General features: G+C 35.3%; 2 protein-coding genes and 1 long non-coding RNA gene across 5 annotated transcripts; 1 reads left to right on the forward strand and 2 right to left on the reverse strand.

The window, feature by feature from the left end:
- Positions 1-619: 619 nt before the first annotated feature.
- LOC117326195 (RWD domain-containing protein 3-like) lies at positions 620-8,763 on the reverse strand. 2 transcript variants are annotated; one of them, XR_004532438.1, is made up of 6 exons: positions 8,650-8,763; positions 6,869-6,976; positions 5,368-5,861; positions 3,752-3,867; positions 2,077-2,970; positions 620-2,017 (listed from the first exon to the last, which is right to left on the reverse strand). XR_004532438.1 is itself a non-coding variant. In XM_033882844.1 (5 exons), exons 2-5 carry the CDS (start codon positions 6,957-6,959, stop codon positions 2,847-2,849), a joined length of 825 nt encoding a protein of 274 aa, XP_033738735.1. In that variant the 5' UTR covers positions 6,960-6,976; positions 8,650-8,763; the 3' UTR covers positions 620-2,846. The 2 variants fall into 2 exon arrangements, 1 of the variants encoding a protein (XP_033738735.1); XM_033882844.1 differs by having other exon boundaries at positions 620-2,970.
- Positions 8,764-8,815: 52 nt separating this feature from the next.
- LOC117326193 (YTH domain-containing protein 1-like) lies at positions 8,816-44,379 on the forward strand. 2 transcript variants are annotated; one of them, XM_033882840.1, is made up of 18 exons: positions 8,816-9,006; positions 11,896-11,994; positions 12,187-12,462; positions 13,312-13,428; positions 18,150-18,344; positions 19,073-19,288; positions 19,829-19,977; positions 20,444-20,498; positions 20,988-21,105; positions 25,813-25,897; positions 26,618-26,805; positions 38,464-38,540; positions 38,692-38,722; positions 39,231-39,276; positions 39,946-39,990; positions 42,067-42,144; positions 42,264-42,401; positions 43,540-44,379. In XM_033882840.1, exons 1-18 carry the CDS (start codon positions 8,979-8,981, stop codon positions 43,645-43,647), a joined length of 2,049 nt encoding a protein of 682 aa, XP_033738731.1. In that variant the 5' UTR covers positions 8,816-8,978; the 3' UTR covers positions 43,648-44,379. The 2 variants fall into 2 exon arrangements, with proteins under 2 accessions (XP_033738731.1, XP_033738732.1); XM_033882841.1 differs by lacking the exon at positions 39,946-39,990.
- On the reverse strand, positions 16,059-16,500 carry LOC117326199. The gene is made up of 2 exons (XR_004532439.1): positions 16,431-16,500; positions 16,059-16,275 (listed from the first exon to the last, which is right to left on the reverse strand). It is a non-coding gene; the product is annotated as an uncharacterized LOC117326199 (long non-coding RNA).
- Positions 44,380-51,096: the final 6,717 nt, after the last annotated feature.

Consider the following 51,096-nt stretch of genomic DNA (forward strand, 5'->3'; position numbering starts at 1 on the left):
GCATTTTATAATGCTGAGTCAGCATTTTTGCTGGGTGTGTGAATTTTAGTGATCAAGTGTTAATTTGAATGAATGTGTAAGTATTGAGTTATTAGTATTTACTGAATGTAAAAATGAAATTGTGTGTGTAAATGTAAGATCTTACATCAGTATGTATTTGTGTCATGTTCCAATTTTCATCAAATTTAATATATTCACCGGATTCATAGAAAAAGACTTGTATAGGCTTGCCTGTTGTCTAAGCTAATCCTTTGTACCATTAGTGCAATAAAATTTGTTAAAATAAATAAAAAAAACCCAAGAAAACCTCTGTCAGATTCATTGTATTTACCAGATAACCACAAGAAATTCATTTTTGTAATCAATTCTTATCAATGGGGTATATATATAGTTTAAATTTCTTTTAATTTGCATATTATTATTACACTTTACAGTTCTGTCAAAGCTGAATACATTTTCTGTATGAAGGTCATCAAAGGTCACAGGTCAAAGAGGTTATCAATTTATATCAATGTGGTGTCCTTTTTGTTTGCATATTTAATAACACTATTAAATTATGTCAAATGTCAATATGTAGATCAACAAAGGTCATGGGTCAAATAAGTATTCATTTCATATCAATGTTGTATACTTTTTATTTGCATATCTTATACACTATCATATTATGACATTAATCAGACAAAGGTCAATATAGGGTCACCAAAGGTCAAAATGGTCATCAATTCTTAGCAATAAACTTTGGGTGTATATTTGTATAACCATCCACATGCACATGGGACAACCTGGCCAATGCATTCTTCAGCAATATCATTAAAATGATTTCCCATTACTATGGAAGCCAACCAAATATCTCAATCTTTTGCAGCAAAGGTTTCAATCCACCAGTTTCCACCCGGTATCCATTGCTATTTCAAAAATATTATGTTCAAATTAAACCTAGCAAGTGACTCCCTCTTCAATAGAAATACCCAATATGTCTGACTAAAGTGCTTCACCTCAACTACAGCACTAGTTCGGCAAACCGTTGTCCAAAGTAATAGGAAGCATGTACTCAAAATCTTTACATAGTAATGAAGGTGTTCGGAGGAGGGACAAACATATCTATGACTGTGATGAGTTGATGTCCCTTTAGCAGTCGACTGCATCAACCACTGAAGATTCAAAATTCTTTGTACGCGCCCTCTCACCCTCCATCTACATATTAGACACCATATGCATCCTCTTATAATATAAAAGTCACTTAATGTACCACAGGACACAGGTAAACCCCCATCTCTTAAATCCTGATGGAAACTCAACAAAGCCCCAAATCTGTTCAAAACAAACCACCGCTAGGACAGGCAAACCCATGGCCTTTTACAAAGATCCTTTCCTAACCTGCTGGTAGCCGTGTTGGAAATGACAATTTTCAGCAGATGAAGGGCCTTCATTCTATAGAGATCCAAAATGGAACACATGCCTCTTGGAGAGAAGAGGTGCCCAGAGGGGGCACCCTGTGCTAATTACAACACCATAAGGATTTCAATATCTGTTTTGATTGTCTCAATTTATTCCTATGCAGGGGACTTGATCAAGTATCTAGAAGATATGATAGCAAAGTTGTAAGATGTTTTCGATATAGAACAGCTTTCTGAACACCAATCATATTGTATTCAACAATAGCACTGTTATTTGGAAGCTTTTACACTGATGGCGTCATAACTTAAGTGGCTACAAATAGCTATCACACAGTGCATAGATGTAAGTCACAGATAAAATAATTACAGACATCAATATTATCTTACTTCAATGTGGTTAAAGGTGAACAAGATGGCCAATAGGCAATATATAATATGCAAATAACAGCGAGTGTAGTCTACAATCACACCAGCACCAAACGTTAACATCTCCATATCGAGGCTTGACCACTTTAAGTCTACGATCACACCAGTACTGTATGTAACACCTCCATATAGAGGCCTGACCACTTAGGTTGTAGTCTACGATTACACAAGTACTGTATGTAATAATATAACACCTCCATATAGAGGCTTGACCACATGTAGTCTACGATCTCACCTGCACAGTATTTAACACCTCCATATAGAGGCTTGACCACATGTAGTCTACGATCTCACCTGCACAGTATTTAACACCTCCATATAGAGGCTTGACCACATGTAGTCTGCAATCTCACCTGCACAGTATTTAACACCTCCATATAGAGGCTTGACCGCATTTAGTCTGCGATTTCACCTGCACAGTATTTAACACCTCCATATAGAGGCTTGACCGCATTTAGTCTACAATCTCACCTGCACAGTATTTAACACCTCCATATAGAGGCTTGACCACATGTAGTCTACGATCTCGCCAGCACTGAATACGTAAACACCTCCATAGAGAGGCTAATTGACCATGTGTAGTCTGCAATTTTGCTAGCACAGTATATAAACATGCTTAAATAGAGACTTGACTATCAGTCGACTAACTGATTGTTGTCACGCACTTTCACACTGCACTGTTTGGACGAGAAAAACCAAACCGACAGCTCACCACCTATATTTCAACAATATAAAACCAAAAAAACAATTCATTTTCATACTTTGTGGATTTTATAGCTGAAAAAAGAAGCTCCAGTCAGGCCCCGTACATGTTTATTGGTAGATTCCAAACAGGCCCTGTACATGTATTTTCATTGGAAAGTTCCGGAAAGGACCCGAACTTAGATGCTCCCTGCATAGGCGTCGTGGCAAACTGCTGAATGCTATAAAGAATTAATGTAGGTCCATTTTACATCTAATGATAAAATCTTTTTAAAAGAATTGTAAACACTAATGTTAAAATTCAGGAAGGTCCAATATTGTTTATGGGTGGAAGCCCTGAAGGGTCTGTACAAAGTTGTGGAACAGATCTTCATGTCCTGTCTCAGTAAACACATTCTGTAGTTCTCTAGGTGTCTCACAGTCCTTTACTTCAAATTCTGTAAACCTGTCAATATAAAAAAAATCCAGTTCATTCTCAAACATTTTTGAGGATTTTTATAGAAGTGGGCCTATATTACTCACCTGTTTATATAATATTTTAGTAAAACTTTTGTGGGAACATAAAATTCACTAAAATGGGAAGAATGTTCACTAAGCAGCACAATAAGGACATGTCACACACTACTAATATGTACCTCGCTAGGACCAAACCAGAGCAGGCAATTAACAACGACGAGACTAGAAAATGTCTGTAAGACATAAATGCCCCCGCTGCCACTTGACACCCCGAAACACAGTTTGGTGAGGATCACATCAGCGATTCCTGAGATTAGCTAGTTACATTGCATCAGGACGGGACATGACGGGACGGACATGGTTAACACTATATGCCCCCAATTTCATGGTGGGGGTACAAAATTTGCTGAGAAAAGCACCATCATTATTGACCATAGCAGTGCTAATATAGTACCTGAACTGCTGTTGTGATGTCGTTGTTCTAACATTGTTTTTACTATTCTTATTCGTTATCCTACATTAACAGGGGTCTGTTTCATCAATATCCCTTAAATTAAGGAAATTCATTAACTTAAAATTTTCGATCGGAAAGCATTACAGAATTTAAGGAAGGTTCTTTAACTAACATTTTTTTCCTTCTAATCTGTAATGCTTTAAATTTCCTATGGAAAATTCCAAGTTAAGGAATTCACTTTAGTTAGAAATATTGATGAAAATGGGACCTGGACTACTAATCTAAGTAAAGTATCTTTGATACGAGGATGTAGTACCTTTTACTGGATGAGCTACTCTTCTGTTCACATAGAACTCTCATCATTTTTTCCTTGCAGCTTCGTCCCCGAGAGTCTACATCCACACAGACACTCTTCTGTCGTATAATGAAGTCCTGTAGGCATAACATAAAGCCTGATTAATTCCTGTAACCCCAGTAAGATAAAGCCTGATTAATTCCTGTAACCCCAGTAAGATAAGGCCTGATTAATACCTGTAACCCCAGTAAGATAAAGCCTGATTAATTCCTGTAACCCCAGTAAGATAAAGCCTGATTAATACCTGTAACCCCAGTAAGATAAAGCCTGATTAATTCCTGTAACCCCAGTAAGATAAAGCCTGATTAATTCTTGTAGCTCCAGTAAGATACAGCCTGATTAATTCCTGATTAATTCCTGTAACCCCAGTAAGATAAAGCCTGATTAATTCCTGTAACCCCAGTAAGATAAAGCCTGATAAATTCCTGTTACCTCAGTAAGATGAAGCCTGATTAAATCCTGTAACCCCAGTAAGATAAAGCCTGATTAATTCTTGTAGCTCCAGTAAGATACAGCCTGATTAATTCCTGTAATCCCAGTAAGATAAAGCCTGATTAATACCTGTAACCCCAGTAAGATAAAGCCTGATTAATTCCTGTAACCCCAGTAAGATAAAGCCTGATTAATTCCTGTAACCCCAGTAAGATAAACCCTGATTTATTCCTAATTAATTCCTGTAACCCCAGTAAGATAAAGCCTGATTAATTCCTGTAACCCCAGTAAGATAAAGCCTGATAAATTCCTGTAACCCCAGTAAGATAAAGCCTGATTAAATCCTGTAACCCCAGTAAGATAAAGCCTGATTAATTATTGTAGCTCCAGTAAGATACAGCCTGATTAATTCCTGTAATCCCAGTAAGATAAAGCCTGATTAATTCCTGTAACCCCAGTAAGATAAAGCCTGATTAATTCCTGTAACCCCAGTAAGATAAACCCTGACTAATTCCTGAATAATTCCTGTAACCCCAGTAAGATAAAGCCTGATTAATTCTTGTAGCTCCAGTAAGATAAACACTAAATAATTCCTGTAACCCCAGTAAGATAAAGCCTGATTAATTCCTGTAACCCCAGTAAGATAAACACTAATTAATTCCTGTAACCCATGCAAGATAAAGCCTGACCGATTATATATATAATTACTGATTAATTCCTGTAACCCCAGTATATATGATACACTCTGATTAATTCCTGTAACCCCAGTAAGATATAGCCTGACTGATTCCTGTAGCTACAGTACAATACAATAAAACTGGTGAATTCTGTAGCTCCCACCTGTCTATACAATACTGACTCCCTTTACCCTCTCTGCTATAACCCATCCTGTAAATACAAAACTTACTCTCCTTATATTTTAGTTAGCCTCTCCACTATTCCATATTCACTCGGTCAATTGATCTTTAAAACTTGAGTAAAATCATGATCCTGAAGATTGCTCAATGTGCCAAAAATCCTCATTTTTAGTACTTTAGAAGGAACAATTTTGAAAACTCTTATTATTAATTAACAATCTAGGTACAATGTATTTGTTTTATCAGAAAAAAAGACAAGTGTACATGTACAGACATCCAGCTACTTACCTTGATTTTTGATTGTGGACCTTGCAATAAGATTAATATCAGCTTTCCTTGGAACAGAAGTTTTCCTTCAAGTCCAAGCTCTGTGCTCCAATTCTGAATTGTTTTCACATACTTATTTCTTGCTCGCATATGATCAAGCTGCAAAAGAGCAGTCCATATTTCTGATTGGCTTCCAATTTGAAAGGTTCCATGTAACATGGCACCTGATTGGTCAGTGAATTCACTGTGTGTTTTGTCTATGTATTCTTGTGCAAATGATATAAGGTCAGCCAGCATGGCTTGTCCTTGTAAAGACTGTGCCAGAAGGGACGTTTCTTGTCTAAGCTTACTCAGCTGATCACGACGTAAGTAGGCACTCATAATGGAGATCTGTGGTACAATATTGGGATATTCAGAACTCAGGTAAAATGTAACACATATCTCTGGGGCTGTGACCCGGTCTCCACTTTCAACTGGGTTAGGCCTTAGCTTCAAGGCTAATTTGTGAAATCCATCTGAAAATGATAATTAAGTCCATATCAAATTGCTTGTGAACACATATGCCTCTTTCTTTACTTTAATGGAAATAGAACTTTATGCAAATTTTAGTCATGTCAAAATTTGGGAGGAAATTACAATAGGTTCAATACAACACAAAAGTTTAACCCTAAAAATATATTTCAATGCAAATCATCGGCATTATATGACTATTTGTGAATGAAACTTCACTGCAAAGCTTATTTGCCAAATTTGTTGAGAAAGTTTCGTACCTGACGTTATTACATATGTACCACCCTCCAAAAGTTTGAGCTCTTTTTATTTTTCAAATTGCATATTTAAGAAATTCTATCATGATCTACATTTTAAACGTAACTTTTAGTCTTATTTATACAGTCAGTTATTTATTTCATATGTTGGTATTTATTAAAAACATTTTTATGCACTGGGTGTCATTTCATGTATTTCTGTGAGAATCAGTGTATAGGCTTTCGACAATGGAGCATCCTTGATTAGAAAACAGTCAGTATATAACAAAAAGAAATTAATGAAGGACATTAAAATGATACCTATAAGTTCCAAACATTAAAATGATACTCATAAGTTCAAAACATTCTTTTCTAATCTATCGTATTTAACTTTATGAGCACAGTGTGTTACAAAAACACAAAATAATACCATTTACGGGAAAAAGTTTCCTTTTGAAATCTGGGTGGATTTACATAAGCCTTTGGAGCAAAAATAATCCAGAGTCTTTGGTTAAAAGGCTGAAGTTTATATTAGCAGATCAGTGAGGCAAATAGCTTTCTAAATGCTTCTATTAGCTCTAGCATCCTCTTGTCATCAAAGAAAGTGGGGATGAACTTATAGGGGAATGTGCACTTATAAGGTCAAATAAGGTGTTAGTAATTGCGAACATATGTCCATTATCTTGTCTATTTGTCAAGACTACCAAATGATTGATATCGTTGGGACAAGTTCTGTGTTAACAAAATCAACAATAGGTTACAATATATTCACTGACCAGAAATGTCCACTTCACACTCGCCAGGAAGACAGTAAACGGACTGGAGAACATCTAACTCCTCCCTCAGCATCTCCATCTCGCTACTCATACTTCACACTACAGGAACTGAAATACATAAAGTTACAGTCGCCTACTGTAGGGTAGCTTATTATACTTCACACTACAGGAACAGAAATACATAAAGTTACAGTCGCCTACTGTAGGGTAGCTTATTATACTTCACACTACAGGAACAGAAATACATAAAGTTACAGTCGCCTACTGTAGGGTAGCTTATTATACTTCACACTAAAGGAACTGAAATACATAAAGTTACAGTCGCCTACTGTAGGGTAGCTTATTATACTTCACACTACAGGAACAGAAATACATAAAGTTACAGTCGCCTACTGTAGGGTAGCTTATTATACTTCACACTACAGGAACAGAAATACATAAAGTTACAGTCGCCTACTGTAGGGTAGCTTATTATACTTCACACTACAGGAACAGAAATACATAAAGTTACAGTCGCCTACTGTAGGGTAGCTTATTATACTTCACACTACAGGAACAGAAATACATAAAGTTACAGTCACCTACTGTAGGGTAGCTTATTATACCTCAAAGTACATGAACAGAAATAAATAAAGTTACAGCCTCCTACTGTAGGATAGCTGATCAATGTTCATGATCCCACCTCATGTTAACTGTTTCCTGCCGTGTGATTTATGATCATGACACCCTACAGGAACTAAAACACACAAAGTTACACTTAGTCTTCTAATGTATGGTGTCTGATCATATCTCACACAACAGGAAATGATCTACAAAAAAGCTTTCAATGTCCCTTGTAGATCAGGGAAGAATATTTTTAACAATTAACATAGGTAGCTCTGTGGGCCACAATAGTCTGTACAATTGTATTTCAACACATATATGGAACAATGTACATATGTGACATGTGTAGTCTATATCACAGGGAATTGGCACGATTTTCCAAATGATAGTCCATATGTATGTATTATAGTCATTATAATACATATATATATGGACTATCTTTCGGAAAATCGTCCCTGTGGTCTATATAGGGTCATTCAGGCAGACCTCAAACTGGTAAGAACAGTAGATTAGGCCACGTCCATTGGAGCAAAGTCTTAATTGACTTAGGTTAAGTAGGGTTAGATATTAAAAAAACAAAAAAAACAAAACTGAGGAGCTGATAACTATTGATGCATTCACAGTGAGAATTATTTGATCTTAATTTTGGTACAAGACATAGAGAATTTGGTAAAAAATAAATAAGGATTTATTGACTTTTAAATGCTTCCAATTGCACAGTGATATAATCAAACCACCGAAGCCAGACCACCAGTGGGAGGGGCTAAACTGGACATAGTGACATCACTTATCACTGGCTATTTTTTTCAATAATATAAGACTAGACTATGTATTATGAGACATGTCCCTGTGGTTTGACAGAAGATATGCTAATTAACATAATGGTGAATAATTGCACATTATACATCTTTCAAAGTAAGGTTTCTGAAGGATTTGAGTAAGATGCATAGCAATCGGATTTCTGCTGCCCTGTAGGCATAGAACTGCACTAAGAGGTACCAGTGAGGTATGTCTACTGCAGAACTTCTACTTGCTCTAGTGGTTTTGTTATCTAGCACTGCCCAGACTTTGCCTACTGTAGTTGTACTTTATGCATATATACCGGAATGATGTCTTTCATTACTTTTCCAGATACATTCATTTTGAATAGTACTTTAACTTAGATTTTTCAGTATTACCATTTCCTATTATTTTCTCAAGTGCTATTCTTCATCTGTCAGGAGTCGATGTCCTTATGCGTCTTGTAAGTATTGGGACGAAAACCCTTCGTATACTCTCTGCAGTTATCTACTAAATACGATACAAAAATGATATGCAGACCGAATGGAAAATCTCGCGAGATGTGACGAGAGTTGGATAGTTTACGCAGCCATATTGAAATCCGTGAGCTAATCTGCAATTTCTTTGTTTATGCTTGACGGTTTTTACATATTTTAGAAGCTGCAGTACTGAAGTGCATGTTGTCGCCTACTGAATTGCTTAGCTTTCAGGCCGAAGGAAGCGCGCAATGGATGTCGATATGGGAGACACTAAAGGTAAATCCCACAATGAAGCTCGCTGTGGCTGATAATGATTCCATGAAATATTATCCGCGTGCCTCTTGAAAATGGGCCCGTGGGAAAATCGTTATTTACCTTCACGGAGCAATACTTGAAATTTCATTTATCCACGAGGCTTAACAATGTTTTCCTTGTACTTGTATATTTTGTCTATTTACTAATTCCGTACTGCGACTGCAACCGTCTCCCTCCTGGGTTTTACCGGGTGACGCATTGAAGTGAACAGTTTTCTTTTTTTTTGACGATTTTATTGTTTTTTACACCTTCTGAAAAACGGCGATTTAGTATGCTGAAAAAAAAGGCAAAAACGTTTCAATACAGGTTGTTTAAACTAACCAAAACAGATGCGGTTTTCAATAACCATATGCATACCAAAATCCGAAATTTTGATGTTTTATATAAAATATACAAATTATATGAAATAAATGATCAAAAGAAGTCTCACAAAATCGACACTGACGCGACTTTCAGAGAGAGTTCCAAACCTGTTGCCAGTATAATGGTCAAAAGATAGACATTGGAGTGTATGCAGTATTCCCTGTAGTGCCCGTGTTATTGCTATAGTATATAGAGCTATTGTTTAGTAATACCAAAGTGACGGAAAACAATTTTTGTTAAAAATGCAGGGATGTCAGGGTGAGAAAAATATGTTTGAAAGCACTCGTCCAAGGGGACAAGTGCCTCATGGGAACCACTCGTCCCTGAACTAGAATCACTCGTCCCTCCGACTTCAATTAAAAAACACACACACAAAACATGTGTAAATATGTTTTCAAAAAAATGTTTTGATCATTACTAGTTTTAATTATACAATTTGAATTGCACTTTTGTGAAAATTTCCTAAAAATAATGAGTCAGTATGTCGTTCGCTTCGCCATGGACTAACAGGAACTAACAAGTCGGTTCTAATCAGAAAAACCTTTTTTCCGGATTTTGTGTTAACTAAAGTTCAATCATGTGTTTGCCTGTGATACTTTTTAATATTAGGTATTAGAATACACAAAAACGAGAGATAAAAGTGTACAGAAGTGTGACTCGCTTGTTATCAAATATTGTCATTCTGAGTGCCGTTAAAAATTGTCGTAATTGATACGATACCGGGTCCGGATTTATTTCTATCATTTACCTGTATTAGTCTCGCCCTTCTTGATCACATAAACGCATCAGTATCGCATAGACGCTTCTGCAGAGCAATCGCGATGAGAGGGCTCACTGCTCGATGAAACGATTTTAAGTATGATTTAATCCTAATTTGTTTAGAAAATTCTATAGAATTCGTGGAATAAATGCCAAAGGCAATATGTATCAACATGATTTATTTATTATTTTCTTTTGAAATTTACTCGTCACCAGGGACAAGTGCACGACGACATCCACTCGTCTCCAGCCAAATTTTACTCGTCCAGGACGAATGCTTTTTTTGCACCCTGGATGTTTATGAATAGGTTAGGGAAAACCCCCAACTTGTGTATTATATAGTCAAAATCGATTATTAAAAGTTAAACAGTAAATTTTGAAATATGTTATTTAATGGTGATTTAATCTATGACAAGGTGAATAATATTTTACTAAAATATGTTTACTGAAAGCATTGTGTGTCTAGAAACTTGTACTGAAAGCATTGTGTGCCTAGAAACTTGATGTTACACTACCGGTAGTACTACATTAATATTTGTACTCTCCAATGTGCAAATAAATTTTATTTTTGCATTTGTATGATAATTATTGATATGTCATGATCATAACTTAATAAATGTGGTGTGGACAAAATTTTAATTTCTAATTTTTAATAAAAGTTAATTTTGGAGCCGCTCAGCGATTTTGACTTGGACATGTGGTTTTCCTCAACCTGATAACTGTTTGAACACATTGCAATCAATTAGGTTTCAAAACATTAGAGCTATGACTACTTCATTAACTGAAAAAATTCTTGGTTAAACATTGTATTTTGTGTCTGTATCATGGTACATATTGCACAAGTTAGTTTTGGCTGGGGACAACTGAATGTCGTCGTGCACTCGTCCCTGGTGATGAGTAAATTTCAAAAGAAAATAATAAATAAATCATGTTTATAGCTATTGTCTTTGGCGTTTATTCCACGGAGTCTCTAGCATTTTCTAACCAAATTAGGATTAAATCATACTTAAAAGTTAGTTCCATTAAAGTCATTGCTCTGCAGAAGCATCTACGTGATACTGATGCGTCTATGTGATCAAGAAGGGCGAGACTAATACAGGTAAATGACAGAAATAAATCCGGACCGGGTATCATATCAATTACAACAATTTTTAACGACACTCAGAATGACAATATTTGAACACTATTGATCAGTCACACTTCTATACACTTTTATATAAGTTTTTTGTGTATTCTATCTCGTTTTGTGTATACACGATTAAACTTTATTTAAAAACATCCGGAAAAAGGTTTTACTGATTAGAACCGACTTGTTAGTTCCTGTAAGGGCATGGTCATGGCAAAGTGAACGATATACTGACTTGTTTTTTATGAAATGTTCACAAAACTGCAGTTCAAATTGAATATTTGCAACTAGTAATGATTAAAACATTGAAAACATATTTACACAGGTTTTGTGTGTGTGCTTTTTTTTTTAATTGAAAATTAGAGGTCAGAGGGACGAGTGATTCTAGTTCAGGGACGAGTGGTTCTAATGAGACACTCGTCCCCCTTGGACAAGTGCTTTCAAGAATATTTTTCTCGTCCTGACAAGATTTGTGGAGATACTCAGCTCTAAATACACACACCTACCATGACTATATGTTTGATAATCAGTTTGTAATCTCCTTTAAGGTATAACTTGTTTATCCAATGTTGTATATATAACAGCTATTATTTCCATTCCAGGTGGAGAGGCTGTGGAAGTAAATGTTTTGGATGATATACTGGATGGCCATGTTGATGATGAGCTTACTGCTGAAATAGGAGAACAGGACAAAACTCCAGGTAAGTTAGAGCTCAGACCCCCACCCCTTCCTTTTGAGGTCACAACCAATAGCAAAAACCTGCAAAAATCACTTGCATTTATAACAAATCTTTAAATGTGCGAGAGTCAAGTAAAAGCCCTTTCCCCAGTCTTTCTATTCCACAGGTTACTGTACAGTGTTTTTATTAACAGAATGATTCTTTGAATTGTAGCAAAGAAACCTGTGAAGAGCAAACCAAAGCCAGCATCTGCAAAGGCAAAAGTGGTCAAGCCAAAGGCAAAAGTGGCCCGTCCTGTCAAGAAAGAAACAACACAGAAAACTTTTAATGTCAAAAAAGAAGATGCTGCTGCATCTGTGCCAACTGAACAAAACACAGCTGACTCTCTGGATGTCATTGAAAGCAAGGAACCAAAGTCATCAAGCAAGGGGACTTCACAGAAATCAGCCGCAGCAAAGAGTAAAGAAGATGTCACAGAGACAAATAAAGGTAGAATAATTGACCATACAGTTAATTTCATAATTGTTTGGGCGACTAAACAGTTCATAATACAGTGGATTCCACTTACAATATCAGATATATTAAAATACTTTTTCCATGTACCGAATCTTCACTACATAAAGTAAAAGAAAATATCCTGTTCATTATGATATGGTCCAACATGAGTCCTGGTTATTATATTTTTACTGACCTGAATTAATTTTGTAAGATGTAACGACAGGTACGTTTAGGTCATTTTTGACACCTGGACAAGTCATTAGTGTCACTAATTATTGCCAGAAGCTTCGAGCTCCAAGGCCAGGAGAAAAGATGTAAATTAGTACCCAACTAATTAAATATGTTTTATATCAGTTCATAATATTTGTATAATGTTTTGTGTTCATCTCTTTCTACACTTATAGTCTTATCATGATGGGCCCCAACTTCCAGTTCAAGAGGCATATAATTACTTGCTCGGTTATTATGATATCTTAATATAAAATACTTAATAAACGGGCTCCACTGTATAAATACATGGGGCTGATCATACAGTTTAAAGTTTACTGTTTGGAAGACCATTTTGTTAACAAAATAAAGATGTTAAGGAGATTATGCATTATTTTTTTCCCCACTGCATATCTGTTTTTAGATATATTTTTTTTTTACATTTTTATAAGGAAAATACCAGCATGTAATGTGTTTTTCTTGCTGCATTGTTCATTTTGGATACATCAGGGCCATCATAAAAAGGTGTGGAAGTGTGTAACATACTGGAAGTAAAATACTAAGGTGCAGAACTATGATTTTTGTAGGTCACTGATATCTAATCTATATATTCCTGTCACCTTTCTACAACAGAACCAAAAGAGAAGACTGCTCCTGTTAAAGTAGTGAAGAAAGCTGTCAAACGGCCTGCAAAGAGTAAAACTGTAGTGAAAGCAGAAAAACCGAAGATTATAGAGGAGACTGTGTCAGGTACAGTAGGAACATTGTGACACCTAAATCTGTAAAGATCACAGATGTGACATCTATACCTGTAAAGATCACAGATGTGACACCTAAATCTGTAAAGATCACAGATGTGACATCTATACCTGTAAAGATCACAGATGTGACATCTAAATCTGTTAAGATCACAGATGTGACATGTATACCTGTAAAGATCACAGATGTGACATCTATACCTGTAAAGATCACAGATGTGACATCTAAAACTGTAAAGATCACAGATGTGACATCTATACCTGTAAAGATCACAGATGTGACATCTAAATCTGTAAAGATCACAGATGTGACATCTATACCTGTAAAGATCACAGATGTGACATCTATACCTGTAAAGATCACAGATGTGACATCTAAACCTGTAAAGATCACAGATGTGACATCTAAATCTGTAAAGATCACAGATGTGACATCTAAACCTGTAAAGATCACAGATGTGACATCTACACCTGTAAAGATCACAGATGTGACATCTAAATCTGTAAAGATCACAGATTTGACATCTATACCTGTAAAGATCACAGATGTGACATCTATACCTGTAAAGATCACAGATGTGACATCTATACCTGTAAAGATCACAGATTTGACATCTAAACCTGTAAAGATCACAGATGTGACATATAGACCTGTAAAGATCACAGATGTGACATCTATACCTGTAAAGATCACAGATGTGACATCTATACCTGTAAAGATCACAGATTTGACATCTAAACCTGTAAAGATCACAGATGTGACATATAGACCTGTAAAGATCACAGATGTGACATCTATACCTGTAAAGATCGCAGATGTGACATATAAACCTGTAAATATCACAGATGTGACATCTATACCTGTAAAGATCACAGATTTGACATCTAAACCTGTAAAGATCGCAAATGTGACATATAAACCTGTAAATATCACAGATGTGACACCTATACCTGTAAAGATCGCAGATGTGACATATAAACCTGTAAATATCACAGATGTGACATCTATACCTGTAAAGATCACAGATTTGACATCTAAACCTGTAAAGATCACAGATGTGACATATAAACCTGTAAATATCACAGATGTGACACCTATACCTGTAAAGATCGCAGATGTGACATATAAACCTGTAAATATCACAGATGTGACACCTATACCTTTAAAGATCACAGATGTGACATCTAAACCTGTAAATATCACATATGTGACATATAAACCTGTAAAGATCACAGATGTGACATCTATACCTGTAAAGATCACAGATGTGACATCTATACCTGTAAAGATCACAGATGTGACATCTAAATCTGTAAAGATCACAGATGTGACATCTATACCTGTAAAGATCACAGATGTGACATCTTTACCTGTAAAGATCACAGATGTGACATCTATACCTGGAAAGATCACAGATGTGACACCTATACCTGTAAAGATCACAGATGTGACATCTACACCTGTAAAGATCACAGATGTGACATCTAAACCTGTAAAGATCACAGATGTGACATCTAAACCTGTAAAGATCACAGATGTGACATATAAACCTGTAAAGATCACAGATGTGACATCTAAACCTGTAAAGATCACAGATGTGACATCTATACCTGTAAAGATCACAGATGTGACATCTAAACCTGTAAAGATCACAGATGTGACATCTATACCTGTAAAGATCACAGATGTGACATCTACACCTGTAAAGATCACAGATGTGACATATAAACCTGTAAAGATCACAGATGTGACATCTATACCTGTAAAGATCACAGATGTGACATCTAAATCTGTAAATATCACATATGTGACATATAAACCTGTAAAGATCACAGATGTGACATCTATACCTGTAAGATCACAGATGTGACATCTATACCTGTAAAGATCACAGATGTGACATCTTAATCTATACCTGTAAAGATCACAGATTTGTAGTGTTGGGAAATCGGTTGAAAATCATAATCGATCATTGGTTGGAATCGGATACCCTATTCGATCCGATAATCGGTGAAATAATCGGTTTACTTTTCCAATGCATTTATAACTTTAATATCTTTAAAATTCCATTGAATATTAGTAACTTAGCATGGAAATAAACTGTTTTCAGTTATCTGCCTTTGTTTACTTTATTTTGTGTTGTATGTGTACTGTATGCTTCACCCCCTCTGTAGTATGTGAAACATAACTTCCTGTTGAACATGATAAAGTCTCTAATATGTTAATGACACTTTATGAATCACTTAACCAGTTCCTTTAAGCACTATAGAAAAGGGGTGTTCCAACTTTATATGTTTTTGGGATTTGAGGATTTCTCAAAATAATTTTAATTACTGATCATGAGGACACATCAATCACAAAAAGCTACAATCAAGAAAAACAATATTTTTATTAACAATGAAAACAGCTTAATTGAGCTATTAAACTGATAAACAATAACAATTTAGTATAACAGAGCAATAACTAAACATTCTTGACTAGACAATTGACAGTTTTTGACACACCATTTTTTTGACTAGAAAATAATAGTAAACATTTATTGAACATGTACAAGGGTGAAAAACTCACAAATGCAAATACAATACATGCACTCAAATCTCCCTGGAAATGATTGTTTTTAATGTCTTTGCAATTTGGCTACTGGGGTAGCTAGATACTAGTGGATAGTAGATAATGTTCTGTAAAATCCTGATACAACATCACATCTTTTGACAAATGCAGCCGATATTGTTGGTTGAACTAATTTTGTTTCAACTTTGTCTGATCGTGATTGTGTGGAATTTCCCGACGGTAATTTGTGTTCCCCGTCAATATGGGCTCTGAAATTCGTAGTATTTCCTGAAAACGACGGAAGAAAACATTAAGTTGATACTTGTTCAAAGATAATAAATATACAACTGACAAGCGTTCTAAACGGCTGATACAAGTTTGAGTTTACAAATGAAACACATGTTACGTCTGCTGTACGAGTTTGTTAGCTTGGTAGAACTTACCTGTATTTCTGTAAATCTTGCGGCATAGACGGCAAACAGCTTGCGTTGTATCCAAATTCTTTTTTGATAGTGGTTCATTATCATTAATTTCATAAAATCCGAAGAATTTCTAAACATCTGATTTCGTTTTGGAGCCTGGGTTTGGATATATTTCCCTTAGATTTTCTTCAGCGGCCGCCATCTTTGTACATTGTTTATGTTTTCGAGTTACGCCCCCTGACGGGCGCGTTCGATTACATATACTGAGGTTCGTTCGTTTCGGTACCTTTTTATATTTGTCGATGATCGATTGTTGATGTTTGCCATCGATCATCGGCATCGAGATGCTATAAACGATCGCTAATCGATCTTTACCGATCATCGTCCCAACACTACAGATTTGACATCTAAACTTGTAAAGATCACAGATGTGACATCTACATCTGTAAAGATCACAGATGTGACATATAAATCTGTAAAGATCACAGATGTGACATGTATACCTGTAAAGATCACAGATTTGACATCTAAACCTGTAAAGATCACAGATGTGACATCTAAATCTGTAAAGATCACAGATGTGACATCTATACCTGTAAAGATCACAGATGTGACATCTATACCTGTAAAGATCACAGATGTGACATCTATACCTGTAAAGATCACAGATGTGACATCTTAATCTGTAAAGATCACAGATGTGACATCTAAATCTGTAAAGATCACAGATGTGACATCTATACCTGTAAAGATCACAGATGTGACATCTATACCTGTAAAGATCACAGATGTGACATCTATACCTGTAAAGATCACAGATGTGACATCTTAATCTGTAAAGATCACAGATGTGACATCTAAATCTGTAAAGATCACAGATGTGACATATATACCTGTAAAGATCACAGATGTGACATATATACCTGTAAAGATCACAGATGTGACATCTATACCTGTAAAGATCACAGATGTGACATCTATACCTGTAAAGATCACAGATGTGACATCTATACCTGTAAAGATCACAGATGTGACATCTTAATCTATACCTGTAAAGATCACAGATTTGACATCTAAACTTGTAAAGATCACAGATGTGACATCTAAATCTGTAAAGATCACAGATGTGACATATAAATCTGTAAAGATCACAGATGTGACATGTATACCTGTAAAGATCACAGATGTGACATCTAAACCTGTAAAGATCACAGATGTGACATCTATACCTGTAAAGATCACAGATGTGACATCTAAATCTGTAAAGATCACAGATTTGACATCTAAACCTGTAAAGATCACAGATGTGACATCTAAATCTGTAAAGATCACAGATGTGACATCTAAACCTGTAAAGATCACAGATGTGACATCTACACCTGTAAAGATCACAGATGTGACATCTAAATCTGTAAAGATCACAGATGTGACATCTATACCTGTAAAGATCACAGATGTGACATCTAAATCTGTACAGATCACAGAGGAATCTGTGTTGGATATAGCAGGAACATTGTGCCATCTAAATCTGTAAAGATTGCAGACAAATCTATGTCGTGTATAGTAGAACCATATAATTTTGTGGGATCTAAAACTGTAAAAATTATGGAGGAAGTTGTGTTACAGGTACAGGCAAGTCCCACAGACTTTCTTGACCTGTTTTATTAGCAACCTTGCCACAATCTTGTTTTTAATTATGTAAAAGTAGATCCATCGTAATCGTTCATATTTATTTGGCAGATCCTATACCTATGGAGGAAGGAATTGAGAACCTGGCAGATGAATCTGACGACAAGCTGGACTTGTTGATGGAAGAGAGTGAGACACGGCCTGTGGAGCAATCGGTGGACCCAGTGGACACACAAGATTATGACACGCGTAGTGAGGCAGGAAGTAGTGCAGGGGACGTTACTTCATTCACTGATTCTGGCTCAGGTAGCACATATATTAATACTGGTCCACTTCATTTTCACTGTCATAGAGTCCTACTGTTACTGCATCTAATAGTGTTTGAAACTACCTTTTAAATCATTGATTCCACTTAGGTCCTAGTTTACGTAGTCACTTTTGTTTGCCAATACAATAATCAACACCTCTACCTAGATAATAATTTTCAATACAAGGGTTGTTATTTTAGCTAATCTGCCCAGAGGATGATGAGGTGACGCAGCATCCATCATCCCTAACTTTTTTTCTTGGAACAAATTCTTATCGTTGATGCCAAAAGTGGTCTTTTGAGCCAGTAGGATGCTGGGATGAGGGATTACAAGATTTTTTCAAATGGATGTCTTCGACCAACTTTCAAAGTCAAAGTGGTCATATATTTCAAAATCTTTTAAACAACTTCTCAATAGCCAAGATGCACATTGTAATGATATTGGGGCAGTAGTGTATTTGTTTAACATCTCTTTCATGCATGATGACAATTGTTAACAGTGAAGTCTTTTTTTTCAACATCATATTAATTTCAACTTAATGACTCAAACATTTCAACCCTTCTGATTGAAATAGTTGATGGCCATATTAGATAATTCTTTGGATTGATTTTGTTTGTCTCTTTTATTGAGTTATTGCCAAAGCCAGTCGTATGAAGGCGGGTTTTGGGAATGAGAATAATCAGTATATGCTTTGAGCGCTGATAACCAGTTTTCTAATGCTATCAGATGCCGAGATGAGGAGTGATGATGAAGGGCCAAGCATGAGAAAGAAAAAGAAACGAGGGATTTCTCCCATTGAATGGGATAGAAAGAGTGGCTATAAGGGCGAGGGAACAGAGCAAGGAGAAGAAGAAAAAGATTCTGAGGAGGAAGAGGAGGAAAACAAGAGCGGTGAAGAAAATGATAACAAGAGTGACAAATCTGATGACTCATCTCAGAGACGTAAGACATTAAATAAGCATGTAGTGTTTGATGGAAGAGTTGTTAAACAGTTTCTGTAGAGGATTTCATTGTTGAACAGTGCCGAACATTTCATTGTTTAACAATTCTGATAAAGCAGTTCCTTGTTAAACAGTTCAGATAGAGAACTTCATAAAGTATATTGTCACTAATTGAATTATTGATCCTTTGACAGAAAAGCACCAAAAAAAAGGAAACTTTGGTAATAATTTAATAGCAACCACATAATGAAAGATGAAGATAGTTCAAAATTAGACCAAACAATCTGTTGTTGTTACCTTCAACCTTCAAAGGGAAACCCCCCCCCCCAAAAAAATAGAAAATGTCAAAGTCTTGATTAGAGTGATTTAAGGATGTTCATTTGTAAGGCCTAACATGGACCTACAACATTTAACCTGGTTTACTCGCCAACAACCAGTCACTGAGCAGCAACGACCTAGTGTTTCAGTTGTTCGATGAAGGGGTACTACATTGGTCAGTAGATCTACCTAATTTGTACGATAATCTGGTCTCTTTCTGTAGGTATGTACTCGAAGTTAAAATACCTGTTCCGAGGAGCACGCTACTTCCTGATCAAGAGTAACAACCACGAGAATGTTGCTTTAGCCAAAGCCAAAGGTGTTTGGTCGACGCCTCCACAGAATGAGGCCAAGCTGAATCAGGCCTTCAGGGTAACATATAGTAGTCCATAGATTGTCAACATGTATACAGTTTATAATGAGTTAATCTTGTTTACCTTAATAATGAGTTAATCTTGTTTACCTTTTAAGCACAAATTCTACTTAAACCAACGTCACAGCAAGATCATTTCCAGTTATGTTTATTTTATCGTAAGTTTCGTAATAGCATTGGAATTGTTAGTTGTATCAGAGATAAAGTCATTGTTTCCAATCGCAGATGATTCAGACTGGATGTCATTTGTTTACACAGAAGTCATGTGTTATATAACATAGTGAAAACTGAGTGACAGTCATTGTTTGATATATGCATGTAATAAAAGAAGGTAAAAAAATATTCCATTTCATCATTACGTCCCTTATATTGAAAACAGAGTATAAAGCAGATTTTGTAAGTGAAATCAGTGGTATTACAGTCTGTCAACAATGAGTACCACATGATTTTTTGTCTTTATTTCAGAGCTGTGATAATGTGATACTGATCTTCTCAGTCAAAGAAAGTGGGAAATTTCAAGGTAATGCATGTTATTTTTTAGCTGAAAAGTTATTTTCGTCCATTTAAAAGGCAAATTGCTAATTAATGTTACACCTGCATAGACACTTGTTAAGACAGCCCTGACTTACTTCACTGGGAATTAGAAAATCAAAGTAAAAAGTTTACCAAGATTGTAGAATCTCTTTGTGGAGTGAGCACTGTAAATGATAATATTTGGGATGCAGTATATAAAACAACAAGGCCAGTTGGTAATGTTTCTTAAACTCCCATCCTTGGTCAAACTGACTTGTTGTAAATAGTCAAGACTACACCTCTTGACAAAGCCAAAAACAGTTTAAAGCTCCAAACTTCACTTTAGTTACTGGCAGGAGCATCCGTGTGACTGTCACTTGGACACACCTGATTATAGAACTCCATACCTAACTATGGTAGTTGCGAGATTTTGACCAGTTACATATATTCTTTTTTGATGTATGTGAATTGATGTATTCTGAAATTGGTTGTGTAGGGTTTGCTCGCATTGTTGAGGAATCAACTAAAGATCACCCACCTATCCGCTGGGTTTTGCCTCCTGGACTGAGTGCGAGAGCTTTGAGTGGCGTTTTCAAGCTAGACTGGATCAACAGGTATATCTTTACAATGAAATGTAGGAATTGTTTAAAAATATGATAATAATTTTGATATAACATGAATAAATTATAGTAGATCTGAGATGATTTTAAAGTTGTTATAGATGTGCTATTGATGTTTGATTAAAATGTCGTTTTTGACACAAACGTAAGTTTGAGTCTATGTCAGCGCTTTTGAGGTGTAGCTGACAAAATCTACGATGCCCTCTGGCGGATAGTGCCTTGGCCAATCTAACCGTTGCTTTACAGTAACTCCGTAATGCTATGCAGTAAATATTTGTAAATATCGTAAATATTCACGATAAAAAATGACATATAGTAAAGTTCAGCTATAAAAAAATTACCTTTTGTTTTGTTGACACAAACGTAGACACAAACGTAAGTTTGAGTCTATGTCAGCGCTTTTGAGGGCTCTGGCGGATACTGCTGTTGGCCAATCTAAACGTTGCTTTACAGTAACTCCGTAATGTTATGCAGTAAATATTTGTTTAACGTCGCGATAAAAAATGACATACAGTGAAGTTCAGCTATTAAAAAAAATCACCTTTTGTTTTGTTGTATTTTAGAAGCTGACAGGACAATGTGTTTTTTTTGGCATCTTCGTTCGCTCTGACACAACTTCCACTGCCACTTCACAATCATATTCTATCGCAAAAAAAAATAGTCCCGTGACTTACGGAGTCAAATGCAACACTGCAGTTTCGTTAGATATATGACAAAACAACAGAACCTCACAAATAGATAGTTTTCAAAGTATTTAATTTAAGTATGTTCTGTCGATGATACGTAAGAATATTTTTCCGCGTTGAACGCATTAGATTTCACGCGGAATGATACAATCGACTTTTCGCTGGCGCCATATTGCTGCTTACCTGTGACCCGGAAGAAAAATCTACTAACATCACGCTGAATTTTCATCATCGACATCTATGTGGTTTTTTTTCTTTGGTGGCATGTTCCTGAATGGGTTATAATATTGATAAAGTTTCGTCGGAATATCGTTGTTATTTTGTACATTGAAAAATCACTCATCCAGCATCCGATTTTGTCCGCCATCTTTCAGTAATGTAAACAATAATAAAAGAAAGAGTAGGTGATCAAACCCAACTTTGAATGTCATTTTCTCACTGAAATATTAACTTGCATGTGATTGATGTAGTCTGCAGATGGTTAGATTATATAGATGTTTTTTTACGAAAGAAAAAAAGTTGTCTATTCATCATGACAATATCACAACAACGGCAGTCGAGTACCATACGCATGTTTGCAAATAAAAAGTTAAATAAATTCTCACTGAATAGGGTTTCGAAATGTCAAATGGACTTGTGAATATTAATATTGACTTCGGATCTATTGATTATATCCTACGTAATGCACATGAAGTTTTTCGTTTACAGAACGCGTACCGCATTAACGTGGCTGTCTGCATGCAGATGTAGACGTCACTGAAAATTTCATCTCTAATTATAGCGACTGATTCTTTTTTTCTAATATTCGTGATGGTTTAAAAAAAAATAGAAAATGATCTATCATTATCATTTGAAATATTACATAACAGTCGAAGCATATTATAAAAAAAGAAAGGGGTCTACGATGTACATCTACATAGACCTTTATTATGTTTGGTGGAGTTTTGAACGCTTCAGGGACGGTTAAAGGGCAGTAACTCTTTAGAAAACACCATTTTTCATGGAAATGTACTGATTGCTAAATTTAACCAGAAATATTTAAAGGCAGTGGAAATGTTATATTCCTACATCTGCGGTTTTTTCTGTCTGAAATCATTTCAGCTTCTGAATTAAATTAACCTTTAAACTAATGCACAGTATAGTATTGATAAATCAATGCAAATAATTTATTCTAACTTAGATTTATTATTATTATTTAATCTTTTTTTCTTTACAACACTAGTACATATTATTTGAGAAGAACAGCAAAAATTACTAAGTTCATTATTCTTCTAAACAACAAAAAATTGTAAAACTTTTTTGTGTTGTGCATATATCCTATTGTGAAATAACTTGGCATGACTAAAGATAATAGTATTGTCTTGATGGCTGTTACATACTATATCATAGGTTGAGTTAAATAATTATTTTCTTCTTGTCAATTATGGTAAATGGTGAAAACACATTTTTTTCATTTAAATTGTTAAGTCGGTTTAATGTTCAAATTCAGATTAATTTAATTAAAGCAACTATTAATAATGTATATATGTGTTAACTTTTCCGACAAAGTCTTCAAGTAACCTGATTATATTTGACAGAGAATCAAAATAAGTAATTTTGTTGTTAAGAATAGTGGGCTTAGCCATTTACAACTGTTTAGATTCTACTTAATAAGGTTTGATTTTTAACATTTTGGCAAATTTATCTTATCAATATCCAATTTAGTTTTAAAGATAAGCAGTACTTCCATTTTTATGAAAATAAAAATTACTTCAGTGTTCTAATAATTTAAACACATGAACAATTGAAAGAAATACATTTGTATGAAAAGCATTCATAATGGACTTTGAAGAATGCTACTACATGTACAGTTCATCCAGTTTGGGCATTCGAACTACATTTTCATCTGACAGATGCTGCAGATTAAAAAAAAAAACTCTGATTTTGAAATCGATGATATCAATACATATAGCTACATTCACATCTCACTAACATTAATTAACATGATATATATACCATACATACATATATATATGTATCATGCAGTTACAGTTATGTATATGGTACATATACTATTGCGGAGAATATTTGATGCAATGTACATAAGTGAAAAACAAAATTCCACTTCAAATTGATTTGAACTGTACATGTGAATGAATGTGTTTTTGTTGTATAGATTATTTTTAGCTACACAGTATGGAGTGTAAACATATAACGTAGAGTGCTATATGAAAATCATGTTCACTCTAATGAGCGATTAAGAAACTGTCTCAAGTCTGAGCTGATATGAGCATGTAATTCTAAGTTTTGAATATAGTGCTTAGTTTAATGTGCCTGTCGTGATGGTATACCCTGCCCTGTCTACGTCCGCATTCTATGCCTCCAGAGTCTGTTTATCAGACCCAGGTGTTTTTAACCCACCATCATCAGATGGTGGGCTATTCAAATCGCCCTGCGTCACTGGTCCGTCCGTCCCTCCATCTGTAAACAATTCTTGTTAACGCTATTTCTCAAAGTACTGAAGGGATCTTCTAAAATTTCATAGGTTTCTCTTGGTTTCTAGTTATGCATATTGCATTTTGAGACCAATCGGAAAACAATATGGCCGACAGGCAGCCATTTTAGGTTTTGACAATTGAAGTTTGTTATTGCTATTTCTCAGAAAGCACTGAATTGATCTTTCTCAAATTTCATATGTAGGTTCCTCTTGGTGCTAACATTAGTTATGCATATTGCATTTTGAGACCAATCGGAAAACAATAAGGCCGACAGGCAGCCATCTTGGATTTTGTCAATTGAAGTTTGTTATCACTATTTCTCAGAAAGTGTTGACGGGATCTTTTTCAAATTTCAAAAGTAGGTTCCCCTCGGTGCCTAGTTATGCATATTGCGTTTTGAGACTGATCGGAAAACAACATGGCCGACAGGCAGCCATCTTGGATTTGGACAATGGAAGTTTGTTATCGATATTTCTCAAAAAGTGCTGAAGGGATCTTTCTCAAATTTGATATGTAGGTTCCCCTTGGTGGGTGGTTATGCATATTGCATTTTGAGACCAATCGGAGAACAATATGGCCGACAGGCAGCCATCTTAGGTTTTGACAATTGAAGTTTGTTATTGCTATTTCTCAGAAAGCACTGAATTGATCTTTCTCAAATTTCATATGTAGGTTCCTCTTGGTGCTTACATTAGTAATGCATATTGCATTTTGAGACCAATCGGAAAACAATATGGCCGACAGGCAGCCATCTTGGATTTGGACAATTGAAGTTTGTTATCACTATTTCTCAGAAAGTGCTGAAGGGATCTTTCTCAAATTTTATATGTAGGCTCCCCTCGGTGCCTAGTTATGGATATTGCATTTTGAGACTAATCGGAAAACAACATGGCCGACAGGCAGCCATATTGTATTTTGACAATTGAAGTTTGTTATCGCTATTTTACAGAAGGTACTGAAGGGATAGAACAATCTGCCACAAAATATCATTCAAAACCTTGAAATAACATCATTCAAACCAGGGCTCACACACACGATAAAATCCTAAAACAATCACACAAATGTTTTTAACCTGAGCTCTCTCTTATCTAAAAGCTGGTAGCTAGATGGGGCGCTACATCAAATGTATAAATATTTTTTCAAATGCTAATGATAATGATAATTTGTGAAGCGCTTATAGGCATGGGATCCTCAAAAGTTTGAAAAGAAAGGCCTCATTAATTTTACAGGTAATCTAGGACCTTCATATTACATCTACAACTACGTATACATTAACCCATTGAAGATGTCAAATAAGATTACCCGAGTACCTATTCTGACAATTAGCTGCCAAGACGCACTTGCAATCAAAAGTAGATATGAATTTCTTTTCTTGCCAATATTTTGTCCTAGTCCTAATCAGGTATTGGTGATGTTCCATACAAAGTTGACCATGTCCCCACTAAACAGAAGCAGTTAAAATAATTTGTTTTCGTTTGTGTCTTCAGTACTTTCAGTACTTTGATTTATTCTGTTTTTTCTTTTGCAACCTTATTTAGACGAGAGTTATCCTTCACCAAAACCAGCCATCTTCATAACTCTTGGAATGACAACAAACCAGTCAAAATTGGTCGTGATGGACAGGTATGTAAAGTGTTGATAATTAATGGCCCACATGTTATAGGAAAACTGCCTCATTTAAGTAATACTTTTAATATCTGGTAAATTGCTTCATTGAATTTTGTATTGCTTAGACTCTCTGGCAATCAGATTGATCAATATATGTGCAATGATTGATATTAGATTTCATTGTAATCTCTGATAAAGCCTGTTAAAAGCTGAAAACACCACAATGAGATGCAAGAACTTGATATATTGATATTATCTTACAACCATCTATTGATTTGTGTTTCTCTCCATAACAGTGTAACAGGGCACTGCCTAAAACCTCCACAAGCTGAACAGATTAGTCATGAAGTATATAGATATATGTATAGTTCTTGGCCTTGCATTTTTGCGTTGGCCATGTATCCTCAGGTGTAGATCCAAGGTGCGTGGTTCAACCCTTCCTGCCCATGTCAGCTTGTGTTTCTCAGGAAGCTGAGGACCAAGCCGGTCAGAGCTGTTTTGGTTGTGTCCTTGGGCCAGCCACTTGACCCTGGTTGCTCTGGATGACATACAATAGACCTACTGTATGTTGTTTAGTGAGGTAGTCGCCAACTACTAGAAGGAGACCTCTCCTCAAAATGACTCATACTGTTCACAGGGGAGATAAACCCAGCAAACATACAAATTTCATTGAAGTTAAAAAGTAAAAAAAACAACAACACATCTATTTAATGCACACATGACAATTTTTTGCAGGAAATTGAGGCACGCTGTGGAGAAACTGTGTGCAAGATGTTTCCTTCCGACAATAATGTGGATCTGAGTGCAATTGTTCGCAAAGCAAAGAAATCGCGACACGGATCTCGTTCACGCGTAATTGATCACCGCCGTAGAGAACCTTTTAGAGGAGGAGCATCAGGAGGAAGGAGAGGGGACTTTAATAGGTTAAGTTTCTTCACGTTTGGATGCTTGTTTTCTAGTGACCCCAGAGGTGTGACCTAAAGCTCTGTGGGGGTCCAGGTATTGAACGAGTAGTCACTCATGGCTACTTCATGAACAATCGGCAACTCCCTCAAGTCAGATCGTGTCAAAATTAATATTGTTTAAAAAAAAAAAAAAAAATCTTATAAGCACCTTAGGGTGTGAAAAAGATACCAGTGTTATGGTAGGTGTAGTGTGCTATGGTAAGTATATGGTGAAAGCATTCTTGATGGGATACATATTTGCTGACCGTTTTTGAAGATCATTTCAGGTAAAAGTATCTAAAATTATGGGAATTGCCAAACATGGACATTTCCTTCTACTGTGAAGATTCCATTAATGCTGATTCAAAGAACTTTTTTCATTTTCATTTTCTCTACAAAAAAATGGGAATGGAATACATTAGTAAAATTGGACAGATATTTAGCTTAAACCAGACCAGGTTAACTAATGGACTTAAATAAGTAATAAGTGGAGCAGATTTGCCCATCTTTACTATCTGTTCTGGCCAGTACCAACCAGTATGAAGTGGATTGATGTAGCAGGCCAACCTATTCTCAACATCTTCACTATTGTTGTCTTTGTGAAAACAATGGAATCTTTGGCAAGTGTTAAAATGGACTAATTTTATCATCTTCCATGGACTATCTTGAAATCTTGATTCTTACACATGACTTGATGCCTTAAAAGCATGCTGGTCTGTTTTTAGCCATAATTTTTAAACCAAGGATCCTGCTTCTGCACCCATGAAATATCTAACAAGTTAGTTATCCCCTCACCACTTACCACTGATCAGAGTAGTGTTCAATGTGAACTGTTATGTGACTGATGGTGGGGAGGATGCTAATGTCAACAGTGTTCGAGTGAATGAACATTTCCACACCTACTGTTCTACTAGTGGGACTTTCATTCTCTCCTATCAGAGACCTGTAGTTGTATTGATGTTTGTATGTGTGGAACCCTGTATATTGGGACATTTTACTCCCCGTGGCCAACTTACATTAGCCTATGTTAAAACGAACAATATTTGTGTGACTTAGAAGTTGCGGACTTGTAACCTGGCGTAGACAACAATTGACGGTATGTCATGCATTATTTCAACAGAAACTGTGGCAATTTTTTGTTGTCACCTAAATGTTCAATAAAAAAACACGAAAACACTTTAAATGTTAAATAAAAAAATAAATGTTAGATAAAAAAAACATGAAAACACTTTTAATGAATAGCTTCTAGGAACAGCAACAAAGTAATAATCATTGTCTAATTTACTCAAGTTCAATTTCATTCATATTTTTTTTTACTTAATTTATATACATTTGTATATATATATTTTTTTTAACTCAACTTATATATATATTACTTCCAACATAATGAGTATAATATTATGTTACGTCCAGCCACATGTAACCAGTTCTAATCACAAACCTTCATCATGAAATTTGAGTAGTTTCCACGAAATAGGTAGCTCTGTGATTCCAAACTTAGAATCTGAGTATGTAAAGTGCACTAACGTGTGATGTATACTCGGAATATAGAAGGATTTATAATGCATTGGTTTATTGATGGGTAAACAGAATTCTGATCACTCTTTAAGTTTTTACATATGTAATGTTAGTAATTACAGACACTGTTGTAAAGTTTTGGTACATATTAAGGTAAAATGTTTACATAAACAGTGAAAGAGTGTTTACATATACCAGTTAAGTGTCACAGAAAGGAAAAAGTCTTCACATACACAGTGGTGACATGTTTAGAAAGCAGAAGAGAAAAATCTCCACTTGCAGAGATTCTCAAGGAACCAACGTCCTGCGAAGTTCACATGTGTTGCGATTCATCTACTGATAATGATAAAGTGTTTAATGAGTTTCCATAATGAAGCTCTTCTGACTGACATGTATGTAAATTGTCTCGTGACCGTCTGCCTGGTAATGGAGCAAAATCCAAAATCATTCACGCCTCGTAATAGTAAAATACTGTCAGTATAATGCATGCATGCTGAAATAACAAACTTTTTATAATAAAATCCGACTTCTCACTATAGGGCAGTGTATTTGGGACACTAAGCTATAAAACAATGGATTATCTTCTACGTAAAAGATGCAAAAGTTTTATGTACAAGATGCTGAACCAAATGCCAATTTCTTTGGCAATTTTTTGTTCTTATACTCGCTTGTCTTAAGACTTGTGGCATATCAATTTATTGAAGTAGCTATAGTACTCAAACAAATAAGTTGCATGGACTTAATTAACCACTCGTGTAAGATCTTCTAATATCTTCTGTCAAATTAAACGGTTAAAAGGGTTGCAAGTTTGTGTGTAAAATCTGTTAATGCAATCCACATTGGAGCTGCTCCATTACTGCCAATTTGACTGATTAATTACCTTCTCAGACAGAAGAAAGAATACACACAATGGTTTACACTTTAACTACATTATGATATATAGTGTCTATAAATATATCATGATTCATAATGAGTTTATGTATCAAATTTCATGATGATAAAGAGTTTATATATGAAAATACATAATGAATGAAAATAAGTAATGATATAGTGTTAGTATGTGAGAATACATAATGATATGGTGTTTTTATGTGAGAATATGTAATGATAGGGTGTTTGAATGTGAGAATACAATATGATAGTGTTTGTATGTGAGAATACATAATGATAATGTTTGCATGTGAGAATACAATATGATACAGTGTTTGTATGTGAGAATATGTAATGATATAGTGTTTGTATGTGAGAATATGTAATGATATAGTGTTTGTATGTGAGAATACATAATGATACAGTGTTTGTATGTGAGAATATGTAATGATAGGGTGTTTGAATGTGAGAATACAATATGACAGTGTTTGTATGTGAGAATACAATATGATATTGTGTTTGTATGTGAGAATATGTAATGATACAGTGTTTGTATGTGAGAATACAATATGATATGGTGTTTGTATGTGAGAATATGTAATGATACAGTGTTTGTATGTGAGAATACAATATGATATGGTGTTTGTATGTGAGAATATGTAATAATACAGTGTTTGTATGTGAGAATACATAATGATATATATGGTGTTTGTATGTGAGAATACATAATTATGATATGGTGTTTTTGAGAATATGTAATGATAGGGTGTTTGAATGTGAGAATACAATTTGATACAGTGTTTGTATGTGAGAATACAATATGATATGGTGTTTGTATATGTGAGAATATGTAATGATACAGTGTTTGTATGTGAGAATATGTAATGATAGTGTTTGTATGTGAGAATACAATATGATACAGTGTTTGTATGTGAGAATACAATATGATACATTGTTTGTTTGTGAGAATACAATATGATATTGTGTTTGTATATGAGAATATGTGATGATACAGTGTTTGTATGTGAGAATACATAATGATAGTGTTTATATCAAGTAAGAATTTATACCAGGTGATAATATAGACTTTGTAGTGTATAATAGAGCATTTTTCATTAGCGCTAGCTGTACCAGTCAGAAATCGATTTATGACGTCATGGTGTGGATGATGACATGACATCATGAATTTTGAATGGCCAAAAAAATGGCTGTCTCCGTTGGATTTTGTCCAATATATTTTTATTTAAAGTGACTATAACTGTAAAAATCATTGGTAAAATTAATGGAAATTATTATCAGGCATATTTTCTAAAGATGTGTCGTCAAACAACATGCAAGACTTTCTCATAATTACGAAAATAAAAAGTGTCAGAAACCATGTTTTGTAAATACCAAATAGTGCAAATGTAACTGCTTATAAGCTGAACTCGTGCAAACTCATCACTTGCACTTTGTTACTCCATTTGGCTTTTTCAATGTAGCATTCTTTACAACTCATACTCGTTTTATTTAAGTTTTCTAATTTGTGTGATAAAAGCAACTATGATATTTTATGAAACTCGCATCTAAGTTTCCTTTTTTGCTCACCACCGATCACAAAAATGAAAAAAATTCTTAAGACTCATTTCAAATCATACATGAAATGAAACCTCTTTTTAAGATCCTATGTACATCATGATAAAGATGTGATACAGTGCTTATATATAATTTTATATCTGTAAAAAGGATAGCGTTTTTAACAATTTTAAGGCATACCGAAATGTAAGCAGATAACCCAATGATTCACTTGTACATCCAAATGTAGGAGACAATATAAAACAGAAACTCCATTTATTGGAATCATAGCTAAGCAAAATGCCACCATGAACAGTTCTAAAATGATCACTGAAACATGCAATCTATTTGCAGTAGATATGTGTCGTCTGAAAATGAGTTGTTTATAGGTATGTGTAGACTGTAACAGGGGCTATTTATAGGTATGTGTAGACTGTAATATGGGGCTATTTATAGGTAGGGGTAGACTGTAATATGGGGCTATTTATAGGTATGTGTAGACTGTAATATGGGGCTATTAATAGGTATGTGTAGACTATAATATGGGGCTATTTATAGGTATGTGTAGACTGTAACAGGGGGCTATTTATAGGTATATAGGTACGTAGACTGTAACAGGGGGCTATTTATAGGTATGTGTAGACTGTAACGGGGCTATTTATAGGTATGTGTAGACTAATAGAAGGCTATTTATAGGTATGTGTAGACTGTAACAGGGGGCTATTTATAGGTATGTGTAGACTGTAACAGGGCTATTTATTAGCATGTAAACACTGTAATATGGGAATATTTCTAGGTATTATAGACTGTAACATGGGGCTATTTATAGGTATGTCTAAACATTAATAGAGGGTTATTTATAGGTATGTGTAGTCTGTAATAAAAGTATGTGTAGACTAATAAAGGGATATTTATATAGGTATGTGTAGACTGTAATAAAGGGATATTTATATAGGTATGTGTAGACTGTAACGGGCTATTTATAGGTATGTGTAGACTAATATGGGAATATTTATAGGTATGTGTAGACTCTAACAGGGGGCTATTTATAGGTAGGTGTAGACTGTAACGGGGCTATTTATTAGTATGTAAACACTGTTATAGGGGCTATTGATGGGTATGTGTACACTGTAAAAAAATTGGTCTTTGTATTGGTATGTAAACAGTAATAGAGGGTTATTTATAGATATTTGTATACTGTAACAAGGGGGCTATTTATAGGTATGTGTATACTGTAACAAGGGGGCTTTTTATAGGTATGTGTAGACTGTAACAAGGGGGCTATTTATAGGTATGTGAAGACTGTAATAGAGGACTATTTATAGGTATGTGTAAACATTAATAGAGGGTTATTTATAGGTATGTGTAAACTGTAATAGAGGGCTATTTATAGGTATGTGTAAACATTAATAGAGGGCTATTTATAGGTATGTGTAGACTGTAATAGAGGGTTATTTATAGGTATGTGTAGACTGTAATAGAGGGCTATTTATAGGTATGTGTAAACTGTAATAGAGGACCATTTATAGGTATGTGTAAACTGTAATAGAGGACCATTTATAGGTATGTGTAAACATTAATAGAGGGTTATTTATAGGTATGTGTAGACTGTAATAGAGGGCTATTTATAGGTATGTGTAGATTAACGGTGCTATTTATAGGTATGTGTAGACTGTAACAGGGGGCTATTTATAGGTATGTGTAGACTGTAACGTTGCTATTTATAGGTATGTGTAGACTGTAAGGGGCTGTGTATAGGTATTATATGTAGACTGTAATAGGGGGCCATTAAAGGTATTTAGAGATATGTTTGGACTGTAATGGGCTATTTATAGGTTTGTGTAGACTGTGATAGGGGCTGTGTATAGATATAGGTATATGAAGACTGTTATAGGGGGCTATTAAAGGTATGCTTATACTGTAACAGGGCTATTTATAGGATTGTGTAGACTAATGGGGCCAATTTACAGGTATGCTTAGACTAACATTTACGGGGCTATTAAGTTTGTGAAGACTGTAACATGGGGCTGTATATAGGTATGCATACACTCTAAAAATGGTCTTTGTATAGATGTGTGTATACTATAATAGAGGGCTATTTATAGGTTTGAATAGACTGTAACATTGGGCTATTTATAGGTGTGTAGACTAACATTGGGCTATTTATAGCTAATTGGATTGTAATAGAGGGCTTTTTAAAGGTATGTGTACACTGTTATAGAGGGCTATTTATAGGTATGTAAAGACTGTACTACAGGGCTATTTATGTGTTGACTGTAACATGGGGTTGTTTATAGGTATGTGTAGTCAGTTATACAGGGCAATATTTAGAGGTATGTGTAGACTAATATGGGAATATTTGTAGGTATGTTAATTTAGAGTAATAGCTAGGGCTGTTGATGATAGCTTTGTGTAGTCGGTGAAGCAGGGTTCTTTATAGGTATGCGTAGTGTGTTATACAGTGGTATTGATAGGTATGTGTAGTATGTTATACAGTGGTATTGATAGGTATGTGTAGTGTGTTATACAGTGCTATTGATAGGTATGTGTAGTGTGTTATACAGTGCTATTGATAGGTATGTGTAGTGTGTTATACAGTGCTATTGATAGGTATGTGTAGTGTGTTATATAGTGGTATTGATAGGTATGTGTAGTGTGTGATACAGTGGTATTGATAGGTATGTGTAGTGTGTTATATAGTGGTATTGATAGGTATGTGTAGTGTGTTATATAGTGGTATTGATAGGTATGTGTAGTGTGTGATACAGTGGTATTGATAGGTATGTGTAGTGTGTTATACAGTGGTATTGATTGGTATGAGTAGTGTGTTATACAGTGGTATTGATAGGTATGTATAGTGTGTTATACAGTGGTATTGATAGGTATGCGTAGTGTGTTATACAGTGGTATTGATAGGTATGCGTAGTGTGTTATACAATGGTATTGATAGGTATGCGTAGTGTGTTATACAGCGATATTGATAGGTATGCGTAGTGTGTTATACAGTGGTATTGATAGGTATGTGTAGCGTGTTATACAGTGGTATTTATAGCCTATAATAGGTGTAGTATATTATGGTGTATTTACACTGAAACAGTCTGAATACATGATGGTGTTATAACACTATATAACAGTCTTGAGAACATGATGGTGTTATAACACTATATAACAGTCTTGAGTATATGATGGTGTTATTACACTGTATAACAGTCTGAGTATATGATGGTGTATTTACACTGAAACAGTCTGAATACATGATGGTGTTATAACACTATATAACAGTCTTGAGAACATGATGGTGTTATAACACTGTATAACAGTCTGAGTATATGATGGTGTTATTACACTGTATAACAGTCTGAGTGTATGATGGTGTTATTACACTGTATAACAGTCTGAGTACATGATGATGTTATAACACTGTATAACAGTCTGAGTATATGATGGTGTTATAACACTGTATAACAGTCTGAGTATATGATGATGTTATAACACTGTATAACAGTCTGAGTATATGATGGTGTTATTACACTGTATAACAGTCTGAGTATATGATGGTGTTATTACACTGTATAACAGTCTGAGTATATGATGGTGTTATTACACTGTATAACAGTCTGAGTACATGATGGTGTTATAACACTGTATAATAGTCTGAGTATATGATGGTGTTATTACACTGTATAATAGTCTGGGTATACGATGGTGTTATTACACTGTATAATAGTCTGAGTATATGGTGGTGTTATTACACTGTATCACAGTCTGAATACATGATGGTGTTATAACACTGTATAACAGTCTTGAGTACATGATGGTGTTATAACACTGTATAACAGTCTGAGTATATGATGATGTTATAACATTGTATAACAGTCTTGAGTACATGATGGTGTATTTACACTGAAACAGTCTGAATACATGATGGTGTTATAACACTATATAACAGTCTTGAGAACATGATGGTGTTATAACACTATATAACAGTCTGAGTGTATGATGGTGTTATTACACTGTATAACAGTCTGAGTACATGATGATGTTATAACACTGTATAACAGTCTGAGTATATGATGGTGTTATAACACTGTATAACAGTCTGAGTATATGATGATGTTATAACACTGTATAACAGTCTGAGTATATGATGATGTTATAACACTGTATAACAGTCTTGAGTACATGATGGTGTTATAACACTGTATAACAGTCTGAGTATATGATGGTGTTATAACACTATATAACAGTCTGAGTACATGGTGGTGTTATAACACTATAACAGTCTGAGTACATGATGATGTTATAACACTGTATAACAGTCTTGAGTACATGATGGTGTTATAACACTATATAACAGTCTGAGTACATGGTGGTGTTATAACACTATAACAGTCTGAGTATATGATGGTGTTATAACACTGTATAAGTCTGAGTATATGGTGGTGTTATAACACTATAACAGTCTGAGTACATGGTGGTGTTATAACACTATAACAGTCTGAGTATATGATGGTGTTATAACACTGTATAACAGTCTGAGTATATGATGGTGTTATTACACTATATAACAGTCTGAGTACATGATGGTGTTATAACACTGTATAACAGTCTTGAGTAAATTGTGTTATAATAGTCTTGAGTACGTGATGGTGTTACAATAGTGTATAACAGTCTTGATTATATGATGGTGTTATAACACATTATAAAACAGTCTGACTACATGATGGTGTTATAACAGTCTTGAGTACATGGTGTTATAACAGTGTATAACAGTCTTGAATACATGGTGTTATTACATTGTATAACAGTTTTGAGTACATGCTTGTGTAATAACAGTTTTGAGTACATGGTGTTATAACACTGTATAACAGTGAGTACATTGTGTTATAACAGTCTTGAGTACATGCTTGTGTTATAACAGTTGAGTGCATGGTGTTATAATACAACAATTACACCGTATAATAATCTGAGTAACTGATGATATTATTACACTTTGTAATAATTTGAGTATATATATGGTGTTGTTATAACACTGTATAACAGTCTTGAGTATGTGATGGTGTTATTAAACTGTATAACAGTCTGACTATACAATGGTGTTATTACACTGTAACAGTCTGAATAGAAAATGGTGTTGTTATAACTTATAACACTATAACAGTCTTGATTACATTTTGTTAAAACACTGTTTAACAGTCTTGAGTACATGGTGTTATAACACTGTATAACAGTCTTGAGTACATGGTGTTATAACACTGTATAACAGTCTTGAGTACTTGGTGTTATAACACTATAACAGTCTTGAGTACATGGTGTTATAACACTGTATAACAGTCTTGAGTACATGGTGTTATAACACTATAACAGTCTTGAGTACATGGTGTTATAACACTGTATAACAGTATTGAGTACATTGTGTTATGTGGGGCCGCGGTGGCCGAGTGGTTAAGGTGTCCCGACACTTGAACACTAGCCCTCCACCTCTGGGTTGCGAGTTGAAACCTACGTGGGGCAGTTGCAAGGTACTGACCGTAGGCTGGTGGTTTTTCTCTGGGTACTCCGGCTTTCCTCCACCTCCAAAACCTGGCACGTCCTTAAATGACCCTGGCTGTTAATAGGACGTTAAACAAAAACAAACAAACAAACATTGTGTTTTAACACTTTATAACAGTATTGAGTACATGGTGTTATTACATTGTACAACAGTCTTGAGTACATGGTGTTATTACACTTTATAAAACAGTATTGAGTACATGGTGTTATTACACTTTATAACAGTATTGAGTACATGGTGTTATTACACTTTATAACAGTATTGAGTACATGGTGTTATAACATTGTACAACAGTCTTGAGTACATGGTGTTATTACACTTTATAACAGTATTGAGTACATGGTGTTATTACACTTTATAACAGTATTGAGTACATGGTGTTATAACATTGTACAACAGTCTTGAGTACATGGTGTTATTACACTTTATAACAGTATTGAGTACATGGTGTTATTACACTTTATAACAGTATTGAGTACATGGTATTATAACACTGTATAACAGTCTTGAGTACATGGTGTTATAGCACTGTATAACAGTATTGAGTACATGGTATTATAACACTGTATAACAGTCTTGAGTACATGATGTTATAACACTGTATAACAGTCTTGAGTACATGTTGTTATTACATTGTACAACAGTCTTGAGTACATGGTATTATAACACTGTATAACAGTCTTGAGTACATGGTGTTATTACATTGTACAACAGTCTTGAGTACATGGTGTTATAACACTGTATAACAGTCTTGAGTACTTGGTGTTATAACACTGTATAACAGTCTTGAATACATGGTGTTATAACAGTGTATAATAGTCTTGAGTACATGGTGTTATAACAGTTATAACAGTTTTGAGTACATGGTGTTATTACATTGTATAACAGTCTTGAGTACATGGTGTTATAACACTGTATAACAGTATTGAGTACATGGTGTTATTACATTGTATAACAGTCTTGAGTACATGGTGTTATTACATTGTACAACAGTCTTGAGTACATGGTGTTATTACACTGTATAACAGTCTTGAGTACAGTGTTATAACACTGTATAATAGTCTGGGTATACGATGGTGTTATTACACTGTATAATAGTCTGAGTATATGGTGGTGTTATTACACTGTTAAATAGTCTTAGTTGATGATGGTGTTATTATGAAATATAATAAATTATTTTATTTAGATAAAAATATATATCAGATTTTATATCCAAAAATATTCCTAGATCTGTACTTTTATATAACATACTTTTATATAAAACATATTTGCCCTTTGGCACCAACTTTGTTTAGCTGTTGACGTAGATGATCTGATGTTAACGGTACATGTTGTACATGGTTATCTAATATTGTCTCAGGCTGTATGACAGACGTCTTCTGTGTTATCATGTATCAATCAATCATACACATACCTAGGACTATATAAGGTTAGATATTGTGGTACCATTTGGTCAGTTTCCAGGGAGTCACTCCTGGACACTCAGTCCGGGGCTGGGCTCTCGCCCGTAACAGGCCAGTACAGATACATGTACAGATGTACATGTATGCTATATGTATGTATGATGTACATATATCTTAATAAAATACCATCCAAGAAAGAAGATTCATTTCATTATAATTACACTGTTTCACAGTCTGTCTTAGTTGATGATGGTGTTATAACACTGTGTTGTACATAAAGATGTAATTTCACAGTACAAATGCCTTTGATAGTATATGATATGTTGAAGTCTGTATAGTAAAATAGAATATGAAATTGGAATCACAGTGCTGTCCTGTTAAGTGGAGTTTTCGTTTTCTTAAATTAGATAAAAAAAGTTAATACAAACTATTGTTTTATTTGAAAAATGCATAACAAAACAAACATCACACAGACCAAAAAAAAAAAAACAGAATGCACACCACATGTATTTTTAGTATTTATTTTGGAATATCAAGTTTAGCCTAATAATACACTGTGGACATTCTATTTTCAGAACACAGAACACACTTGAGATTTTACTTGATCTTATATAAATACTGTTATTACAATATATGAAAGATAAAATCAAAACTTTCTTTCATTTGTTGATATTTCTTGAATTTTCTGTCTTCATTATTCTATAGCTAACTTTCCTTTAAAACACCCAAAAATTTCAGGAGGCGTCGTTTTCGTGATGACATGTTTGATAGCCCAAGGAGGAAACGCTTTAGAAGTGACATGGACCGTGACAATGGTAAGTGATCTCAGATTAATCCTCAAGTCGTCATCACTAAGTCCTACAGAGAAATTTTGTTTCCATTTTCCATTAATTAATCTATCTATCACAAATACATGCCAGTCAGTTTGAGGCCAATGTTCTAAAATACAGTTATGTAATGTTACAGGCATGTATAAGGACCGGCGGATGGACAACAGGTCAGTAAATCATTTGTCTTAATCGCACTTACAATAAAAACAACTTGTGTAGGCATGACCCTTTGCTTATTTTGACTTCATTATTTTCAATGATTATATAAAAAAAATTCAAGGTAATGCTCATTAAGATAGAATAATTCAAATGTCTTCCTTCTAGAATAAGTTTTCTTTATTCACTATGTTTCTTTTTCATTGGTCAGTGTTTTATGGGAAATAATCATATTTATGCTCAAATAATTCCCCTGCCTATATGTAAAAAGTTCAGTACTATATTTATCCTCAAATATGTTCGTTCCCCAAAAGTAAATGTAAAAAGTTAGTATCAAAGTTTTGGGGATGGCTTATATAATTATTTGTGAACTGTTTATAGCTTATTATCTTAAAATTGATGATTCTGCAGAAATGAAGACGGGGTCTATTTCTCGATAAATACAGTATAGAGGAACAGTTCCTCATTAGATGAAGAGGCTGACTACAGTATCTTAAGTGTTATTTTTCTTTTCTACAGAAGCCCTCGCTATGCAGGTGTACGGCGAGATACATTTATAAATGGGGTACGTAATGGCACATTCCTCACACTGTTCATGCTTTTTAGTTTGTTTGATGCTAATTAAGTTTCACTAATTGGCCCTCACAGTAATACAATGCCTTAAATTGCCATATTGGAATTAAAAATCTATGTAATGCTGTGGAATGTGATGTAAAATAGTGAACTGACTGTCATTTCTTTAGCTCACCAGACGACTAAAGGGCAAGTGAGCTTATAATTTATGTCGTGGTGCTGCATCCAGTGTCCATCTGTCTGTCAACTTCAGTACTGTTCATACTTCCCAATCATTAAGATGCTCAGGGCAATAATATTAGGCTAGTAAGCTCCTGGGGTGAAAGTGTACCAAGTTTGTTCAAATGATCAACCTTGACCTTGTGATTTCTAGTTTGTTAGATATAAAATTCACTGATTTTGTAATTAATTCAAGGCTTTTTATCAATGGCTTAACCAAGTTTAATTTTTAAGTGTAAAGTAACAGAGCTACGTATGTCACCATTAGGTGTTTAAGAGTTGATGGGCACAAGGTCATTATAATAAACCAGTAGGTACTGGTAGGAAGGGTTAGCATACTTGTTCAAATTAACAGTGTTTATAAATCGGTGTTGAAGGGCTGTATACCCCTGGTCAAATCTTTGAGTCTGTTGGATGCACATTGAAGTGTTTTGTTTTGCAGTCAAAATCTAGACAGGCTGTGTCAACAAGTCATTACCCAGCCCAGGTAAAGTAACAGTCAGGTGACTGGTCAGGCTTCTACGCATGCTTCCTACCCTCCAGTTGAGGTGATTTCGGCTGGTCATAAGACTCATTTTATAGTAAAATTCTTTGTTTCAAATATTTTAAGGTATTTTCCGTGAAATCTGTGAGTTTACTTGGCTCAGTGATCTATAATGTGGTGCAGTGTCTCACTGTCCATTCATCAGCCTTATGTCCCGGACAAAAAAATGATTTAGTCGGAAACATCACAGTTAGAAAAGGACCAGATTTTCAGCCGACCACCAGATTTTGGGAACTGGTACCATGAGACAACAATTTTCTTTCTAAACTTGGAAAGTATCAATAACATATTGTAATGGATGGCTAAAAGTACAAATGAAGTGAGATAGGAAAATATGGCAGTTTTCAGCTAGAGTTAAATGTAAGCTGACCTTGGTAGTGTAGTGTCTGGTAATGGGCAGTGGGATTTGGTGTCAGATTCCGGTGATGGTTTAGTATATGACGAGACATTTCTATTTTGCTTTTAAGTGACAGCCACCAATCTCACTGTCAGTTTTACATGAATCTTCCTTCTCTTTTTTTTTTAAGTTCCCAGAGACAAACTCTCAAGTGACATTACATTTTTTTTTTGTAACTGTGATCACATTTTTGGGACAGTGGCATGCTTTGATAACATAATCAAAATTTTTGTTCATTTGAATGACCTTGCCCTTCCTTCAAGGTCACACCGGCCAAATGCGTTATTCTTGATTTAAAAGCATAAACATCAAATATCAGTATGCATTTCAAAATTCAGGTGACCGTTAATGGGCCTCTTGTTTTGTGATTTGATCATCTGACCCAAAGGTCAAATGTTTGTACATCATCATACACTGTCTAAACTTTTCACATTTTAAACTTCTCAAGTTCCACCAGTGGGATTGATGTCTTACTTACCTAGAATGATTCTGAGATGGTCCTGACAAAATGTTGTTTTTCGGGTGGGTCTGAATCCACATATGAAACCTCTGTTTGCTTTGTGTCATTGAGGTGAAAATTAGTTGGGATGTTAAGGAAAGGAAGGACAATCATGGTTGTCAAGAACAACACATATTTAAATCTCCAGTTTGACCAGTGGGATTACACTAATACACTGTGTTCTATAGTCAGATCACCATTAAGACCCATGTGACTCTATGGTTTTTATAACCCCACCATATTATTAAGGAGAGTATAGCTGCCACTTTGCCTGTTCGTCCGTCTGAATGTGTATATATACATACATTGTATGCCATAACCTTGTGAACATAAACATCGCTTTAACCCTTTAACAAGTTTAGTTCATATGGTGTTCATTGGTCAATATAAAAGGTCAGAAAGGTCACACTTGACCACTTTTGAAGTAAAAAGGTTGTGCACACAATATCTCATGAGCTTTTGAACAGATTCAATTCGTAGCCTAATTTGGGGGTCAAGAATAAAGGTCAAAGGCCACATTTAACCACTCTAAAAGTTAAAACACTCGATGTGTACATGTTGTTTAGTTTATTTGCACAACCAAGCATCTCAACAAAAAGCTCTACTGACACCTGTTCATGTTTATGACAATGAACTTTGAAAGGTCATTTGCAGATATACTTACTTTATTTGTTGTCCTGTTACAAAAGGCAATTTTTGCCAAAGCATTGTGCCTTTATGCATTGCAAATCTAATATGTATATTAGTCCTGGTAAGGTCATTCTTGTTACAGGTAAAATATTTATTCAAAGAAATAAATTGACACTTTGGCAAACATTGAAAATTCCATGAGCAAAAGAAGATGAAATCATACCACATGATGCTTTACCTGTAGAGAAATAACATTTGGACTGGAGTGAGCATACTAGCTGCACATTAAATTTGACCTTGATCATGACCTACTTGAAAGGTGACAAATACAACATCTAGGCCTGACTCTTACAGTATTGATTGAATATCATTTGAGAGATATAGGTCTAATAGTGAGGAATACAGAAGTTGAAACGTTGAATATTATTTGAGAGATACAGGTCTAATAGTGAGGAATAAAGAAGTTGAAATGTTGAATCTTTTTGTGTTGCAGTCGTACAATGACTATATAAGGGAGTTTGCCCATGCTCGAGCACCACCGCCACCCATGCATCACCCGTATGGCCCACCTGTAAGTTATCTTTTGTTATTCTTGAAAATTGGAAAAAAAATGGAAAGTCAAGAAATAATGAACTTAAACCTGATCCAGTTATTTTCCCATACATTAATGTGTTGTTTTTCTTTATTTAGCCACCCGGATTTGGACACATGGAACCAATGCCTCCATACCCAGGCCATTATGAGCAACGAAGAGAGTTCATGCCATCAGGGCCAGACTACAGCAGCCAGGATGCTGCTTCACGTTCACGTGTCACAGACAAAAGATCGGTAGGTTATAAGCTTTTTAAGAGTGAGGCCGAAAGGAGTCAGATTGGCAGAAACTTATAACAATCTTTGTAAGACTAGATCCGATATTCTTTAACAATTGAATAGCCTTTTACAAAACTTGTAAATCTCGGATTTGCGTTGCCCTTAGGTGCCAATAAGGAGGGTGTAAAGTCTTCAGTAACTGACATAGGAAAAGCAAATTTATTCATATCTTCTGCAAAACACGGTAATTTCATCTGGTCCAAGAACTGGTGAGCTTGTGACATGGTGCTGCGTTACTGCAAAGATTTTGATTAACTTTTGACGGGAGCATCTTTGCCTTCAGGAGGGATAAATTTTTAATCAATGATGAGTTTACCTGTTTCCCCATTCCTCAGGACCTGAGGGACAGAGCCCAATAGGAGAAATGTAGCAAATTCTTCATTATTTATAACATGTCTGACCCCTCCCTTGTACAAAGAAGTGGGGTCCGATTGGGACATAGATGAGTAGCTTATAAAAATGATCATCTGTATGAATTTAGCTTGATGCATCTTTGAGTGAAGGGGGCAGAATTCTGTTGATAGTGGCTCCAACATGGTACTGAGAGGCAATGCATAAATTGAAATGCATTATTACTAAACCGATGTCGTCATTATTAAGCTGGTATGTACTGTGTGGTCAAAGGATTCAGTGTCTGTACTAAAGCACTGATATCATTTTACACTTTAATGCATATGAATAAAGTAGACGAGTTGACATCAGGTGTATCATATCAATGAAAAATAAATCCTGTATTCAACCTTATAAGCACACCGTGTGCTAACCCAAAATCTAGATGAGGGAAAAGAACAACTATTTTTGTCATAAACATATTTTAATGTAACCAAGACAATCTAGAGACTTTACTTAAAAGATGACTGAAGATTATATTGGCAGGTCAGTGAGGTTTGGAACTTTTTACATGGCTCAATTAGCACACCTATCCCCTGTAACTGAAACTTTTTTTGAGAAATTTAAGTTTAGCTTCCTCAGTGAAAATGGTAAGAACTTACCCATGTCAAAATGTAGAATAGGTCCCAATGTCCCTTTAAGATAGAACATTTGGAAAGTTTGGAAACTTCTAGTGCACTCACAGAAATATCTTTTTCATCAACAGTATGAGAGGGATGTGGACGATTTCTTACGGCGAACATCACATCCTAGCCGTAGTAGCCGGGACCGAAGCCGGGACCGGGACCGTCATCGCCACCGTGACAGACGATGATGAAGAATTATATGTGATACAAGGATCTGTTGTCTAAGCACAGTGTTATAAACACAGGCTCAGAGTTCAGTATGACTGAAATGTGACCAAGGAGCTCTGTATGACAGAGGTGTGACCAAAGAGCTCTGTATGACAGAGGTGTCACTGAGCAGCTCTTTGTGACCGAGGTGTCACTGAGCAGTCCCTTATGGCCGAGGTGTCACTGAGGTATACAGTCATTTGTCCTCGGAAAGCTGTGATAAGCCTAAGGCAGATTACAGGCACACCCTCAGATTTTCTCACTGTGACTTTCTATATCACATTATCTTATGACATTGTATGTCAGCTTTAACATTCATTATTTCCTTTATTATCATTTCACATCTACTAACTCATGCCATATACTCATAATTTCACCCATGGTTTTAAATAAATCTCGTTCATTTTTTTGTAAGCTCCAGTCGAGCCATAAGTGTTTCTGTGTTGTACTAGACAGTTGGTAGCATAATTATTGATTTTTTTTATGTTTCCTAGAAAGTCTACAGGAAGTGTTTATAGTGGCTACTAAGTGGTCACATGACAGAAAAGCATCACATTTGATATTTCAGTGTACTGTTTCACTTCATTGTTTTCTCATTTCAATAAGATATATTATTGTACAATCGACTACCAGTGATTATTGTAACTAGCATGTTCAGATCAAGTATTATGATAGTAAAAAGAAATGGTTTGATAAATCGTATTGAAAATACATTTGGAGTTGTTGTTTTTTGTGTAAATTACACACACACAAACACACACATGCACAGATTTAACCTCAGTTTCAATAAATTTCAATAACGCTTTCATTACTCTATCTATAAGTTCATCTTGGTGGTATTTTCCCCCCTTTATTTTCAAAGATATTTTACTGTCCAAGGTCTAAGTTCAAAAGTGTTATTTTTGGTTAACAAGGTTTCGAGAACTTATGTTCTTTAAGTTCTAGAGTCTTGATATAAAGGATGTGAAGGTGACAGGCTATCAAGTTTTGTTAAAATGAATGCATGACCGACATGCAAGATCATATGGTCAAATGCGTTTATATTCTATTCTGTAAGATGCCCAGGGTCATAATGCGGGGCCTTTAGGTAGCAGATCTAGACCACAGAAAGACTGCCTGGCCATGGGTGATTTTTAGCTCACCTCGTCCGATGGACCAAGGTGAGTTTATACCATACCGTGGCGTCCGTCGTCCGGGCATCCGTCAACACAATTGACTTCTTCTTCTGAACCGCTGATCAGAATTCAACCAAATTTGGTAGGAAGCATCCCTAGGTGGGAGGGATTCAAATTTGAATTTCACATATGATGGGGCTGACACCCCCAGGGGCCTGAGGGGCGGGGCTGAAAGGAGTCCATTTGGCAATATTGATATAAATGACTTCTTCTCTGGACCTAAGCAATATATGACATTGATATTTCAGTGGTAGCATCCCTAGGTGGCTTGGATTCAAATTTATACAAATGAAAGGGCTCACCTGCGGGGGGGCATGAGGGGCAGGCCAAAAGGGGTCCATTTGGCAATATTGATATTAACAACTTCTTCTTTGGACCTAAGCAATGTATGGCATTGATATTTCAGCAGTAACATCCCTAGGCGGTTGGGATTCAAATTTATACATATGATGGGGCTGACTCCACAGGGGCCCGCGTGTGGGGCCAAAAGGGGTCCATTTGGCAATATTGATATAATCGACTTCTTCTCTGGACCTAAGCAATGTATGACATTGATATTTCAGTGGTAGCATCCCTAGGTGGCAGGGATTCAAATTTATACAAATGAAAGATGTGACCCACCAGGGGCCTGAGGGGCGGGGCCAAAAGGCGTCCATTTGGCAATATTGATATAAACTACTTCTTCTCTGGACATAAGCATTGTATGACATTGGTATTTCAGTGGTAGCATCCCTAGGTGGCTGGGATTCAATTTATACAAATGAAAAGGCTGACCCCCCAGGGGCCTAAGGGGCGGGGCCAAAAGTGGTTATTTTGGCAATATTGATATCAACGACTTCTTCTCTGGACCTAAGCAATGTATGGCATTGATATTTCAGTGGTAGCATCCCTTGGTGGCCGGATTCAAATTTATACGAATGATTGGGCTGACCCCCCAGAGGCCTGAGGGGCGGGGCCAAAAAAGGTTCTTTTGGCAATATTTAAGATATTAACAACTTCTTCTCTGGACCTAACCAATGGATGGCATTGCTATTTCAGTGGTAGCATCTCTAGATGGCTGGGATTTAAATTTATACAAATGATAGGCTGATACCCCCAGGGGCTTCAAGAGCAGGGCAAAAGGCATCAGTTTGACTATATTGCTATAAAGGACTTAATGCATTTTTGAAACAAGTAAGATCAAGAGATGAACACAGTCCTGATGTAAAATATAAACCCAGGGGTCTTTCCCCACCCCCATGGGACTTGATAGATAATAATAGATTAACCAGGTGAGCGATACAGGCCCTCTGGGCCTCTTGTTTAAGCAAATAACTCCTGTATTATGATATGCATAAAAAAATAAAAAAAATAAAATAAATGTACACTATAATAGGTATATTCATTATGAAGAAGTACACACAGGTTTCACATTTGTTAAAAATAAGATCAATAAATTAGTTCCAAATTTTAAGTTTCTAGATTTTCCAACAGTGTGTTTACACACGAAATTTAGTTTTGCCTACAGCAAAAAATGGTGGCTCACAATCGCAGTGAGATTGCGGGAAAACTTAATGTACAACATGTGCCAAAACGAGAATAATTCTGCCTTTCGGATATTTAATTTCAACAAGGTTTTTAGAAGAAAACAATTGTAGAGAATGGTGTTATTTTGGGTCAAATATCATATTTTGCAATTTGTAAATTTTTTTTTTGAAGTTGTTACCATGGTATTCACAGGTCTGATAAACATCGAAAAAATAAGTCTACTTATCCTTCAGAGCTATATGAAAATTGCAAATATTGTATAGATTAAATATATATATAGGTAATATGTAGGGTTAACTGGCTATTTTTACATATCTAAAACATATGCCTTATTTTTCAGAATTGGGCATTTTTTACTGTACACTGCTACCTTAACATGCTTGGATGAATAGCTTGTGTTGTTCATATACACAAGTTCAAACTACTTGTTCACCAGTGTCAATGTGTTGAAATGTTTGACGTGCATGCTATTATGCTGGAAACATGCTGGGATGATTGGCTACAACGTTTGTTTATTTAAATGACCTTGACCTGATTGGGGCTCTGTGTGCTTGTCACCTGTCTCTCAGCACTTTCATTTCCGAAGATTATCGCGGAATTGAGATTGTCAAACTTACTGAAACTTCGCATGGTGTTACTCTGTGATGTTAAATTGTACAATAAGGCTTTAAAAAGTTCACTAGGTCATGGTCACTTACTAAAAATAGAACTGATAGCATGCTGCCAAAAAATACATCATCTAAGGCTTACAGGAATGAGCTGTCTTAATTTCATAATGATATACTGTGATGTGAAGATACGTAAAAGGGATTTAAAAATTTTCTAATGTCAAGGTCACAGTTATTAAAAATAGAACTTTGAAAACATTCAATAAATATCATTTAAGGCTTGAATAGAAAGTCAAACTTTCTGAATTATTACATTAAGGGACACTGTTATATTTAGATGTGTAATATGGGTTCAGAAATTTTTTAGTTTTAGTGGACATAGTTAAGTTTAAAGGGCTCTTCTGAAATAAAAAAAAATAAATTTAGCAATCTCTTGGAACTCCTCAAATGAGTTGCTTCACCTATTTTCATAATATAAAAATAATGTATATTTGTAATATTTGGACCATACTGTGGCCAGGTCAAACCTTCAAGGCCACATATCAACTTGTGTTAAAATCTTCCGACAAGTTTTCAACAACCAGGAGACCCAGATTCATGATATTATTCTAGTATGCTTGCATGACCGATTTTGACCTAATTTTAATGTCACCGGGGTCAAATGTGTTACTGACGAGTCACTATGGTGTTTGTGGCATGTGTTTCACGAGTCACTGGTGTTTGTGGTATCTTTCTCATGAGTCACTGATTTTTGTGGTATCTGTCTCCTGAGTCACTGATTATTGTGATATCTGTCTCACAAGTCACTGATTTTTGTGGAATCTGTCTCGAATCACTGATTTTTGTGGTATCTGTCTCCTGAGTCATTGATGCTTGTGGTATCTGTTAAATGAGTCATTGATGTTTGTGGTATCTGTTTGATGAGTCACTGATATTTGTGGTATCTGTTTGATGAGTTAGTGATGTTTGTGGTATCTGTTTGATGAGTCATTGATGTCTGTGGTATCTGTTTGATGAGTCATTGATATTTGTGGTATCTGTTTGATGAGTCACTAGTGTTTGTGGTATCTGATGAGTCCGGGATATTTGTGGTATCTGTTTGATGAGTCAATGATGTTTGTGGTATATGTTTGATGAGTCACTGATATTTGTGGTATCTGTTTGATGAGTTAGTGATGTTTGTGGTATCTGTTTGATGAGTCATTGATGTCTGTGGTATCTGTTTGTTGAGTCATTGATATTTGTGGTATCTGTTTGATGAGTCACTAGTGTTTGTGGTATCTGATGAGTCCGGGATATTTGTGGTATCTGTTTGATGAGTCAATGATGTTTGTGGTATATGTTTGATGAGTCACTGATATTTGTGGTATCTGTTTGATGAGTTAGTGATGTTTGTGGTATCTGTTTGATGAGTCATTGATGTCTGTGGTATCTGTTTGATGAGTCATTGATATCTGTGGTATCTGTTTGATGAGTCACTAGTGTTTGTGGTATCTGATGAGTCCGGGATATTTGTGGTATCTGTTTGATGAGTCAATGATGTTTGTGGTATATGTTTGATGAGTCACTGATATTTGTGGTATCTGTTTGATGAGTTAGTGATGTTTGTGGTATCTGTTTGATGAGTCATTGATGTCTGTGGTATCTGTTTGATGAGTCATTGATATTTGTGGTATCTGTTTGATGAGTCACTAGTGTTTGTGGTATCTGTTTGATGAGTCAGGGATATTTGTGGTATCTGTTTGATGAGTCGGTGATGTTTGTGTTATTTGTTTGATGATTCACTGATATTTGTGGTATCTGTTTGATGAGTCGGTGATGTTTGTGTTATTTGTTTGATGAGTCAGTGTTGTTTGTGGTATCTGTTTGATGAGTAACTGATATTTGCGTTATCTGTTTGATTAGTCACTGATGTGGTATCTGTGGAGTCAATGATTTTTTTCTGTACCTGTTTGAGGAATCGCTCTTGTTTGTGTTATCTGAGGAGTCAATGATGTTTTTTTCTTTCTGTATTTGTTTGAGGAATCGCTCTTGTTTGTGGTATTTGTTTGAGGAATCGCTCTTGTTTGTGGTATTTGTTTGAGGAATCGCACTTGTTTGTGTTATCTGAGGAGTCAATGATGTTTTTTTTCTGTATTTGTTTGAGAACTCGCTCTTGTTTGTGGTATTTGTTTGAGAACTCGCTCTTGTTTGTGGTATGTTTTGAGAACTCGCTCTTGTTTGTGGTATGTTTTGAGAACTCGCTCTTGTTTGTGGTATTTGTTTGAGAACTCGCTCTTGTTTGTGTTATCTGAGGAGTCAATGATGGTTTTTTTTTCTATATTTGTTTGAGGAATCGCTCTTGTTTGTGGTATTTGTTTGAGAACTCGCTCTTGTTTGTGGTATTTGTTTGAGGAATCGCACTTGTTTGTGTTATCTGAGGAGTCAATGATGGGTTTTTTTCTGTATTTGTTTGAGGAATCGCTCTTGTTTGTGGTATTTGTTTGAGAACTCGCTCTTGTTTGTGGTATTTGTTTGAGGAATCGCACTTGTTTGTGTTATCTGAGGAGTCAATGATGTTTTTTTTTCTGTATTTGTTTGAGGAATCGCTCTTGTTTGTGGTATTTGTTTGAGAACTCGCTCTTGTTTGTGGTATTTGTTTGAGAACTCGCTCTTGTTTGTGGTATTTGCTTGAGAACTCGCTCTTGTTTGTGGTATGTTTTGAGAACTCGCTCTTGTTTGTGGTATTTGTTTGAGGAATCGCACTTGTTTGTGTTATCTGAGGAGTCAATGGTGTTTTTTTCTGCATTTGTTTGTGGTATTTGTTTGAGGAGTCGCTCGTGTTTGTGGTATTTGTTTGAGGAGTCGCTCGTGTTTGTGGTATTTGTTTGAGGAATCCCTCATACTTGTCTGTTATCTGAGGAGTCGATGTTTTTTTAACGTCAGGGTGCCTTTGGCACCTGCCGTTATAGTCGTGGTGGGTAAATGTTGTTAATCACACTTTTGTTTCCGGCTAACAACTTCTCTTTTTCTGTAATACAAATGATAGACATCCGCAGCCTAATATAGTTCATATTTTAACAGCAATTATTGACAGCAATGATTGACACGATTTAACTAATGGTTCCCGTGTTTACTGCAATTATTTAAAATGAAATATGAATGTTTGGTGTTCTAGACTATTTTAGATTATAAATATAAACATTTTCCTCATCAGTATATTGCAATTTTGTTCGCGTATGATTACGTTATTCTGTCTCGATCCTGCCTTGAAAACGAAAGTAAAAAAATCAGTTTGATCGTCATGGAAATTTACATGTATGCGTCCACAAAGAAATTACCCACATGTCTTAGACTCGTATGTTCATTCTGAGCTCATATGCTGAGCGCATATAAGCGTAAGTTTACAATTCTATAAATAGCTTTGCAGCCAAAAATTCCACGGGATAACTTCAGGTGTCACGTGACTAATCACGTGATCATCACTAATCGACAAAAATGGCGGTAATGTCTATTTGTATGTCGTTAGATTACGCAAGAAATATCAACAGGAATTGAAGGCAAGTTGTAACATGAGAATTTTTTAAATAAAATCATCATTTGTTTATTTGAAAAGAATATAAGGATTATGATCAGTGACTGATTGATGTACTGGCGTCTTGTTTTTCAAAACAGTTAGGCCTATATTTGTCTCGTCGGACAGCGCGACCGCAGTTTTCTATCGGAGGTAAACTATTTGCATTTTCGATGTTACTAGGGGTCATAAAATAGATGTTTGGCCTAATTAAATGTACATCTTATAAAGTATAAATAAAAAAAAAACATCTTGTGTAAATCTTGGATTTAATAGACCGATTTGTCCTTCAATTGATTTTTTGTTCAAAGATTACAAGCAGCTTTACTGATTCAGAAGTATATCAATAATCTTCCACAAGCATTAAAGAATAAGTGAAATAACTATAAGTCAGTCTTTTGTGTTACCAGTTTGAGAAGTCAGTCGTTTGTGTTACCAGTTTTAGAAGTCAGTCGTTTGTGTTACCAGTTTGAGAAGTCAGTCGTGTTTGAGAAGTCAGTCGTTTGTGTTACCAGTTTGAGAAGTCAGTCGTTTGTGTTACCAGTTTGAGAAGTCAGTCGTGTTTGA

The sequence above is a fragment of the Pecten maximus genome, chromosome 4 (assembly GCF_902652985.1).
Source record: "Pecten maximus chromosome 4, xPecMax1.1, whole genome shotgun sequence".
NCBI lineage: Eukaryota > Metazoa > Mollusca > Bivalvia > Pectinida > Pectinidae > Pecten > Pecten maximus.

What these genes read in the sequence shown, in the direction of transcription:
- LOC117326195 (XM_033882844.1), bottom strand. Translation starts at nt 6,959, where the DNA reads ATGAGTAGCGAGATGGAGATGCTGAGGGAGGAGTTAGATGTTCTCCAG. An exon ending in GTGTGAAGTGGACATTTCTG is followed by an intron (nt 5,862 to 6,868) that starts GTCAGTGAATAT and finishes TATCATTTTCAG; the next exon opens with ATGGATTTCACAAATTAGCC. An exon ending in AGTAGCTCATCCAGTAAAAG is followed by an intron (nt 2,971 to 3,751) that starts GTACTACATCCT and finishes TTATATTGACAG; the next exon opens with GTTTACAGAATTTGAAGTAA.
- LOC117326193 (XM_033882840.1), top strand. Translation starts at nt 8,979, where the DNA reads ATGGATGTCGATATGGGAGACACTAAAG. An exon ending in ATTCACTGATTCTGGCTCAG is followed by an intron (nt 18,345 to 19,072) that starts GTAGCACATATA and finishes TAATGCTATCAG; the next exon opens with ATGCCGAGATGAGGAGTGAT. An exon ending in GAGATACATTTATAAATGGG is followed by an intron (nt 39,277 to 39,945) that starts GTACGTAATGGC and finishes TTTGTTTTGCAG; the next exon opens with TCAAAATCTAGACAGGCTGT.